The sequence below is a fragment of the Castor canadensis genome, chromosome 6, assembly GCF_047511655.1.
Source record: "Castor canadensis chromosome 6, mCasCan1.hap1v2, whole genome shotgun sequence".
Lineage (NCBI taxonomy): Eukaryota > Metazoa > Chordata > Mammalia > Rodentia > Castoridae > Castor > Castor canadensis.
The window spans coordinates 80,698,874-80,761,313 of NC_133391.1; the positions used below are offsets into that span (position 1 = coordinate 80,698,874).

At 42.0% G+C, this 62,440-nt stretch overlaps 2 protein-coding genes across 5 annotated transcripts; both read left to right on the plus strand.

The window, feature by feature from the left end:
* Nucleotides 1–323: 323 nt before the first annotated feature.
* Nucleotides 324–24,995, plus strand: Cdc25c (cell division cycle 25C). Its single transcript, XM_074076927.1, is given in 14 exon segments — nt 324–612; nt 1,451–1,452; nt 1,542–1,634; nt 2,993–3,038; nt 4,757–4,790; nt 4,906–4,995; nt 9,917–10,069; nt 18,540–18,641; nt 20,862–20,924; nt 22,606–22,684; nt 22,687–22,703; nt 23,347–23,480; nt 23,954–24,072; nt 24,278–24,995. Coding segments are annotated over 14 exon segments (1,275 nt in total). The 5' UTR covers nt 324–418; the 3' UTR covers nt 24,427–24,995.
* A 6,838-nt stretch (nt 24,996–31,833) lies between these two features.
* On the plus strand, nt 31,834–50,509 carry Gfra3 (GDNF family receptor alpha 3). Of its 4 annotated transcripts, XM_074076929.1 has the most exons (10): nt 32,033–32,145; nt 34,503–34,567; nt 35,104–35,212; nt 39,274–39,561; nt 44,016–44,108; nt 45,683–45,995; nt 48,403–48,506; nt 48,802–48,936; nt 49,438–49,526; nt 49,746–50,508. In XM_074076929.1, the coding sequence occupies exons 3-10, from the start codon at nt 35,170–35,172 to the stop codon at nt 49,839–49,841; spliced, it is 1,161 nt and encodes a 386-aa protein (XP_073933030.1). In that variant the 5' UTR covers nt 32,033–32,145; nt 34,503–34,567; nt 35,104–35,169; the 3' UTR covers nt 49,842–50,508. The 4 variants fall into 4 exon arrangements, with proteins under 4 accessions (XP_020040830.2, XP_073933029.1, XP_073933031.1 ...); XM_020185241.2 differs by lacking the exon at nt 34,503–34,567 and having other exon boundaries at nt 31,834–32,145; XM_074076928.1 differs by lacking the exons at nt 34,503–34,567; nt 35,104–35,212 and having other exon boundaries at nt 31,834–32,145; nt 49,746–50,507.
* The last annotated feature ends 11,931 nt before the right edge of the window (nt 50,510–62,440 follow it).

The following is a 62,440-nucleotide window of genomic DNA, read 5'->3' on the forward strand; positions in this document are numbered from 1 at the left end:
CCTGAGTTTCTTCCAGTCGGAATGTCAAGCTGTGTGGCCCCGATCAAGTCAAATTCCCCTTTTAAGAAAGGTGAGAACTTTTCTTTTTTTCTTTTGCAGGTATTAGGGTTTGAACTCAGGTTCTCCCCTTGCTAGACAGGCAATCTAACACGTGATCCACGCCCCCATCCCTTTTTCCATCTTTAAAGTCCTGAGGTTGCCCTTGGTTGGTAAGTTCAGGTTCAAAGAAAGGCCAAGCCTCCCCAAGCAAGTGTAATATAACCTTCAAGTCTGGTTGTGATTCACCCTTTGTAGATGCCCCTCCTCCAGTGCTGATCCGATTGGCTGGAAAGGGCGAAAAAAGTTGGAAACACTGAACCATCTGTGATGTTCTTCTTCTTGCTAGGTTTGGTGTTTTCTTTGTGAGGACTTGGAGACCATGGCTATAGATCTCTTCTCATCCACAAGAGGGAATGGAAGGTCTGGCCCAGGACCCAGTTTTAGGTCCAGTCAGAGGAAGATGTTACACTTGCCCTTGGCGAGAGACACTTCCTTTACCATCTGTCCAGATCTCCCCAGATCTCCAATGGACAAACTCCTTGATAATTCTGCAAACTTAAGCATTTCATCTGGGTAAGTTCACATTTGTTTTTACATCTTAACTCCTTTGCTCTTCTAAACGCTTTTGTTTCATTAGTCTGGTTCAAAGATCAGGTTTTAAGTATCAGCTGTGTCCTTTACTGTGTTAACTTTTTGAGTCTTGGACTTCTCTTCTGTGAAATAGAGATAATAATCATTTCTTACCTAATTAAGGATAAGGTCCTCCTATATTGTGAGAATCAAATAATGTGATGTCTGGAAAAAAATCTGAAGACTTACATCATATGAGTTGGTCACTTTAATGTTAGTGTATGTGTATTTTATTTATTTATTTATTTTGTGGTGCTGGGGTTTGAACTCAGGGCCTACACCTCGAGCAATTCCACCAGCCCTTTTTTCTGATGGGTTTTTTCGAGATAGGGTCTCATGAACTATTTGCCCAGGCTGGATTCGAACCACGATCCTCCTGATCTCTGCCTCCTGAGTAGCTAGGATAACAAGCATAAGCCACTGACACCCAGCTAATGTACTTGTATTTTTAATTCTGGCCATACTATGTCTTTATGCCTCACTAGCAAAGAAGAAGTATCTGAGAAGTACCAGAGACCCTAGGGAGAAATCAACTTTGTTTGTTCATAGTAAACAGGGAAGAAGGATGTGAAGGGAAGAGCCCACTGAGTCAGTAGACCTTGGTCCTCATTAAAAAAAAAAAAAAAGTCATCCTGTCTCAGTATGTTGATAAGGAGAAAATGAATCGTACATTATTGGAGTAAAGAAAAAATGGGAGATTTTTTTCAACACTGTCTGAGATATTTCCAAAAAGCAATTAGATTTGTTTGGATACTATTTAGATTTCATGTTGATCATTCAGAGGTAGTTCAAATGAAGATCACTTAACCTTTGCCTTTTAAGGATACTACGGCCTAATAGGAATCTTGATATACTATTTTTGTCTCAACGAGGAACCCCAAAACGTTGCCTTGATCTTTCAGATCTTAGCAGTGGGGAGATGTCTGCCACTCAGCTTACTACTTCTGCAGAACTTGATGAAACTGGTAGGGAGAAGGGAGGTAAAGGTCCTAAAGGGAAGAACAGCTTTTGAGGGAGAAGATAGAAGGATAGAAGTGGAAGGTGGTGAAACTAAGTAGAGAACCTACCTCCAGAGATGGATTTAGTGGGTCATTAGAGGATTATTTATTTATTTATTTATTTATTTGCAGTACTGGGGCTTGAACTCAGGACCTATACCTTGAACTGCTCCACCAGCCCTTTTTTGTGATGGGTCTTCTGGAGATAGGGGCTGGAGAACTATTTGCCCAGGCTGGCTTCGAATTGTGAGCCTCCTGATCTCTGCCTCCTAAGTAGCTAGGATTACAGGTGTGAGCCACCAATGCTTAGTTAATTAGAGGATTTTTGAGTCAAATGATTAAGCCATAGGAAGGGAAAAATAACATTAATAGGAGTTGCTTTACACTTGGAAAAGTTAAACAAGTTGACTGATTAATGGTGAGAATGAAAGTAAAGATGAGAAGTATTGTTTCTCACTTTAATCTCAGCAGAGGCAAAGAAACCAGAATAAAGAAATACTTTGTCAACTAATTTTTTTAAGGTAGAATTTTAGCAAGGATTTATTTTAGTCTAACAAGATAAAGTAGGGAGCAATGGGGAGGAGGCCAAGAGAAAGAGAAACATTCACTGCTCCCCATGCAGGGAATAGGAGTAAGAGTACTATCAACTAATTTTTATGTGTCTTTTTTTTTTTTTCTCAAAGTACTGGAGTTTGAACTCAGGGCCTACAGCTTGAGCCACTCCACTAACCCTTTTTTGTGATGGGTTTTTTTCAAGGTAGGATTTCTTCAGCTATTTTCCTGGGCTGGCTTTAAACCAAGATTCTCCTGATCTCTGCCCCTTGAGTAACTAGGTTTACAGGCATGAGCCACCAGCTGTATGTATCTATATAAGTCTGTGCCCAAAAGGAATGTTTCACTAGTCAACCATTCTAGTACTTTTTTTAAATTTCAGATTTCTTGAGTAATAAGCTTTCTTTTCTACTCATGAAACTCCATAGGTTGGTTAGATAGTGCACTGTTTCCCAGCATTTTTTCTTTCAGTGACACATATAAAAAAATTTTTTTTTTTTTGTGGTACTGTGGTTTGAACTGAGGGCCTCATGCTTGCCTAGGCAAATGCTCTACCAATTGAACCACACCTCCAACCAGCATGTGTAAATTCTTAAGTTTCCATGACATTGTACCTTGTACCCTGGTACTTTGTTCCATGAAATAGGTACCAGTCAAGAGATTTTGTGTTCAAGAGCTCAGCCTTTGATGTTACTATGGCTTACTGGTAGTGAAGAAAATCAGTGAAAAGATATGCATAGGCAATATCTCTTACTGTTCATATCTGATTTCAGGTCCCTTGGATTCTGCAGGACTTCAGGAAGAACAGTTAGCTAGAATGTAAGTTATGTTGCTAAATGAATCCCATGCCAAAGCCCTCCAGCATTTATCAAGGGATTTTATCCTATGTAGACTCTGTGGAGTATAAAACATTTCACTTTGGTATAAGTGGGCTTCAAGGCCTCAATCCTGACCTTGAACAGCTTTTAAGTCATCCAGAGTTAAATAGTGTTATGAAATGAAGGCTATTCATTCCACCCACCTTACATAATCAGAATTGTCTTTTAAAAATGAGGGAAAATGGTATACCGCACTGATGAGAGCAAGGACTTAATGACTAAGGGTTCGAGGTCTAGAATGAGAATGTCTGGATGCTGGTGGCATGAAGTTCCTTCAATGGGCCTCTCTTTCTTTACTCATAACATGGAAATAAAAATAGCACTTCTCATAAACAGCTATTGCAAGGATTAAATTAAAATGTGTGTCTAGCACATACCAAGCATTTCATAATGTTTGTTATCACTATTATGGTTCTTTGTTGGAGATCCTAAAATGTTCATCAGGGAATACTCAAGGAGTAAAAATTCATTATAGGGCTGAGGGCATGGCTCAAGTGGTAGAGTACCTGCCTGGCAAACTCAAAATGCAGAGTTCAAACCTCAAAACCTCCAAAACAAACAAAAGACCTCATTTCAGCCAGTTCCTAACTACATGGGAGACAGAGATCACAGGACTGGTTCAAGTCCAGCCTGGGCAAAATATTATTGAGACCCCCATCTCAACAACAACAAAAACAACTGGGCATGATGCTGCACCCCTGCCACCCCAACTTTGTAGCTGTGTGGGAAGCATAAGCAGGACAATTGCAGTCCAGGTTGGCCCCCAGCAAAAACTTGAGACCCTGTATCAAAACTAACCAAAGCAGAAGGGTGAGGGTGACTGAAGGAGACTAAGGTTGCAGTATATGGTAGATGAACTTATATGAAACAGAACTAAGAAATTGCTTGCAATTGCTTTAAATGGGGAGGGGAGAGGATTGAGGGGGAGAGATAATAGGGACATTGTAACTAATATACAATATAAGTCTAATTGGGATTGTCACTATGAATCCCCCCCCCGCCCCGTATAATGAATATATCCTAATAAAAGTTTTATATAAGGCTGCCAGAGTGGCTCATGTGATAAGAGCACCTGGCTAGCAAGCATGGGGGCCTGAGATCAAACACCAGTGCTGCCAAAACAAAACAAAACAAAACAAAAAATTTTATATAAAAAAATTAACCAAAGCCAAAAGGGATCGGGGGCATGACTTCAGTGGTAGAGCACCTGGCTAGCAAGTGAGAGGCCCTGAGTTTGAGCCCTAGTACTACAAAACAAAACCCCCAAACCCAACACAACTCATTTTAATTCAACCATTTTAATCTTTTTAAAACTTTTTGGTGAACTTTGCAAACACAAAGCCCAGTACCACCAAGAAAAGAAAAAAAAAAAAATAGAGTTCAAGGCTAACTTGGACTACAAAATTTCGACCCTCATTCATCTTCATCTTTTAAACATACGCATCTATATATGTAGCTATGCAGGTGAAATGTGGGTCTTGTCTCTAGGATGTCTCTTTCTGTTTACCATAGAAAAGGTACTATTACTGGAACAGACAAATCAACTGGGACTAGAACTCCTGGAGTGGAAGTAAGGAAAAGTTCAGATGTCCCCACTGCTAAAGAAGAGCCAAACAGTATTTGGGGCTTACCTGACTAATGGTTTGTTTTAATCTGCAGGAATCATCACCAGGACCTTATAAAAGTCAGGCCAGTGAGTAGCCCTTCTTTTTTGGGCTTGGCTTTGGTTTTCAGATGGGAGGAGGAGGGTTTCTAACACATCTGTGGCTTGTGGATGTTGGATGCTCTCAGCAAACAATGTCTTTTAGGCACAGCTACTTTGTAGCACTCTGAATGCTTTGGACCATGGCCATCGAAAAAAAGATGCAATGTGTAACTTACCCACAAGCAAAGAAAATGTGAGTATTTAATGGAAACCTAGATATATTAGTTTTATTCCTTTGAGCAAACAACTCATTGGTGTCATTGTGAGACCTAGAGCTATTTATACCTGGGTATGCTAGACAAGCAAACTGCATCATTATACAAAACAAACAAACAAACAAACAAAAAACCCCAAACAAACCAGAAAACAAAACAACAAGAAACCCCTTTGTTTTGTTTTTCATTATTAAAGATTAACCCTAGGACAGAAAACAACTTTAAGTCCTCCATAGCAGGTCATCATTATTAACTCACGTACAGTTTTTCAGTTTAAGAACAAAAATTGCTGTTACATAATACAAATAATTTACTTTTTTTTTTAACAAACAAAGCTAGCTTGCCTTACTTGTTCACAGATTCTTTGCATGAATTTTCCATACATGTATAGATTTCTTTTTTACTTTCAGTGCTAAAGATTGAACCCAGGGCCTTGCTCAAGCTAAACCCATGCTCTACCACTGAGTTTCACCCTCACCCCAAGTGTAGATTTCTTTTTGCTCTGGTTATTTTGGAGATGGAGTCTCACAAACTGTTTGCCCTGGCTGACCTTGAACTTCGATACTCCGAATTTCAGCCTCCCAAGTAGCTAGGATTACAGGTGTGAGCCACTGGTATCCAGCTATATTTCTTAATTTGTTGTTATTTTCCTCTTGTCAAGCTGTTTAGTCCCTTTTCTGAGGAAGCAATGGTCCTTTTTATCTAAGCCTTAGCTTATCCTTCAGTTGCAAGTTAAAACTGCCCTCTCCTGAGCCACCTAACCAATGTGATTCTCAAATCCCTTCAACTAATCTTTTCTAGCCATATTTTCTCTTCCCTACCTTACGTTGCTTTCCCCAGGTAAGTATGCACAGTAGATAGTTGCTGTTCTTTTCTTACACTAAAAAAAGACACACCCATATTTTTGGCTGTTCAAATCAGCCTTTTTTTAATTTAATACTTTGTTTCTGGTCTCCTTTTATAATCACCTTTTAAAATTTCAGCAATCCCTCCCAAGCAGGCTGTTTTTCCCTCCCTGTCTTTTTGATTGTTTCTTTTTCTTTTTTTTTTTTTTTTTTTTTTTTGTGGGACTGGGGTTTGAATCCAGGACTTCACACTTACAAAGCAGACATGTCTTTTTGCTTTTGATCATAAAATTAATATCCTTCAAAACAAATCTATGTGTCAAATATCAAATCCAAAGCATTATTTGCATTTCAGGATATGCATTTAATGTGAATCATTCACAGTTTGACCACATGAAATTTTTTTTGTGGGACTCATTAACACTTCTCTTCCTGCAGCCAACACAGTTTTTCTTATTCAGGAAAACACTGTTTTAAAAGTCTTGGAGGGGCAGGGGCCCAGGAACCTGAGGTTTCCAAAAAGACCAGGGAAGCTTCGTGTGTCTCCCCTTTCTCTGCTGGTGAGTCACTGAATATCATTAATGGAGGTGTCATAAGCTGTAGGATGGCAGCTCTAGATTTATAACCCTTTGACTTTTTCTAGGCTTGAGTGAGAAAAGAGGCTGAAAAAGTAAAGCTTAAGCAGAGCAAGAGAAGGGTCATAGTCCTCTGATCTTTTTACCATTTATTTAAATTTAAGGAGAGGAATTTTTTTTTTCTTATGCTGCTTTCTCGGTTTTTTTTTTTTTCAGTACTGGGGTTTGAATTTAGGGCCTCTTGCTTGCTAGCCAGACACTCCACCATCCCTTTTATGGTTGGGTAGCTTTTCAGATATGGTCTTGAGAACTATTTGCCTGGGTTCGCTTCGAACCACAGTCTTCCTGATCTCTGCCTCCTGAGTAGCTAGGATTATAGATGTGAGCCACCAACGCTGGCAGGCTTCACACTTGGAAAACAGGTGTTGTACCACTTGAGTCACACTTCACCTCCAGTCCTTTTGCTCTGGTTTTGGGGATGGGATCTGGTGAAATATTTGCGTGTGGGCTGGCCTCAAACTGGAAGCTTCCCAATCTCAGCCTCCCAAGTAGCTAGGATGAGAGAGACAATGAGCCACTGGTGCCCATTCTTTTTTTTTTTTTTTTTTTTTTGGATACAGGGTCTTGCTATGTAAGCCACGCTGACCTTGAACCCATGAGCCTGTTCCTCCACCTCCTGAGTAGTGGGATTGCAAATATGTGCTGTCATATGGGGCTTCTTGTTTGTTCTTTCCCCCTTGTGAAATGTATACCCATTGTGAAAATGACTTTTACAGGAAGTGCTATTAAAAAACAAAAAAGCTACCACTTAGAATAGAATTAACATTTTACATAATTTCTTTTAATGCAATTTTACAAAGTTGAAGGTCAGACTGTATGTATAATTTTTTTGTTTGAGACAGTATCTCCCTATGTAGCCCAGACTGTCTTCAAACTCAAGATCTTCCTGCCTTAGCCTCCAGAACCCTGGGATAAAAGTGTGTACCACTATGCCTAGCCTTAGATATATAAATTTATACCCTGTATTTTATGGTGCCGGAGAGTGAACCTAGGGCATGGAACACTTACTCTGCCACTAAGCTACACCCCCCAATCCACTCGGTTTTTGAAGTTTTGTTTTTTTACTGGATGCCTTCTTTAAATAAATAGACTGGGGTTTGAACTCAGGGCCTTGTTCTTGGTAAGCAGGTGTTCTACCTCTTGAGCAATACCCCCATCTGTTTTTGCTTTAGTTATTTTTCGAATAGCACCTCACATTAATACCCCTGCTGGCCTAGACCTCGATCTTCTATTTATGCTTTTTTTGTGGTTTGGAAGACAGGCATGTACCACCATGCCCAACTTTTATTGGTTGAGATGAAGGTCTCAAGAACTTTTTTGCACTGGCTGGCCTTGAACTGGAGTCTTCCTGATCTCCATCTTCTGAGTAGCTAGGATTATAGATGTGAGCCACCTCACATGGCTCAAATTTTACTTTTTTAAAATTATATTTTATTTATTTATTTTTTGACGACACTGCTTTTTTAACTCAGGGCCTCAGGCTAGGCAGGCGCTTTTACTGCCTGAACCAGTTCACCAGCCCTTTTTTGTGATGGGTTTTTTAGAGATAGGATCTGGAGAACTATTTGCCTGGGCTGGATTTGAACTGCGATCCTCCTGATCTCTGTCTCCTGAGTAGCTAAGATTGCAGGCATGAGCCCACCAGTGCCTGTCTTGTTGTGTTTAAGGATAATAGCAAAGGGCGATTTATTGACAGAGCATAAGTATACCTCGAGGCATGAGGCAGGCAGGTTGGATAAGACCAGTTGCCTAGACAGGGAGAGTATACCTCAAAGAGATGAGGCAGGCAATTGGATAAGGGCCAAACACTGAGACCTGAATTTTTGGTGTTCCATACCCCGTTCAAGTAAATGAAGTTGATTATGTTTTAGGGGTTTTTTGTTGTTGTTGTTTTTCCATGTGTATGGTTTTGGGAGTTGAACCAACTGTTTCCTACTGGGGAAGCACTCCACTCCTGAGCTATATGCCCAGTCCTGCATTTAAAAGATGCATTTCTAAGTCCTGCATTTCTAAGGTAGAGGAAGTATTTGGAATATAGCAAATTACTAATTATATACCTCTGTGTGATAAAATACACATAACATAAAATTTACCCATTTTAGCTATGTATGAGTATACAATCTAGCAATACTAAGTAAATATCTCTTTTTTTTTGAGTCATTGCTTTCAATCCTAAGGGTATGTACCTAGAAGTGGGACTGCTGGATTATATAATAATTCTGTTTAAATTTTTTAGGAATTACCATACTGTTATCTATAGTGGCTGTTCCATTTTACATTCCCACCTGCAATGCATGAGCCCCTTTTTTTTTTTTTTTGGTGGTACTGAGCATTGAACTTAGGGACTCACACTTGCTAGGCAAGTGCTTTACCAATTGAGCCATTCTGCCAGCCAACACTTGTTTTTATAATATCCATTATAGTGGGTGTAAAGTGATACTGCCTTGTAATTTTTTTCGAAAAGATGGGATGACAGGCACACACCAGCACATATATAGCCTTTCTTCTTTTTTTTTCCAGTTGAGATGGGTTCTTGCTAACTGCTTGCCTAGGATGGCCTCGAACTGCAATTCTCCAGATCTCTACCTCCCAAGTAGCTAGGATTACAGGTGTGAGCCTCTGACCCTGACTTCCTTGTGATTTTTAATTACTCTACTAAATATACCTTGTGATGTGCTGTTTGGTGATTTGGAGAATTGCCTATTTGGGTTTTGTTGTTGAGTTGTAGGAGTTCTTTATATGTTCTGATATTAACTCTTGGTCAGACATTTGATTTGAAAATATTTTCTTCCATTCTGTGAGTTTTCTTTTCACTTAATAGTATCCTTTGAGCTGTGGGTGTAGTATAGTGGTAGAATACTTGCCAAGTATGCTCTGGGTTCAATCCCCAGCACCACAAAATAAATAAATAAATGTACAGCCTTTAAAAAAAATTGTCATTTGATACACAAAAGTTTACCCAGTTCTTGTTTTGTTATCTGTGTTCTGATAGCATATCCAAGAAATCATTGCCAAATCTAATGTCATGAAGCTTTTTTCCCTATGTTTTCTTCTAAGAGTTTTATAGTTTTAACTATTATATTTAGATCTCTGATTCAAAGATTTTGACTCAGTCTTTGTTGATGGTTTAAGATAAGGATCATGGGGCTGGGGCTGGAGTGTAGCTAGCTCAATGGTAGAGTGCTTGCCTAGAATTCCAGAGGCCCTGGGTTTAATCCCTAGCACCAAAAAAAGAAAAAAGAAAAAAAAACCAAAGAAAAAGTATCTTGAATAGACTTGGAGGTTGTTTTGTTTTGTTTGTTCCTGGTAGCCTAAAACTCAGGATCCTTCTGCCTCAGCATCTCAAGTTCTGGGATTACAGGCATAAGCCACCACACCCAACCCTAAGTAAGTTTTAATGTTGTCATTATACTTGATAGGATGATGGAAACTTGGTGAAAAGTGAAATGAAATATCTGGGCAGTCCTATTACTACAATTCCAAAATTGGATAAAAGTCAAAATCTAGGAGAAGACCAGGCAGAAGAGATTATAGATGAATTAACCAAGTTTTCCCTGGAAGAAGACACCAAGGTACAGTACTGTCTGATGGTATCTTTCTGTTTATCCTTTTTTTTTTTTTTGATGGGACTAGGGTTTGACCTTAGGGCTTTGAGTTTTCGAAGTGGTCACTCTACCACTTGAGCCACACCTCTGGGACCTCATGCTTGGTAGGAAGGCATTCCTACCACTTGAGCCGTTCTGTCAGTTTCATTCATTCTTAAGTAAACTATTATGTGTCTAATATTATGGCCACTGTACCAAATGCTAGGGCTGTAGACAGGGTTTTAGAGCTATAGTGGTACATGTCTATAATCCCAGCAATTGACATGTGGAAGCAGGAGAATTTTGAGTTCAAGGTCAGCCCGGGTCTAAAGGGGTAGGGTAGGAACTGGGCATCAATGGCTCACACCTATAATCCTAGCTACTTGGAAGGCTGACATAGGAGGATCATGGTTTGAGGCCAGCCTAGTTAAATAGTTTATGAGATCCTATCTCCAAAATAACCAGAGCAAAAATGAACTGGAGGTGTGGCTCAAGTAGTACAGTGTCTGCTTTGCAAGCATGAAGCCTTGAGTTCAAACCCAAGTCCCACAAAAAAAGGCGGGTGCTGGGAGTATAACTCAAGTGGTAGAGTACTTGCCTATCAAGTTCAGGTGATGGGGTTTTTTTGTTGTTGTTTTTTGGTGGTGGGACTGGGGTTGGAACTCAGAGCTTTGGCAGATGTTTGTTAAGAGCATGATGTGGAGTGTTAGAGAAGCTTAGTGCAAGTATTTGAGAAGCCGAGAAGTCATATTCTCCAAAGGGTTGTCATCGAGCATTGTAAGATGTAGAGAAATACTGTGGTTTTAGTGGTGAAGATAGTAACAGAGACCAGAGTAGAAAGGAAAAATGAGAGCCAGGTGATAACAGCTCTCATTCATTGACTATTTAGAATGTATTAGGCAGTGTGTGCTAAGTAGTTTATATCCATCACTACATTTGATGCTCATATCAACACTGAAAAATGACTATTTTCTCCCTTAAAAGAGAAGCCACTGGGGACTGGCAGAGAGGCACCTGCCCAGCAAGTATGAGGCCCTGAGTTCAAACCCTAGTACCGCCAAAAAATAAATAAATAAGTAAATAAGGGAGGCCACTGGACCATGAGATAAAGTATCTTTATCTCATAGCACTCTTGGGCTATGAGATAAAGTATCTTACCCTAGGTCACATAGTTAAATGGGGCCCGAGTCAGGATCTAAAGTAAGTTCTGCTTGGCTCTAAAGCCCATGTTTTTAGCAATATCATGGTATTTACTGCTGAAGATACTGGAAAATAAAAATCATCCTCAAGACACGGAATAATGATAGCTTTGTATGGGGTTGGTAAAGTTCAGTGTCCACAGTTTGAAGGAACAAAAGTATAAGAATGATGATAAATTAATTTTCTACAACAGTGCTATTTAGTAAAACTTTCAGAGATGATGGAAATATTTTATCTGTTCAGTGCATTAACCATTAGCAATATGTAGCTGTTGAGAATTAAAATGTTCTTAGTTCAAATGAGAAACTGAATTTTTAATTTTCTTGAGTTTTTTTGTTTTTTCTTTTTTTGGTGTTACTGGAGTTTGAACTCAGGGCCTCATGCTTGCTAGAAGGCACTCTACCATTTGAGCCACTCCTCCAGCCTTCCTATCCCTTTTTGCTTTAGTTATTTCTTGAATAAGATCTTGGTTTTATGCCAGGGCTGGCCTAGACCTTGATTCTCCTAATTAAATGCTCTTTTTATTAATTGAGATGGGATCTTGTGGACTTTTTCCTGGGCTGGCCTCGAACCCTGGTCCTCCTGATCTCTGCCTCTCAAGTAGCAAGAATTACAGGTGTGAGCCACCGTACCTGGCAGTTCTCTTGAATTTTCATTAATGCAAATGACAATGTGTAGCTAAGTGTATATTATATTGGAAAGTGCAACTCTAGAACCCTCATAAAGTACGCTCCCTAAAAAAAGCTGCATCAGTATCTTAAGGGAATTTCTTTTCTTTTCTGGAGATTGAGCCCACGGCCCCAAGCATGGTAGTTTAATCACTGAACTATCTACTTTGAACCCCAAGAAGGAATTTCTTAGTAATGAAAATTAATGAATGCATACCTTCTGAAGAAGAAACTCTGGAAATGGGGCCCCATAATTCCTGGTGTGTTTTTATTTTTGAGACAGGGTCTTTTTTTTTTTGGTGGTACTGAGGTTTGAACTCAGGGCCTCATGCTTACTAGGCAGGCACTCTACTGCTTGAGCTGCTCTACCAGCCCTTTTTCTTGTTGGGTATTTTCAAGATAGGGTCTTATGAATTCTTTGCCTAGGTTGGTTTTGAACCACAATCCTGATCTCTGCCTCTGAGTAGCTAGAATTATAGGTGTAAGCCACCAGCACCTGGCTGAGACAGAGTCTTGCTGTGTGTCTCAGGCTTGCCTCAAACTCTCTGTGTGGTCCAGGCTAGTCTTGCACTCCTGATCCTCCTGCCTCAGCCTCCTGAGTGCTGGGATTATAGGCACTGCCACTATGCCTAGCCAACAATTTGTGTTTTAGCAGTAATTCTCCTAGGTAATTTTGCTGCACACTGAAGTTTGAGAGCTACTGTTCTGTAACACAGTTTTAAATCCTGCTTTATTTTAATTTCACGTTTGTAGAAAAATAATAGAACAAACATATGATCTAAAAAAGGGCAAGATGATAGCTGAATCGTGACTCAAAGCCTGGACAAATAGTTTGAGAGAGACTGTCTCAAAAATACCCAAGACAGCTGGCTCAAGTAGCAGAGTGCCTGCCTACAAAGCATGAGGCTCTGAGTTCAAATCCTAGTACTCCCAAAACAAAAAGGAAAACAAATCAACAACAAAAAACTTTGTCTAAAGTGTGTTAATCTGCTTTTATGAAATATAAATATAGTACAATGGACATAATTTAATCTTCCTTTGCTGAGTGAAGATTTCTCATAGTCTCAGAAACATTATTCTAAATTGTGGAATATAAGTATAGGGAAGTAGATTAAAACAGATTGACCCCAGGAAATACTCTAGATGTTTTGTTCGATAGAAGACTGGTATAGGGCTGTTAGCTATTTATTTTATTGGTGTTTAAAAAATACTAATGGGCTTATTGTTTTGGGTCTGTGATTCATAAAGCTATTTTCAATTAGGCACTCACTGAATAAGAATGCATAGTATTAGGTTTTAGTCTAGAAAAGGGATAGGAATTTTTTGTTATTTGCTTATCTCTTTGATGCTGAATAGAAACAAGTAGATAATTTAAAAAGCAGTGAACTCCTTAGAGATTGGTGTAACCATAGTAATTTCTCATTCTTTGAATTAAAACATATTTATGAGGACCTGTTGGGTGTTAGGCATTGGTGATACAGTGCTGACCAAAGTAGACTAGAGTTTATATTCCTTTTGGAGAAACATCAAAAAGATGCCTACCCTCAACTCAGATCCTTGAATTTGCTAGGCAAGCACTATACCACTTGAGCCATCCCTCCTGCCCTTTTTGCTTTAGGTTATTTTTCAGATAGGATTTCATGCTTTTGCTTTAGGGTGCCTATAGTCTGTCATACAGCTAGGACTATGAGTGTGGCTTATATGTTGAGATGGGGGGTCCAGCTAACTTTTTGCCTAGGCTGGCCCAGAACCATGATCCTCCCAGTCTCTGCCTCTGGAGAAGCTGGGATTATTGATAAGAATCACTGCACCCAGCCCCAATAAACATTTTTATCATAGGTGTTCTAACTAGAGTTCTTGATTGCAAGTAATATAAGCTGAACTTAATGAGATTTTCTAGAGGATATTCAGGAACTCAAAGAATCACCAGGGAGGTGCGAAAACAAGGAAAGGCCCAGCCAAAATACTCTGGGAACATACTGCTCAGGATGTGACTGCTTTGTGACTGGACACTCAGCACTACCATTACTGGCCTCCTGCTATGGAGAATGATCCAACCTGCTACTGGACTCTGCCATCTACTGTATTCTCTATTATGATACAGCAACCATTTAAAAGAAACCAAACAAAAAAACTGGACCTACCCTATGCTTTTGTGTTACTCTTCAGGGTTCAGAATGCCAGGTAGAGATATTTATTTGGCCACAAGGGAGTGAAAAAGAGAATGTCTGTCCCCCTTTGCCTCCTTGTATCAGGAGCCAAGGCTGTTTCCCATCTAACTTGAGATTTTACTAAAATAAATTGCCATTGTCTGCCATAACAGACAAAATAATTTACCAGTTATAAATTGTTCAAGATTGTGATGAAGGAAACAAAATGGAGGACAAAATAGAGACTGATAAGTAGAAGGGAGCCTTGAATAAGGAAAGGCCTCCACAACAGGAGATAATTAGCTAACAATATGGTGATGAATTATCCCGGCTTGTTTGAGGCTGAGGAGGTTCCTAAGAATGAGACCTTCATTGCTGAAGCTGAAAAATCCCAGACGAACTGGGATGAAGTTGGTCACCCTACTTGTGTACAAACTGTACATAACAAGAGTAGAGGCAAGAGCATTCCTTGAAGAGGAAGTGTTGCAGGTGCAAAGGTCCCAAGGTTAGAAAGATCTTGGTGTGTTCAAGGAACTGAGAAGCCAGTGTAAGTGCGTGGACAGTTGCCTGAGGTGGGGAAGAAGAGGTAGGCAGAAGGCAGATCCTTCAGGACTTTTAGGCTACTGTGAGTGTTTGGATTTTTCTTGTAGGTGCAGTTGGATGCTATTAGGGAAGATTTTAAGCAGGGGCATAATGTGATCCTTGTTTTATGAAGGGTATTGGGGTTTGAGCCACTCCACCAGCCCTTTTTAGCAATGAGTTTTTTTCAAGATAGGGTCTCTTCAACTATTTTCCCAGGCTGGCTTTGAACCTCCATCCTCCTGATCTCTGCCTCCTGAGTAACTAGATTACAGGCCTGAGCCACTTCCACTGGGCTGAAGATCACTCTTGTTGCTACATAGCGAATAGGTTAAAGAGGATCATGAGTTGAAAGCAGGTAAGAATAGAAAGCTATTGTAATAGTCCCAGCAAGAGTTGGTGTGTGCTGACTGAGTGGCTCAAATGATAGCGTGCTTGTCTAGCAAGTGTGAGGCCCCTGAGTTCAAAACTCCAGTACCACAAAAAAAAAAAAAAAAAAGTTGGTTGTAAGCTGAGCATGATGGTGTACATATATAGTCCCAGGTACTTGAAAGGCTAAGGCAGAAGGACCACCTGAACCCACGAGTTCAATTCCAGCCTGGAAATTCGAATGGTAAGACCCCATCTCACCACCAGTACAATACCAAACATTGGTAGTAGCCAGAACTAACATGGTGGCTGTGGAGGCAAAGAAATGGATGAATTTCTTGGGAAATTTTTGGGAGGTTGATGGAATGGCTTAAGCAGTAAGAATACCTGTCTAGCAAGCATAAGGTCACTAGTTCAAACCCCAGTGACACAAAAAAAAACCCAAAATTGTTGTTGGTATTGGTGTGGCTCATCACTTGAGCGACACCCTGAGCCCTCTTTGCTTTAGTTATTTTTCAAATAGGGTCTCGTGTGTTTTGCCTGGAGAAGACTGGACTGTGATCCTTCTTCTACCTACACCTCCTTATAGCTAGGATGATAGGCATTCGCCACCATGCCCGGCTTTATTGGTTGAGTTGGGGGGAGGGGGGTGGGTCTCAATTTAGCCTGGCTGGCCTTGAACGATCTTCTAGATCTTCACCTCCCTAATAGTTGGGATTACAAATGTGAGCCACTCCATCTAGCCCAGAATACATTTTTCTTGCTTTTTTTATCTTTATTCATTTATTTATTCACATATATGAATTGTATGACGTAAGGAGTTTCATTATATTTCCATCTGTGCATCTGACAGTATCTAGTGTACTTTGATCACATTCACCCCCCCATTACTTTATTTTCCCTCCCCTTCCACCTCCCTAGTAGTCCCCCTTTTACTTTGTGACCTTGTTTTTGTTTTTCCCCCTAGCTTCCACAAAAGAAAGAAAACATGCAATATTTGTCTTTGTGGGATTTCCTTCTTTCCTTCCTCCCTCCCTCGCTGCCTCCATTCCTTCCTTTCCCTTCCTTTCTCTCTTTCTCCTTTCTTTATTTTTTGTGGGACTAGAGTTCAAATACCAGTGCTGCCAAAAAAAAAAAAAAAAAAAAATCTGTTAATTTTTTCTCCCAGTGTCTTCTCTGCTTTTCTCTTATGGACATTGCATTTGTATGCTTTTTTTTTTCTTCCTCATTACTTTATTCTTTCTATCTTTTTGTCTCTTTTGTGTCTTCATCTATTTATAAAATATTTGACAATAAATACCTGTTATATTTTTAGAAATGATATCATTGTACTATCTTCTCAACCCTCTTTTGTTTGTTTCTGAAACAGGAACTAGCTATGTAGTCCAGGCTGACCTTGAATTTGTGACACTCTTACCTTAGCCTTCCAAGTGCTAGGATTACAGACATGCATCACTGTGCCTGGCTCCAACCCTCTTTACTTGTTTTTTTTTTTTTTTTTGAGACAGAGACTCACTATGTAGCACAGGCTGGCCTAACTTGAGATCCTACTGTCTTTGCCTCCCCAGTACAGGCTTATAGGTAACCCTGTGCCTAACTCCAACCTTTTTTTTTTTTTTGGGTGGAAACTGTGGTTTGAATTCCAGGCTTTGCTCTTGCAAAGTAGGCAACCTACTGCTTGAGCCATTCCTCCAGTCCATTTTGCCCTGGTTATTTTGGAGATGGGGTCTGGCGAACATACCTCCTCCCTCTTGGGCTGGCCTTGACTGTGATCCTCTTGATCTCCACCTCCCAAGTAGCTAGGATTCCAGGCATGAGCCACTTTGCCTGGCTTCTAACCATCTTTTTTAAGATCTGAGAGAAGTGAAGAAAATTTTAGTTGGTATGGATACTTCTTGCTGTTTTACACGTAGTCTGACAGACGCAACATTGGGCTCAAGTGGTTGAGCCTAGCAAGTGAGAGGCCCTGGGTTCAAACCCCAATACGGCCTATATACATACATACATACATACACACACACACACACACACACACACACACACACACACACACACACATAGGTGTATATACATATACACCTATACATATATAACAGAAAGTAGCAGATTGGTTTGGTGGAAAGCAACTTCTAAAAAACTGCCCTTGCCAGGTACTGGTGGCTTATGCCTGTAATCCTAGCTACTTGGGAACCTGAACTTGGGAGGGTCACGTTCCAGGCCAGCCTGGCCAAATCATTCATGAGACCACCATCTCCAAAAATAACCAGAGCAAAATGGACTTGTGGTGTGGCTCAAGCTGTAGAGTGCCTGCTTTGCAAGTGTGAAGCTCTGAGTTCAAACTCTAGTCCCACTTAAAAACAACAAAGGAAAAACATTGCCCTATCATCCCTCCACAAAAGCCCCACCAAATACAATAGAAATAATTTGGGCTGAAGGTGTGGCTCAAGCAGTAGAGTATCTATCTAGCAAGTGTGAAGCCCTGAGTGCAAATCCCTGTACCACACGCATAAACCCTAAAAAACATAGCCTCTTTTTTAAAAAAAAAACTTAAATATTTAAATAAAAAATGCAAGTAAGCTGGGCACCAGTGGCTCACACCTATAATTCTAACTACTTAGGCAAAGATTAGGAGGATCTCTGGTTCAAAACCAGCCTGGGTTCATGAGACCCTACCTCACACACACGAAAAAACCCTTCACACGCACACACAAAAAAAGCAAATAAAAGAACCAATGTAAGATACTCATAATCCCAAAAGCCAGATGCAATTGCCTTTAACACTTTATATATATTCTTCCAGACATTTTTCTATGCAAATATATGTATTTTTTCTTTCATTAAATTTTATTTTATGTAATAAATTTATTATAGGGCTGAGGACATAGCTCAGTGATGGCACACTTCTTAGTATGTGAGAGACTCTGACTTCAATTCCAGCACTATTAAAAAAAGTATATTATAAAGTACATGTTTTCTAACTTAGTGGTGTTATAATTTATTTCTATATCATAAAACTAATCTATATCATACCTTTTGTTGTATAATGATAATATATAATATCCAGGGTATGATTTATTTATCCAGGACCTATTACTGAATATTTAATTTGTTAGTAATCGTACTCTACTATAAACATGCTGGGATAGCCATTTTTTATAACCAAATATTTGTGTATATCTTTATTTCCTTTGGGAAACAATTGGGACTATTAGATCTTACTGGCTTTTTGGGCTAGGGGTGCACGGTAAATGGGATTTGAACTCATGGTCTCACACTTGCTAGGCAGGTGCTCTACCACTTGAGCTACTCCACCAGCCCTGGAACTATTAAATCAAATGGTTTTGTCTTTGGGCCTCGCATTTGCTAGGCAGGTTCCTTACCACCAGAGCTACTCTGCCAAAAGGTATGAATATTGTTAATGAGCCTCCACTCATCCCATCCTTTTTTTTTAAATTTTTAACATGGGAGTGAGTGGGAATTTTGTCATTTCAGGGCCTGAATCTAAAAAAGACAATCTCTCCCTATGACATTAATATCACTCAGATGCTAGAGGAAGATTCTAACCAGGGCCATCTGATTGGTGATTTCTCCAAGGTGAGCTTGATTTAAACCCACTTTAAATTTTTAATTTGTGTGTCTGTCTGTCTCCACACACACCCCCTCCCACCCCAGGGCATTGCACATACTAGGCATGCACTCTATGACTGAGCTAACCCCAGCTCTTGGTTTTGTTTGTTTTTGCAGTATCAGGTTTTGAACTCAGAGCCTACACCTTGAGCCACTCTGCCAACCCTTTTATGTGATGGGTGTTTTCCAACATAGGATCATGCGAACTATTTTCCCGGGTTGGCTTGAAACCCTCATCCTCCTGATCTCTGCCTCCTGAGTAGCTAAGATTACAGTTATGAGCCACCAGTGCCTGGCTAGGTTTTTTAATTTTATTTTTTTCTTTTTAAGAGACCCACAAGCCCCAGCCTTAGTTTTTTGAATCAGGGTCTCACTATGTAGCCCAGGCTGGGCTTAAACTTGAGATCCTGCTGCCTCAGCCTCCGTAGTGGTAGAATGAAAGGCATGTGCTACCATGCCCACCCTCTCATCCTATATTTTATTTATTTATTTATTTTTGCAGTGTTGGTTGGTGATGAAACCCAGGGCCGTGCCCATCCTAGAAAGTGCTCTACCATTGAGCTATATCCCCAGCTTCCCCGCCCCCAATTTCCCACCCTATATTTTATATTTCAGTGAGTCATTTTGGATATGAATATGTTCTTCTCTGTTTAAGATGCTAGATGTAATTATGCATCCTCACTAAGTACTGTTTTTGTAGACCGGAAGCTGCTCTGGTATTAGATCTAGGCCATTCCAGTGAGAAAGCACTCTTTTTTTTTAAATATAATTTTTTGGTAGTACCAGGGGTTGAACTCAGGTGGTTGCTAGGCAGGTGCTCTACCACTTGGGCCACTCCACCAACCCAAGTATTCTTTATTTATCTCAGAAAATCCTGAACAATGGGGAAAGTATAAGTTTTTTTTTAAACCTTTCTTCTTGTTAAAAATATCCTTTTAAATTATATTAATAATACTTGATCAATACAAAAAAGTAAAAAATAAAGGAACTTATCCAATCTAAACTTTTATGAACCAGAGAAATTATTGGTTAAAAATACACACATATGCCCTTTTTTTTTTTTTTTCCCAGTATTGGAGTTTAAACTGAGGACCTCATGCTTCTAGGCAGGTGCTAAACCACATGAGCCACTCTGCCAGCCCTTTTTGCATTGACTATTTTTGAGATAAGGTTTTGATTTATGCCTGGCTGACCTGGATCATGGTTTTCCTATTGTGCTTTACCACATAGCTAAGATGACAGGTGCATGCCATTACACCCAGGGCCCTTCATTGACGTGAGATCTGGTGAATTTTTTGCCCGTGCTGGCCTCAAACTTCCATTCTTCTGATCTCTGCCTCCTGAGTAGCTGGGAATACAAACATGAGCCACTGCACCCGTAGTTCTTACAGACTTTTTTCTTTGTATTTTTACAAACACAAACTTTTGTTTTTCCACAAAAGTTTCTTATTCTGTTTTGTGATCTTTCAGGGTTTTGTTTGTTTGTTTTCCCTCATCTAATATTATATCATGAGGCCGGCAGTATAGCTCAGTGGTAAGAGTACTTGCCTAATAGCATGAGATTCTGGGTTTAATCCCCAGAACTACTACCAACCCCTCAAAAAAATTATATCAGGAACATATTTTCATGTCAATAAGTAGTTCTGTTTAATCATTACATCATTTTAATAGCTGTACATTATTTAGTTTTTTGACTGCTCATAATTTCATAAACCCTTTTTACGGGATATTTAGGGTATGTATTTTTTTTTTTTTTGTGGTACTGGGGTTTGAACTCAGGGCCTATACCTTTAGTCGCTCCATTATTCCTTTTTTATGATGGGTTTTCTTCAAGATAGGGTCTCGAGAACTATTTGCAAAGATTGGCTTCAAACCACCATCTTCCTGATCTCTGCCTCCTGAGATTACAGGCATGAGCCACCAGTGCCTGGCTAGATACTTAGTTTTATAATTTTTCCTTGTGAGCAAGATGGACATATTTAGAGAATTTAAAACTTTGTGTAGGTCTGTGATTAGTTCCTTAGGATCAGTTCTTAGAAACAATTGCTATAAATGCGCATTATAGAGACCATTGTTTTTTGAAGGCCTCTGGGGTTCTGAGAGTCATTTGGAAAGGACTCATTATGAATTGACCTCAAGCTTTGGTGGGGAATACTGGCTCTTATTTCAACTCTCTGATGTTTCTAGGTGTGTGCACTGCCAACTGTGTCAGGGTGACACCAAGATCTGAAGTACATCAACCCAGAAACAGTAAGCAGATTTCTGGACATGGTAACTGATTACATAAGCTGCCATCTGCTCTGTTCTGTCTCTAAAATCCCCACCTCAATTTCTGTTTCACTGCATTCATTCTCATAGGCTCCTTATTCAACTAAAGTGATATTAAAGGACTTCTTTGTACATTTTCCTCTGTCTTTTTTTATTTTTAGTTAAACAAATAAGGAAGGGAAGGAAGGAAAGAAGGCAGGCAAAATGGAAAAAAAAAATCACTCAATTAGGGTCCTAATTAAAGTAATTATGAATCCTGGTTTACATGTTATAATTTCTTTTATACCTATTAATGAAGGTAGTTATTAATTGTGATCTTTCATTCTCAGAAGTCTCTATTTGTATAGTAATTATGTGGTCAGGCTACCCACAAGCTTGGCACCAGAGATAGCCACTAGTAATATTTTCCTTATAGCCTTCCAAATTATATTCTAGCATATGTTTTGTTAAAATGGGATCATGATGAACATGTGGTATTCCAATTAACTTAGTAAGATATCAAAATACCTTTCTATAGCAATAAAAAGATACACATCATTTTAATGGTTGTATAATATTATGTAATACTGACATGTATAGTCTATTTAAGCAAACCCCTTAGTGAATATTTAAGTTATTTCTAATATAACTTAAGTCAGTGCTGAGATGAATATCAAATTATGTCTACCTCTTTGTGTATTTTTACTTAAGGTTTTTTTTTTTTTTTTTGTAGTCCTGGGGATCCAACACAGGCCCTTGTGCATGCTATGCAAACACTTAACCATTGAGCTTCATCCCCAAGCCAAGTTAAGATGTTAAGAGAAGTTGCTAGGTCAAAGAAAGGGTAATTATGGGGCTGGTGGAGTGGCTCAAGTGGTAGAGTGCCTGTCTATCAAAAAAAAAAAAATCAGGGTGGGGGGAGGCATAAGTATGTTCATTTATTTATTCATTTATTTAGCAGTACTGAGGATTGAACTCAGGGTTTCCAGCTTGCTAGGCAAACCCTCTACCACCCTAACTATAACCCCAGTCCTTTTGCTTTTAGTTTGTTTCTCAGATAGGGTCTTGGGCTAATTTTGCCCGTGCTGGCCTTATCCTAACCCTTCTACCTCCACCTCCAGTGGCTGGAGTTACAGGCATGTGCCTCCACACCTGGCCTACACTTATTTTTACATGTATTTACAAATTTTCCTCCAAAAAGCTGAACCAACTTCTATCTATAAGTAGCTTAAGTTTCTTCCTCTAAGATTTCAATCCTTTCCTTCCATACCTTTGTCTGAAAGTTTTTCTTTTTTCATGTAATGGCAGATAAGGAACCATTTCCCATCTTTTCTAATAAAATTGGAATCTCTAGCTACTACTTCTGCCACTGCAGAAGCCTCCTGAGAGGCTGATTCCAGCCATACCTGCTTCCAGACAAATGGCCTCAATAAGGTCTTCCTTGGTGTCCTGAGAACACCAAGGTTCCCAGGTCATTTTGGTTCTCTACAAAAGCTACTTCATTTTATCCTCTTATGTGGGGGGAGGGGGGGAGCTGACCCGCACTGCATTTCAAGTATGGGGTAACTTAGGAAGTCTCCTAAGTGGAGTCACTAATAGGAATGTGCACATAAGAAACTGTGTGACAGGTTCCTTTCCGTCCAAGTAACAGTGAGTAGGATATTCACTCATTGTTTCCGTGCAGGTAGCTGCCTTACTGTTGGGAAAGTTCCAGGGTCTGACTGAGAGAATTTACATCACTGATTGCCAATATCCATATGAGTACTGGGAGGATACATCCAGGTGAGGTATGTGGTGGATATCAGCAGAGGAGGGGCTGGGGATGGGTCTCTATTGAGAAGAGTTGATGGACAAAGTGTGCAGTGGAATCTAAAACCAAGATGGATATAATGCATTTGGAGCACATCAAGGCAGAAGTCTTTGTTCCTGTTTTAATTCTTTTTTTTTTTTTAATTGTTTTTGAATTTTATCGCTTTTACATTTACTCACATGCATATACATTGTTTGGGCCACTTCTCCCTGCCCCCACACCATTTTAATTCTGTGTATACCTTGAGCAACTTACTTTCCCTTCTCTACTACTCATCTCTAGCTTTTTTATAGGAGCCAAGGTTTCCTGCCTGGGAATCCAAACATCAGTCTAAGGCCTGAGAGACACTATGCCATCACTTAATGCTCACAGATATTTCTCAAAATGTGATCTCTTGAACTCCAGGCAGTTCAAGTGTAGGAGCATTCATTGAGCTTCTACTTCATTCCAAGCTCTAGCCCAGGCCCTAGGGGTAGATACTGAAATGTACTTAGGTCCCTTCCCTGGAGATCCTTATCTTGTAGTTTTTGTGGCCTGATATCCCAGGATAGTATCTCAGTTCTAAGTATTGACACATGCCCTTGAGGGAATGCTTATTAAAATTCTTTTCTACAGGGAGCCTTAAATTTGTATAGTCAGAAAGAACTGTATGACTTCTTTCTGAAGAAGCCCATTGTCCCCGAGGACATCCAGAAAGGAATAATCATCGTGTTCCACTGTGAATTCTCCTCAGAGCAGGGCCCCCGAATGTGAGTGTCTTCATGGGCTATAGCCAGTGATGGAAACAGATCATGAGTCAAGCTTCCCAGACCAGTTCATACAGAGACTGAATGAATGAATATTGTCTACTGCAATATGAAGAATGTTAGGGAGGTTGAATAAAGGTATTTCTACAATTCTAATTTGGAGCACTAAAAGAAAGATGATTGGGGATGAGGTCCCAATAGAGGAAGGAAGGTACTATTTGGACCTCATTTTGCATACATGATGAAATATGTCTCCTCCCGCCCACCCGCCATCCATTCCTTCCTTCCTTCCTTTTTCTAGTGATTGAACCCAGGGCCTTAGGTATGCTAAGCAAGTATTCTACCACTAAACTACATCTCTAGCATGAAGGTCCTTTTTGGAGTTAGTCTGTTCTTCCTCCCCCTCCCCAGTGAAGGCTCATCAGATACTGACCTTATTTCTTTCCAACCCACTCACATCTGGGTTTTCTCTAAAGGTGCCACTTTCTGAGAGGAGAGGACAGGGCTCTGAACCAGTATCCTGCATTGTACTACCCAGAACTGTATATCCTCAAGGGAGGTTACAGAGACTTCTTTCCAGAATATATGGTAAGGGGTGGGACATGGGGGAGGTCAGACACTGGGGGAGCTCAGACTGAAGGGAGTTAGCTTTAGCATGCAACTCCCATGTGCTACAAAGCCTTTTGGGAAGAAATTGCTGTCCCTTCTTAGCCATAGCTGGCAGCAGCATCTCTATTATACTTAGTAGTAGAGTTTAGGGGTCTAGGGAATCCCTTATTCTGTCCCCTACCTTTCAGGAGTGTGTGAACCACAGAGCTACTGCCGTATGCATCACCAGAACCACCAGGCTGATCTGCTGAAATGTCAAAGCCAGAGCAAAGTCCAGGAAGTGGAACGGCAGCTAGAGGAACAGATCACACTGTTGGTGAAGGACATGAGCCCATTATAGTGGATCAGACACTAGAAGTGAAGGAATCACCAAAAGACACTATAGAGACCCTGAACAGAAAGGGGCCACCTTCTATATGGCTAAACCCAAGATGGCTAAAAGATATTTGCAAACCAACAAGCTGTCATACTAATAAAATCCCAGGCCTGGGGATTGGTTAGGTTTCAGTGTTGCTGCTGGCAGGCAGCCGAGTCCTGGAGCTGGCTCTAAGAGAACTGTAGCCTTGACTTGTGTAGAGATTTGTGTTGCTTTGGGGAACTCTTACATTCTTCTTCTTCCTAACTTCTCCTGTCTTCTCAAACAAGCCAAACACCTCTTTCAATCCCTGGATTTCTGGCTATGCAAGATATTTGCCTACCTTCTGTCTGTGTTTTCTTTCTTTGCTCCCCACTCCTCTTTTTTTTACCCCCCAAAGGAAACTTTGGGGGGAAGCTTTGCAGAATGATTCTGAGCCCACTCTACCTGTAGATCTGTAGAAGGAGGTTATCACAAAGTTAGACTTCTTTAAGGGACTGGGGCTGTTGCTAAGTGCAAGTGCTTGCCTAGCATTCCAGAGCCCTGGGTTCACTCTCCAGCACCACAAAAGAAAAATAAATAAATAAATAAATAATGAAAGAAAGACTCCTTTTTCATTTTTTTGTCTTTATTCTTTTGCTGTTAAAAGTTAGTGAGCCAGCACCGGTGGCTCACTCCTGTAATCCTAGCTACTCAGCAAGTGGAGATCAGGAGGATCTCAGTTGGAAGCAAGCCTGGGTAAATAGTTCTCGAGACCCTATCTAAAACAAAAAACCTTCACCAAAAAAAGGGATAGCGGAGTGACTTAAGGTGAAGGCCCTGAGTTCAAACCCAGTACTGCAAAAAAAAAAAAAAAAAGTTAGATTTCTTAACCTGTTGGGTTTTTTTTTTTTTTTTTTTTTTTTTTTTGCAGTACCAGGGTTGAATTCAGCACTTCATGCTTGCTAGCCAAGTGCTCTACCACTTGAGCGTGTGGCTCAAAAATCTGGGCTTTACAAATCTGTCTTTTCAGTTGATTTTGATGCATGCTGAGGCATGAAAACTATTGCTCTAGAAATAAGGGAAAACTTTCAAACTGTATCCATGAGTTGGGTTTGGTGGTACATGCCTGCAATCCCAGCACTTGGGAGGCTGAAGCCTGAGGCTCCATAATATGATCCTGTCAAAAACAGCAGCAGCAACAAAACAACAAAAAGGCATTCTTTAGCAGTATCTCACAGGTGTTCCTTTCATAGACCATTCCCTGGAATATGTTGTTTAAAAGTGTTTCCCACTCAGCACCATGTGGTTTCTAGGACCAGAAAACCAAGATGACTAACATTCTATAAGGTAGATGATAGAGCTGAGTTGGGCTCATAATTTCTTTGTGTATAGCAGGGTTCCAACTTCCCATTTCCCAAACTCTTCTCCATTCCATTTTACAATTCATAAGAACAAGTTTAGGATTTAAGGTGGTTTAAAGTAGAGATTTGTGATATATGAAGATAGGAATTTTAAAAAGTACAAAGAAAGATCATTTAGCCTTAAGAACTTTTAAACTGCATTCTTTAGCAACATCACAGGCTTTCCTTTCCTAGAGCTCTTTGAGGTTGATAGGCTTTTATCTGTTTAGTGAGATACATTCCCTACAGGGCCTGGGGTGGCAGAGGGATTGACTAAACATGTCACTCTCTGACATTGACCTAGCAGTACTGATAAACCAGGACTAGGAAAGGAGGAAGCACTCTTTTTTTTTGTTGAGCGGTACTGGGGTTTGAACCCAGGGCCTCACACCACACTTGCAAGGCAGACACTCTACCACTTGAGCCACTCCACCAGCCCAGGAGGAAGGACTCTGAAGCCTAGACTAGAATAGAGACAAAAATAACATCTTCCCAGGTTCTGGAGCATGGTAACTTTTTAAAAGTGAGTGAGTGGGAAGGAAGGTTATAGATACAGGACAGTCCAGGCCTGGTGCTGGACTAATTTTTTCCAAGTTCCAACATGTTCCTGCCCTGGATTGCTATGTGCATGCCTCACAGCAGAGGGCACTGCTGTATTCTCCAGGACAGCCAGCTGGAACTTGCAGTCTCTACTCCAGCTGCTGTTTTCTGTCAGGATGAAAGCTACCTCCTAAACCCCGAAGCTCAGAGCTGGGGAGAGGAAGTCTGCAGCTATATTAGTGGAGGTGACTAAGAGGAAGTATTCCTGCACCTGTGCTCCTGTTCCCGGCCCAAGTAGGAATTCCTAATAGCCTGAGGAAGAAACTATTTGAAGCACCTCCTGTCCTAAGTATGAGAGGCCCGGGACTCACTACCTTCCCTAGTGGATCATTTCCTGATAATTATCCCCAGAAAGGTAGAGCTGAGCCCCAACCTGGTGAGAGATTGGTATTTATGTGTTCACATTTCAGTAATCCTAAGTAGAAATTCTAAGTTGTAAAGCCAAAAACAAAAAAACCCTAGGACTTAATTAAATACTTTGTGAAAAATAATTTTGCCTAAAAGGCAATATTTTCCCATCTGATTTCTTATAATCTTTCTTTTTTGGTCGGGGTTGTTGAATCTGGGGCTTTGTATATGCTACCATGGATGTAATCCCCAGCCCTCCCATATGATTTTTTTTGAGACAAAGTCTCAGTATTTAGCTCAGGCTGGTCTGCAACTTGTATGTAGCCCAAACTGACCTCAAACTCAGGATTGCCTTGCCTCAACCTCCTCCCCAGTGCTGGGATTACCTGCTGTGTTACCACTCCCAGGTCCATATGATTTCTTATAATATCTTTCACCATATAGGGATGTGATTTTTTGTTTTTGTTTGTTTTGTTTTGTGGTTCTGGGGCTTGAACTCAGGGCTTATACCTTAAGCTACTCCACCAGCCTATTTTTTTTTTTTTTAATGATGGGCTTTTTGGTTTTTTGTTGTTTTTTTAAAGATAGGGTCTCACCAACTATTCGCCCAGGCTGTCTGCGAACCTCAGTCCTCCTGATCTCTGCCTCCTGAGTAGGATTACAGGCATGAGCCACCAGTGCCCAGCTAGGGATATGATTTGATTCATACTATTTTCAGGAACAATAATTGCTAACACTTTTCAGCTACTTACTACACATGTAGTAAGTAGCTAAGTGTAATGAGTTTTCTAAACTCATTACAGATATATGCAGAAATAGATAAAGTAACTTAGTTTTCACAACAATCTGTTGAAAGAAATTGAGGCGATAGAGCACCTGCCTAGCAAGTGTGAGGCCCTGAGTTCAAATGCCAGCACTGCAAAAAAAAAGAAGAAGAAAAGAAACATTGAAGAACAGAGAGTAAGTAACTAAAGACCACACACTAATAAATGACAGAGCTAGGATTTAAATCCAGACAGTATGACTCCAGAGTCTGTACCCTTCATGATTTTTGCTGTTACCAAATCCTCATCAAAGAACAGTGTGCCTTTCTAGAGTTGGCTATGTATGAGGTGTTAAATCTGTTTGAGCCTCAATCGTAGGTTCTTCAGAATTCAGGGTCATAAGGATTTTTTGAGCTTGGAAAAAAAGGCCAAGGGGCTGGGTGCTGGTGGCTCATGCCACCAGCTACTCAGGTAATCCTAGTTACTCAGAAAGCAGAGATCAGGAGGATTGCAGTTCTAAGCCAACCTTGGCAAATAGTTCGAGAGACCCTATCTTGAAAATACCTATCACAAAAAACGGCTGGCAGAGTGGCTCAAGGTGAAGGTCCTGAGTTCAAGCACCAGTACCGCAAAAAAAAAAAAAAAAAGAACAAAAGGAAATGAGGCCAAGGGCAAACACTTAGCAAGTCACTGTAGAGGGTGAGCTCTCATTGCACTTGGACTGGCTGATATTTTTTCATTGAGAGGTCAACTAATAACAGAAATCTTTTGGTCTAAAAACTGTGACCTGTTGTCAGTCTCAGCCCAGGACCTAGTTGACCATATCAGGAATATCAAAGGGGAGACATGGAATATTCTCTCCTCATTCAGTTCAGGAAAATGTTAAGGAAACACCAATTCCTTTAAACACATATCTGGAATTGTCAATTCTAAGTACTACAGATACTCAAATTCAGTTCTTACCCTTGAGAAACTAAAAGGTAGAAAATAATTTTCTTTGTTCCCATCCCTCAAGCACCCTGGCCCACTAGGATATTCAGCAAAAGGAAGATACTGCAGCCTCCAGCTCCAAATCAGCAAATCAGATGGGGGGGACTAGCCAAGTTCATAAGATAATTAACTTCTACATGCTCCCTGGAATGATATTTTATTCAGCACTTGCTAAATTACAAACACAATACAAAGCCCAATGTATACAGATTTAATCCTCATAACTGTTAAATTACATACTATTATCCTTTTACAGATGAAATGGAAGCACAAAAAAATTTAGTGACTTGCTCAAAGTCACCCAGCAAGTGTTGGAGATGGCATTTTTAAAAATTATTATATTATTTTTGTACGAGGGGTACATTGCGACATTTACAAAGGTGCTCACAATGTATCTTAAATTGACCCCCACCATCATTCTCCTTTATTACCGCTCCCCTCATTCTTAGAATAGTTTCAACAGGTCTCATTTTTCCATTAGAGATGGCATTGAACCCAGGTAATCTGTAAAGCCTGTCGTTTTATCACTATACTGCTATTATTCCAGATTAGGATAGCAGCAGGGATTAAAATTTGGTAGGGAGAAAGGATTTAAGAAGGAAGAATCCATGTAGTTTGGCCAAAAGAGGAGAAAAATCAACATTGCAAATGAAAATGCAGTAAGATTCAGGGACCTTAGCCAGGCACTGGTAGCTCACACCTATAATCCTAGCTACTTGGGAGTCTGAGATTGGGAGGATCATGGTTTGAGGGCAGCCCAATCAAATAGTTCCCAAAATCCCATCTCCAAAAATATCCAGAACAAAATGGACTGGAATTGTGCCTCAAGTGGTAGAACATCTACTTTGAAGTGTGAAGCTCTGAGTACAAACCTCAGTGCCACCAAAATAAATAAAAAGATTCAGGGACTTTGGACCTTTGAGCCACAATCAGTAGATTGTAAGGCCTTTCCAGGGCAGAGTTTGTATCTTACTCATTTTGCACCTAGCACAAAACTGGACCCATAGTCTCAAAATACATTTTTGAATGATGGCTGAATAACATCTTTGTAGAAAGGACTGGCTCATTTGTCATTATCATAAGGTTCCCAACAGCAATGCTGCTTATCTAGCAGGTGTTGGCAGTCAGAAGATGTAGAAAGAGGGTATGCTAGAGGGCTGTCAATATTAGTCTTAGAATCATATTTATTTACAGAGGCTTCTTCAATCCTCTCCTAGCCTTGGTTACCAATTCTCATTAGAAGCTCAATGATGTCAGGCTCTCCACCCTAGTGCCCAGACAGAAATAATGCTCCAGGCACCTCATTTACTCTTAAAAAGGCTGGCCTCTTACAGGTGAAATTGAGCATTGCTCCCAGTCTAACAACTTGATCCTGTTCCTGCATTCTTGGTCCATTCCATGAGGACAGCATTAGATAGACACTTTGGTTTTGTTTTTTTTTTAGCCCCAGTTTTCTTTCTTTCTTTCTTTTCTTTTCTTTTCTTTTCTGTTCTTTCTGATAGACACTTTGAATAGGCACCCTTCTCTCCTGAACTAGACCACACTTGGTTCATGCAGGAGCCTACATATTTGTGGGTTCTTGGGTCTTTGACTTTTCCTAGCATCCCAATCACCTGAAGTTGTTCCCTTTTGCTTGTACATTCCTTTTGAAACTATTGCTAAAGTGAAGTGGAAAGTTGAGTTCATCAGCTCCCCAGGTACAGGTTTCCTAAGTGGAGGGGAGAGGGCTTTGGAAAAGCATAAAGGTGGAGCTGGGAGAAAACAGACCCTGTACAATAGCTGGGTAGCCAGATGTTCACACTCACAGCTCCACTGTAAAACTGGCAGGGCAGATATAGATTAAAATGAAGCACAAACTCCATTTAAAGTGCATTACAGCTCAGGAACCAGCTCCCCCTGGGCAGGAGAAGGGAGGGAAGGGCAGAGAGACCACATCAGTCCTCTTATCTAGGGCCACATGTCTCTCTTCTAGCTTTGTGAAGGGTGATTTACACCCCTGGCTGGAATGACTCTCTTTGTGGGCTGATTACATCTGCAAATGCCCCACAGAGGCCACAGCAGGATGGCCGTATTCAGAGGCAGCAGCCAATAAATCTCAGAGGTTTATATAGAACTTCACAATATCCTCCCTCTTTGCTCTCTGTCATTCTGGTTTGTGGAAGCAAGGAGGGGGTTCAATTTGGAGGGTTAAGGGATGAAACCCCCACTTCCTTTCATCACCCTGTTCTCTTTCTAGACACTGCTTAATTCTCATTCTTCCAAGTCAGTCTATCTTTACCCTGGGAGCTCATGGGAATCAGGCCCGGGTCTAATATATCCCTTATCATTACAAGTAGACATCCTGGATTCTGCTTCTACCTAGTTTAAATCTGGTAGAGGAGCTTGCTCTCTTAAACTCTCATCTGAAAATGACAGGCTCCTAAATGGTTTCTCCAGTCACTTTCCTCAGTGATCTTGTCTTTGGTCCAGAGAAATTGCTGCTATTTAATGGGGGTTGGGGAAACTATGGGGGAGAGGTCTGTGGAGGGGGGTGGAGTATGATCCTTTTATCCTCCCCCATGACACCAAAGAGGCTGAATTTTGGAGCAATTTCATCTGGTAAAGCTTCTGGGTTCTTGGTTATGCTCCCAGCAAAATCATTTCCCCTGTCTGGGCCCATCTTTGCAGAATCTTGATGCTTAATAACCATGAACTCTTACCCTTGAAGATACTTATGAGGGACAAATGAGATCAAAGATGTGCCAATTCTAAGAAAAAAAATATTACAAATGTTAAGTACTCTTGTGATGGTTTCTTTCAAGTTTTGTTGTAAGATTTCATTCCTGGTGGTTGCTGTTGTTCCTGGGAAAAGGGGGCTTCAGATGGTGAGAAATGATGCTTTTTTTGTTGTTTTTTTTTTAAATAAATTTTTATTAGGAAATATTCATTATACAGGGGGGACTTGTAGTGACAATTCTGATATTGTACATTATTTACATTGCCCCCATCATCTCTCCCCCTCAGCCCCCTCATTAACCTCCCTTAAAGCATTTGCAAGAGGTTATTTAATTCATATAGGTATTTAAAGTCCATCAACCATATACCGTCACCTTAACCTCCTTCCTTCACCCTCCCCCTTCCCACTCTTACTTCCCCCCCACACACTGTGCCTATTTTTCAGTCCTGATTTTCCTTATTAATATTTAAGTAGACGTTCAAAGGAGTGTCTCAATGTATGCCCTCTGTGGGTGTGCTTGGATGCTTTTTTTTTTTTTTGGAGAAATATTTGGACCTCGGAGATGGCCAGTCTTGAACCGGAGCCTCTACAATTTTGCTTAGGGAAGTTGACAGCAGCATCTAAGCGGTCCACGCCCCCGCCGCTCTGGGTGCAGAGGAGGCGGCCGCGCTTCAGAGTTGGAGGGCGGTGCCCGGGACCCTGGTGGGAGAGGAGGCAGTGGCGGGAGGCGCCGGCCAAAGGAGCCTCGCTTGCCGAGTCCAGCGCGAGGAGCCAGGGGAGCGCGGCGCCCTCCGCAAGCCAAGCGGAGCGCGCAGTCCACACTCCGCCATGGTGCACCCCACGAGCCCACGACCGACGCCACTGCTGGTCCTACTGCTGCTGCTGTTGCTGCCACTCGGAGAGGGTAAGTGTCTTCTGAGCCGGACTGTAGGGGCAGGTGGAGGTGAACGTGTAGGCGGGGCCCCAGGTAACTTCAGTCCAGAACGGGTGCCGCTGCCTCCTGTTCAGGGCGTCTGTCCTTCAAAGCCTGGAGAACTGGAGGAGGAAGCCCCAGGTGCCAGGAAGCGGCTGCTTTCTAAGCCTAATACGGGTGTCTGAACTGATATAGATTGAGCACCAACAATGGCCTCGGTACCCCAGCATCTCCTCGCTCCTGGTTCTACCTCTTCCCTCCTTGGAGGGGCATCTACATGGTCACAGCACAACCTGCAGTCAGGGCGCTAACAAGACAGCATCTCAAGGAGGCAAGGAAAATCTGATCAGCAGCAGTACTGTCTTTGGTTCTACATGGCCTTCAACTCTCCTATCCCCTTAAAGGATTGAGGAAGTGGAAACTAGGTAAAGGTGAAGAAAGTTTTTAGCACCGATTGTCACAAACTAGGGTTGTAAAATACCCAGAACCTCATTACTTGGTTGAGATTTTTACCACCAGCCTGCCCACCTTGGAATATACTTCTTTAATTGAAGCAGAAAATTCCCTGTTGAGCAGGATGGCCTTTCTCCTGTAAATTGCTCAGCACAGGATAGCCCTGTGGATTATAGGTCCACAGTAGGTGTTTTGTGGAATAGTCCAAGGCCTGCCTCCCCTGGAGGAACAGCAGCAGCCTGGGTTCCACCATCGCTGGAGAAAACGCCCATCCCTGTGGGGAGTGGGATAGGTGCAGGGAGTCTCACAGTGGAGCTTAGGCAGAGACCACACACATTGCCCCACCACCTCCTTTCACAAGCTGGTACTGCAAAAATACAATCTTGAGCTGGGTGTGGTAGAATAATCCCAGCGCTTCAAGAGGCTGAAGCAGGAGGATCATGAGTTTGCAGCCAGCCTAGGATACATGGTGAGAATCTGTCTTGAAAAAAGAAAATAAGAAAGAAATTCAATCTTGACTGTGAGAAAGATGTGGAAAGAAGGAGAGAAAGGTCTGGTTTGTCTAGACTGGCTCCATCAGTAAATCTGGGCAGCAAGACATCACCAATCTGATTTGACTGCCTAGGATATTCCACTGACCCTAAGATATGGCTGCATGTCAGGGTCAGGGGGAAACACTTTCCTCATTAACTAATTAGTGAAGCAGAATGACTAACAAGTCTATTCCACAATAATACTAAAATGGTTTCTGATTAAGTGGCCTCATGGAAATTCCCTAACACAGTCATCCGGAAGCTGCCATGTGGGGCCAAGTGCTGCCCATGAGCACAAACCAACAGAGGGTTTTAACAATCAGTAGAAAATACCACTGTTCAGGCTCCACCAGAGCCAAGTTTAAAGGGACCTCTCACTCGGAGACAGCATCACGTACTGAAAATCATTTTAAACTGTGTAGGAGAAAAGAATTCTTGGCTCTAACATTGACTTAGTTCCTTTTTTTATTTATTTTTTTTTTTTTTTGTGGTTCTGGGGGTCTAACCAGGGCTTTCCACATGTTAGAAGCATTCTACCACTGAGCTACATCTCCAGCCCTTGGGGATGTAGCTCTTATTGTATACCCCAGGCTGTCCTCAAACTTGAGATCCTCCTGCCTCAGCTTCCCCAGTACTGGGATTAGAGGCATGCACCACCCACCACTCCTGGCTTAACCTTGACCTAGCTTCACTTGCTACATGTTATTTTTCTATGTTCATCCCTCCATAAAATGGGTACCCATGCTAGGGACCTCATTGGGGAGAAACACGAGGATCAGATGTCCCAGAACATAGTCTATTTGCAGTTACTCATTTTCAGGAAGAAGAAAATCAAGTCAAGAAGCCAGGCTGCTGACTATCAGTAGGAAACATAGATCAGTGGCAGCATGAATAAGGAAGTGAGGAAAGTATAGTAGAGAATATAGGGACTGTAATAAATTGGAAAAGGTGTGACTTGCCTAAACGGGGGCAGCCATTATTCAACTCCAGTTGTTACTTTGTGGGCATGTGGGCCTGAGTGAAGCACTCTTCCAAAAGACATTGAAAATCCATAGTTTCATGTGAAATTTTTCTTTTTTTTATAAAAAGTGGGATTTATTAGAGGGAAAGGAAAGGCTACAGCTAGAGAAGTGCAGCAGAGCCCGGAAGCCGGTAGCTCCAAAATTTTTCTTTTTATTAGTGCAGATTAATCAATCATACAGTGGGAAAGATTTCATTGTGATAGTCCTATACATGTATATCTGATCTTCTGGAAGTCTTTTTGTTTTTGTTTTATTTTTGTAACAGTACTGGGGTTTGAACTCAGGGCTTTGCCTTGAACCCTACTACTTGAGACACACTCTCAGTCCTTTTTGCTTTTAGGTAAAGTCTCCTGTTTTTGCCAGATATGGCCTCAGACCTCTGCCTCCCTGTAGCCAGGATTTTAGGTATGTACCACCACACCTGGCCTTTTCTTTTTTTTTTTTTTAATAGGACTAGGGTTTGAACTCAGAGCTTCTCACTTGCAAAACAGGCACAGGTGCTCTACTGCTTGATCCATACCTTCAGCCCATTTTGGTCTGGGGATTTTGGTGGAGGTCTCTCAAACTATTTGCCCTGGGCTGGCCTCGAACTGTAATCATCCTGATTTCAGCATAAACCATCAGCTCCTGGCCTCTTCTGTTTTTTTAAATGGCCACTAACTATAACTTTAATAAAATACCATTTTTTATGTAAAAGTGGTGAAAGGAAGGAAGGAAGGAAGGAAGGAAGGAAGTGGGGAATTGCACTTGTCTAACATAGGTGAGGTCCTGGGTTCCATTTCTAGCACAGGAAAAAGAGAGAGAGAGAGAGAGAGAGAGAGGAAGAAAGAAAGAGAGAGAAAAAAGAGAAATACTGTGTCAACTGTATCAATTAATGAAAACATCTATGCACTGGACCAATTTGTGATCTTTGCCCCAAATCAAGCTGTTTTTCAATACAGGAAACACAAGTTCTACCCTGTTGTGATGAAATTTAACATATCCCCCAAGTTCTTTGTTGAGCTGGAATGCCCCAAAATCCACCATGGCTCAAACTTGGTGAACTACCAGGTAAGAAACTAAACAGGTTTTCTTTTGAAAATGGTTATGGTTAAATATTTAGTTCAGTTAAATATTTGCTTAATCCAGTGACAGCAATAAGGTTTGAACTTACTACACTTCTTTCAGCAACCACTTACTAGGTACCTACCTGCAATAGTAGCACCTTAAACATTTTAGACTTTTTCAGTCTATTTAAATCCATATCCCCCTTCTGGTAAAGATTTTAAAAATCTCAAACCTTCCTTAAATATTCTTTTCCAAAGCTTTTTTTTTTTTTTTTTTAAATACTGGGGTTTTAACTCAGGGCCTTGCTAGACAGAAGCTCTATCACTTGAGCCACACCCCTATCCCTTTTTACTTTAGTTACTTTTCCAATAGAATCTCATATTTTTGTCCTGGGCCAACTTCAGATCTAGTCTTCCTACTTACCAAAGTCCCAAGTAGCTGGGATCACGGGCGCAGGCCCCAAATACTGTTAGAGATGCAGTCTCGTGAACTCTTTGCCTGGACTGGCCTCAAACCACAATCCTCCAGATCGTCATCTCTCAAGTAGCTGGGATTACAGGTGTGAGCAATCTTGGCCAACCTTTTTTTTACTTTCTTTTTGAAAATAGTTCTGGGGATTGAGCCCAAGGCTGCATATATGCAAGGCAAGTGCTCTACTACTGAGATACACCCCCTGTCCTGTTTTTGTTTGTTTGTTTGTTTGAGACAGAGTTTCGTTATGTTGCCCAGGCTGTCCTTGAGTTCCTGGACTCAAATGATTCTCCTGCCTCAGCTTCCCAAGTAACTCAACTACAGGAATGTGCCACTGCACTGCACTTCTTTGAAATATATATATTCTCTTCAGAAATTCTGTATACCCCCAATACAGTGTGTCCTCCCTCTTCCATTCCCTCCATTGAGAAACTCTGATTTAATCTAACCCCCCATTTTACATTTGAAGACACTAAGGTCCAGAAAGTGAAAGAAATTGTCCTAGGCAGGATGTTTGGATGTGTATGTATTTGTTGTTTTTCATTTTTATTCATTTATTTATTTTGCAGTACTGGGGTTTGAACTCAGGGCCTTCACCTTGAGCCACTCCACCAGCCCTGTTTTTGTGAAGGGCTTATTTGCACAGGCTTATTCACACCAAGATCCTCCTGCTGTCTGCCTCCTGAGTAGCTAGGATTAATTTTAAAAAACAAGCCACCAGCACCTGGCTTGGTTTTTTAAGTGAATTAACTTTTTTGTGGGACTAGAGTTTGAACTCAGGGCTTCATGCTTTTTTTGGTGGTACTGGAGTTTGAACTCAGGACTACATGCTTGCTAGGCAGGTGCTCTACTGCTTGAGCCACGCCTCCAGTCCATTTTGTGCTTATTTTGGAGATGGGGGGGGGTCTCAGGAACTATTTGCCTGGGCTACCCTTGGACTTCAATCTTCTTGATCTCAGTTTCCCACATAGCTAGGATAACATGTGTGAGCCACCAGCTGCGTGCTGGTGAGACATGGTCTTGTTTCAAACTGGTGACCCTCCTGTCTCAGCCTCCTGAGTGCTCAGATTACAGATGTGTGCCACCATGCCCAGTTTTGATAGATAATATTTTAACACAATATTTTAAAAATTGAAATTAATTTAAAAAAATCCAAGAACAAAATATCAAAAAATTATGTAAATACAGTAACAATGCCAAACTGTGTCATACTGGAACCTGAAACAAAAGGAAAAATCAGTACTACTAATCCTGTCTTTATGCATTGGATATGAAACCAGCTCTTAAGCTTTAGAGAACATAAAAATTCCATCAAACTTGGCAAAATTCAGACTTCCAGGTTTTATCACCAGAGATTCTGATTTAGTAAATCTTGGTGGAGATCAGAAATCTGCATTTTTAATAAGTAATCTAGCTGATTGTAATTTGATTAGAGGTTGAACTAACTGAAGCCTGAGGTCCCTCCCAATTTGGGGGCTTTTTGGTTATAAGTAGAAGAAAGGAGCCCAGAGAAGTTATAGAAGTATATTATAGAATGTTCCTGTCATTCTTTTGTTTATTCCTTAATTAGGAGAAACTCACAATGAACAAACCATTTAGGCACTGGAGATAAAATAGTGGTAAGAGAAACACAGAAGTCTTGAAGGAGAGTCAATTAAAAAATCAAAAAAAGTGGCCTAGTGGCTCACGCCTATAATCCTAGCTACTCAAGAAGCAGAGATCAGGAGGATCTCAGCTGCCTGAGCAAATAGTTCATGAGACCCTATTTTGAAAAAAACCTTCACAAAAACAGGCTGGTGGGATGGGTCAATAGCCCTGAGTTTAAACCCCTGTACCACAAAAATAATAATAATAATAATAATAATAATAATAATAATTTTGCCAGCCACCGTTGGCTCATGCCTATAACCCTAGCCACTCAGGGGCAGAGATCAGGAGGGTTGCAGTTCGAAGCCAGCCTGAGATCCTATCTTGAAAAACCCTTCACAAAAATAGGGCTGGTAGTGTGTGGGTCAAGGTGAAGGGCCTGAGTTCAAGCCTCAGTACTACAAAAAAAAAAAAAATCATTTTGCTGGGCACCAGTGGCTCATGCCTCTAATCCTAGCTACTCAGGAGGCAGAGATTAGGAAGAACTGGGTTTGAAGCCAGCTCGGGCAAACAGTTTGAGAGATATCTCAAAATACCCAATACAAAATAGGGCTGGCAGAGTGCCTCAAGTGGTAGAGCACCTGCCTAGCAAGTGTGAGACCCTGAGTTCAAACCCCAGTACCACCAAAAAAAAAAAAATTCTGGACTGGGAGACGGGTACCAGTGGCTCACACCTGTAATCCTAGCTACTTGAGACACTGAGATCCCAAGAACAGAGGTTCCAGAGCATTCCAGGCAAATAGTTTGTGAGAGCCCATCTCGAAAATAACTAGAACTCTGGGTGCTGGCTCACACCTGTAATCCTAGCTACCTAGGAAGCAGGGGTCAGGAGCAAGGTTTGAAGCCAGACTGGACAAATAGTTTGAGAGATCTTATCTTGAAAAAAAGCCATCACATGGAGCCACCGGTTTCTAGGCTCCGCTGCACTGCTCTAGCTGTAGCCTATCCTTTCTCTCTAATAAATCCTACTTCATGTAAAAAAAAAAAAGAAAAAAACCATCACAAAAAAGAGCTGGTGGAGTGGCTCAAGGTGTAGGTCCTGAGTTCAAACCCTAGTACTGCAAAAAAAAAAAAAAAAAGCAAAAGCAAATGAACTTTAGGTGTGGCTCAAGCAGTAGAGTACCTGCTTTGCAAGCACGAAGCCCTGAGTTCAAACCTCAGTTCCACCAAAAAAAAAAAAAAACATCCAATAATGTGAGAGAAGGGGTTTGGAGAATTAGGGAATCCATCAAGGAGGCCTTGCTAAGGAGGCAGAGACAGACATGGAGGAGAGTGGACAGATTTCAGATATATTGTGGCATTGACAGGATTTGTTGGATTGAACACAGAATGTAAAGGAAAAGAGGTAAGAATGACTGCTAGATTTTTTTTTTTTTGCTTTAAAAATGGGGTTCTATTACATGATGGGGACCCTAAGTCCTAGAATGCAGGGATTTCATCCAGGCCTGAGAAACAACCAATTGGGTGTTTCTGAGTGAGCAATGAGGTCAAATTACACTTTTTTTCCCCCTTCTGGAAATAGCTACCCATCCTAAATCCAGTTCCCACTTTAAGGCATTTTTAAGTGATTTTTTTTAATGAAAAATTTAAAGTTGTTGCTAACTCTCATTTAGCATTCCCTTGTACATTCTCAGCTCTCTGGTGATGATGCTAGCCCTGCCTGTGTCACAGCTCTGTCCGTGGCCCTCTTCCCCTGTGCCTGGCAAGGTCATCAGCCTAAGCAACTGGCCTCCTCCAGTTGCTGAGCAACCTCTTCAGACCCCATCTCCTCTTGGGCCTGGTCTACTTTGTGCAGAAGTCCAGAGGGCTTCTTTCCCTCCACACTTATTCCTAAGGGCCTTTGTGCTCCTCTAAGATTTTCTCAAGGATTTATTAGCAATCTCCCCTACCTTAATTCATAGTTTTGTATTCCCAGAAAGAATCTTACCTGGTCTCTCCCTCCACAGGAGACTCTCTTCCCACAGAGAGTCGGCTCATGAACAGCTGTATCCAGGCTAGGAGGAAGTGCCAGGCCAATCCCACTTGCAAGGCTGCCTACCACCACCTGGGATCCTGCACCGCTGGTCTAAGCACCTCATTGCCCTCAGAAGAGTCTTCTGTGTCTGCAGATTGCTTGGAGGCAGCACAGCAACTCAGGAACACCTCTCTGATAGGCTGTACATGTCACCGGCGCATGAAGAACCAAGCTACCTGCTTGGACATCTATTGGACTGTTCACCCTGCCCGTAGCCTTGGTGAGGCCCCATCCTAGAGTGGACTAAGATGGGAAGGTAGCTTTTGGGGGCTGTCAATCTTGCACAATATGGGCCACATGGTAGATTCTGATGGGGATGGTAAAAAAGCTCTGCATTTGGCATCAGTAAGGGATGGAGGGAAGAACTGGTGGTATCCTTTCGAGTTCCTGCAACTCTCCCCTCTCTTCTCCCTACTTCCTCCTTGCTTACCTTGGCAGAACTCTGACCCAGAGCTCAACCAGAGAGGCCCCACCTGGGGAATTCCTGGAACAGAAAGGTATGGAGAGGAAATGGGGAGAAAGATCTTAACTCATAAAAAAAGCTCCAAATAACATGTAATTCACAAGTGCAGAGAGACTGAGAAGCAGCAGCTTGAGCTACTCTTCAATAGAAAGCATATCATTAACCAGACAGGGGATGGTAAAAGAGAAAAGGCACATGAAGAGCCAAAGAGAGGAGGAGCTCTATTTTGTCTCTTTCCACAGGCCCTTCTCTTTTTCAGTCAGCCTTTTTTATTTATTTATTTTTTTAGCAGTACTGGGATTTGAACTCAGGGCTTTGAGCTTGTTTGACAGGTACTCTACTACTTGAGCCACTCCACCAGTCCAGGAGGAAGCACTCTGAAGCCTCTAGTCCATATTAGTCAACTTTTAGTGGATTATGTTGCTGTTGTAACAAAGAAGACTTGCAAAACAGTTTTAGTTCTTGCTCATGTTCTATGTTGGCTGTTTCATGTGTCTTCTTCATTCTGGGATCCAAGCTAAAGTTGCAGCCTCTATCTGGGGTGTTTTCTTCTCATGGCCGAAGGAAATGAGCACTGGCAGAACTGTGAGAAGTTTTTCAAAGCCTCCACTCTATTTCTCACATTCCACAGACGGAGCAAATCACATGTCCAAGTCTTACATCCTACAGGGAGACAAAAAAATCGCAGGACAATAGATGGGAATATAAAATCTTACAGGGAGGGCAAAGAATATTTGGAAACAATAATACAATCTATCCTAGTTCGCCACTCGATCAAAACATTTATTTTCTTCCTTTCCAAGGAACATGCCCTGAAAGTTCTATCCAAATATAACATCAAGCCGGTGGTGGTGGTGGCGCACACCAGTAATCAACAAGGCAAAGAGGATGAGGCAGGAGGATCACAAGTTTGAGGCCAGCCTGGGCTACAAGTATAACATCAAAATCCTAGATACTACAAATCTAAGTTCTCATGATAGTTTTTATATCAAGTCTGGATATGGCTCCTATTTTTTTTTGTTTTTTTTTTCCCCCAAACTCATGCCTAGACCAGGAAGAAGAGATGAAACAGTTACAATTTACAACAGCCAAATGTTATTTTATCCTATGTATATAATTGCATATAACTGCTCATATCATTGAAAGACTATTGGATGTGGCTCCTCTTCATCTAGAAACCTATAAACTAAAAAGACAAGTCTGGGAGTGTGGGACCCTGAGTTCAAACCCCAATGCCATACACACACACACACACACACACACACACACACACACACACACACACAAGGCACCTGCTACATACTCCATGTGTAATAATGGAACAGGTAGGATAACCTCAACAAACACCCTCAGAAGGGGAAGAATGGTACACACATGGTAGATATTGATTAACAATTCTGAGATTCTGCTAGGCAGATGTGGCAAGGGTCTTCCCAAGGAATAGGGATTGTTCTTTACCAAGCCTCTGTTTCTATTCCACAGGAGGAATTACCCTACCCATGTTCTCCAGGGGTCATGGACCAGCTCTCTGGGAGCTTCTTGCTTTTCCATTATTCTCTTTGGCCACAATTTAAAAAGGCATTGGAGACCACAACCTCCTCAGGGACTAAGCAGTGTTCTTGGCCTGCTTCCTGCTTGAGGAATGTTGGGGCATTTTTAAGTCTCAAATAGTCATCCTCTCTTTTAATCCAGGCTGGTAGCTCTTAACAGTACAACTCTCTCAAAACATAATTGCTTTTGATATCTTTGATTTCTGTCATCTTGTATACCAGGAGTCTTTCTCACAATGCAAGACATACATGTCTTTCTAGACCTCATTAGAAGTTCCTTGCTTTTGTGAGATCTCTATGGGAGAGTCACTACTTTAGTCTTTTTTTCCCTGAGTACACTTGTCCAACTAGCAGGATTTACTGGGTACCATCTTAATCAATTGAGACATCTCCTCAAGCCCCAATTATTTTGTCTTTCCCTGAAGGTGGAGTTATAATAAACCTTATCACTCAAAGCATTTTTCAGTTTTATATTTTACCATTTGAATATGAGAAACAGTTCTAGCTCTTAATCTTGCACCTGGAATTTCTGGATTCTGTCTTTTGTTTTCTCTCTACTAGTCAATTGTTATTTAATTTTGTGACTATGTTGCCTAGGCTGGTCTCCAACTCCTGGGTGACCCTCCTGCCTCAGCTTCCCAAGTAGCTGGGACTACAGGCATGAACTGTCATGTTGGGCCAAACTGGCCAATTGTTTTCTGAGCCTATCTCTTGCAATGGCTTACAAAATGCAGCCAATACCAATCAAGAAGTACTAGTAACCTGCTTCTCAGCTTCTTCCCCTCAAAGCACAAGCTTATTCAGTATATATCATCCTCCTTCCAAGTTATTGCAGGCAACATATTAACCAAATATTTTGCCACTTCATAATGTGGACTGCTATTTTTCCAGCCCCCAGTAACAGTCCCTTTATCACCCACTGCCCAGTCTCAAAGCAATGCCACACATTTGTATTTTGTTACTTTAACAATCTGCTTCTAGGTACTAATTGCATTTTTTCTCCTCCCCTAATTGAATTTTTTTTCCCAGTGCTGGGGATTGAAGCCAGGGCCTTCAGCATGCTAAGCAAGTGCTCACTACTTTGCACTCCCAGCCTCCCAACTGCATTTTAGTAAGAATTTGCTAGGTTAAACTGCAGTTACAACCAACCCACCCCCAAATCTCTGGACTTAAACAATAAAAATTTATTTCTTGCTCATGTGACAGGCTGCAGGCTTCCAAGAGTTAGCTTTGTTTCTGCTCTACCTGTTGTCTTCATTTGAGGATCCTGGCTGGTAGAGAGAAAAGAGTAATAACAGCAGATGATGTTTCTTAAAACTATAAGATGTTTCTTAAAACTTCTGCTCAGGACTGGAGGTGTGGCTCAAGCTATAGAGCATCAACTTTGCAAGCATGAGTTTGAACTCAACAGAAAAACAAAAACAAAAAAACTTCTGCTCAGATGTAATTTGTATCACTTTAGCTCACACTCCAAAGGCTAGAGCTAGTCACATGCCAAAGCCTGACATGAGTGGCTGGGTATGTATACTCTCATGGAGGTGGGGTGAGAAAGTCACATGACAACAGGCAGAGAATGGGGGGCAATAATTAGAAACAAGAACACCATTTACCACATTCCTTGTTCCCTGCTTTCTTTCTACTCCTCGTCCTAATTGCTTCTCTTTTTTTAACTTCCCTTGAGACTTCTCCTGAGATCATCTCACTTCCTACTTTCCACCTGGAGCTTCCAGGTCTTCCTATCTATCTAGCCTATCCTCTCTTGTTGATGTATGATATCATACATATTCCTGCCCTCCTAAAAATGCATTTACAAGAGCCTACTGGGTGACAACCCAACAAGCTCACCTCCCTCATTTCTCTCTTCCAACAAGATTTACTAACCAACATTTACTGAGAACCTACCATGCAGAAGAGCCATGCAGTGATTTACTAAGACCTAGTAAAGTCCCCTTAAGGGACCCACAGTCCTGTATGGGTGACTGAGAGATGCATTTGCTGTGAGACAATGGTCTATTTTCTTTATTTTTCTCAATTAGGTTCAGTTCAGTACTTGACCTCACTTCCATTTCTCCCATATGTCATGTGTCTCCATAACAAGCCTGGAACAGAATCCATTACCATCCCCTCCTCAATAACAAGAGAAAACAAGATGGATTTCCCTCACCTGGTTGTGTTCCCCCAGGCAATATGTGTATTAATTAGGAGCAGAGACTCTGGATCAGAGATAATCCAGATTTCACATCCTGGCTCCCCTTTTTATTAGTTTATGTGACCCTCTCATCCTCAGTTTTTTCTTATCTACCCAAAGGCTTCTAGAAGGATGAAATGAGATAATGTATATATATATGTATGTATGTGTATATACATGTACATATATAAACATACATATGTGTATGTGAATACATATATATATATATAAACTTATACCATAGGACCTAACAAATGGTCCCCCTTATTCTCATCAGTTTATTCATCAGGGTTAACTTATACCTTTATGGTTCTGCATTTTTGTTATCTCTGCACAACTTGTAGCTAGCTAGGTAGAGTCTCTGCCTTTTCCTTTGCTACACAGGGCTTTGAGATCTGACCCAGAGCCTTAACCCCTTCTACTCCTGCCCTATCCTGGTCCTCAGCATCTGGTACCCTCTATCTTGTTTCTAGGTGACTATGAATTGGATAGCTCCCCCTATGAAGACACAGTGACCAGCAAACCCTGGAAAATGAATCTCAGCAAGCTGAACATGCTCAAACCAGGTGTGGAGGGCAAGCCTCAGCTTGGGAATGGAAGGTTGGGCCTAGGCTGAGGAAAGGGTGGCTGGTGGCTTAGCGGGGGAAGGGAGGAGAGCATAAACTGGAGGGTTTATAGGTGAGAGTTTCTAGCCTGCCAGGTAACTAAAGAAACACGGTGTCAGGGTAGAAGTCTTAGCTATGCTGCATGGTCTATTCTCACAGGAATCATCCAAAACCAGTAATTATTAAGGAGGCTTCCAAAAAGAGCCCATTAGGGCCCCCTGATCCCTATGAAAGGTATGGTGGGAATGGCAGCAATTGCAGAGAGAAATGTACTGAAATGGAGTATTTACCCACATTCAAGGCAGTCAGAAAAAGTAGCTTTTTTGTCCCTAAAGACTAGAAAATTGCTTGTTTCCAGCCATTCTAATGGGATGGGTGTGGTGTTGGGCAAAGAAAATACTGAGAGTATGACTTCCCACAGGCAGGGGTGGCTCAGGGTGCAGAGCCATCAGTCTGGTGAGGACTATGATGTATGTTTTTGTTTTTTTCCACAAAGTGAAGCTGAGTTAACTGAGAAAGAATACACCACATGCACCTTTTTTTGAGAAAGAAATGGAATTTGTTATATAGTCAGTTCTACTTATTAGAATTAGAATTTTGAGGAAAACCCAATTTTTATTTTTATTTATTTATGTTTGCGGTACTGGGACTTGAACTCAGGGCCTGCACCTGGAACCACTCCACCAGTCCTTTTTTTGTGATTGGTTTTTTCGAGATAGTGTCTCAAGAACTATTTGCCTAGGCTGGCTTTGAACTGCAATCCTCCTGATCTCTGCCTCCTGAAGTAGCTAGGATTACAGGCATGAGCCACTGTCACCAGGCAAAACCTCTCTTTTTTTTAACAAGGAATTAGTGAATAACCTGCTCAAGTTACTTGATAATTCTGGCTGTTGAAATATTCCTTTAATAAAAACATCACCAGGGAATTGGAAGTGTAGTTCAGTGATATACAGTGTGTGCTTAGTATGCATGAGTTCCTGGGTTTGACCCCCTGACACCTACCCCCCAAAAGGAAATATCACTATAATTTTCCAAAACTCCAAGTATGGGGAACTTTTGTTCATAAATCAGTAAATGAAAGATAAACAGACAGGTGCAAAACAAACCTAAAAAGAATTTGCTTGCATCTGTTCTGAACAGTTCAGAAAGTGTTCTAGAATGGTGTAGGGCTCCTGGGTTATGATTTCCACCATCAGATCTCACAGCACAGCATTAAGGAAAAAGTTTTGGTTATGTATGCTTTCTGGTTGTTTGGGTGTTAGATGTATATGGATGATAATGATGATGGTGGTGGTGATGATGGTTTTACCTAGTCAAGATGAGGAGTGAAACAGGGAGGGCTCACAGAACCAGATATAGTTTGTGGGTAGAGGGAAAGCCCTGAGTCAGGAGTGATTTCATTCAGGACAGTCCTCCCTTTCCTGCTACCCCACTACTTCATTGTGAAATCAGGGCTTTGCAGGATTTCTAGGATTCTGACTTGCAGGTGTACGTAAAAGAATTGGCCTAGTGACTTGGTGCCCCTCTCCCCACAGACTCCGACCTCTGCCTCAAGTTCGCTATGCTATGTACTCTTAACGACAAGTGTGACCGGCTGCGCAAGGCCTACGGGATGGCATGCTCCGGACCCCGCTGCCAGCGCCATGCCTGCCTAGCCCAGCTGCGCTCCTTCTTCGAGAAGGCGGCACAGTCCCACGCGCAGGGCCTGCTGCTGTGCCCGTGCGCACCCACCGACCGCGGCTGCGGGGAGCGCAGGCGCAACACCATCGCCCCAAGCTGTGCACTGCCATCTGAGGTCCCCAATTGTCTGGAGCTGAGGAGCCTCTGCCACGCGGACCCGCTGTGCAGGTGCCGGGGGTGGGTTGGCAGGGTAGGTAGGGACTGGCACATGCCACTACTTCTGGCCACCTTCCTGTCCCTGGCTGGGTCTAACCAATTATTGGCTGCTTCACCTTGTATATATTTTGAGACTCTTTTCTTAAAAAGAAATGTTTTGGCTCTTCTCAGTGGCACGTTCCGTAATTCCAGCAATAGGAAGCCTGAGGCTGGAGAATGCTTTGGTCCAGAGGCTCAAGACAATCCTGGGCAACATAGTGAGATCACTCACTCCCCACCCCCAGTCTTTTTTTTTTCTGGCGGGAGTGGGGTTTGAATTCTGGGCCTTCACACTTCCGAAGCAGGCACTTGAGCCACACACCTCTAGTTTAATTTTGCTTTGGTTGTTTTGGAGATGGGGTCTCACGAACTATTTTCCGGGCTGGCCCCGAACGTTCTCAGCCTCCCAAGTAGCTAGCATTACCAGAAAGAGCCACTGACGTCCACTGATGTCCAGGTCACCTGGGGGCGGAGCGGGGGTGGGGGGGGGAGGGAGGAAATTTTTTTTTTTTAACGTAAAAACTTCAGACATGTATAAAGACCCTCAACATTTCCTCTCCTGAAGATAATATGCCATATTTTGAGGGACATTTCCTAACAGTCATTTTTCTATGCTGACAACAAAAATAGATACTCTGGGGATATATTTGTGTCTTGAGTTTTTTTTCATTTATGGCACCCACGGAGGCAGTTAGATAGGTTGTGAAGTCAGACAGATATGAGTTTAAATTCTATGTTCTTGATCATATTACTTAACCTAAAATTCCATCACTTAACCTAAGGTTCTATTTAGTTCTTTGCAAAAACTGGGATAATGATATAGACCTCCTGGGATTCTGGTCAGAATTAAATTACTTATGTAGAGTGCTTAGCTTACTGGAGCAGAGTAAGTGCTCAGATGTGGTAGTATTTAATAAATGATGGTGCTTATTTTGTCATTTATTGTCCTTTAAGAACTTGACTATAGTTTTAAGTTTTTGCCATGCTGGGGATTGAACCCAGAGCCTAAAGCATGCTAGGCAAGTACTGTACATTTGAGCTATACCTCCAGCCTGGAAAATCTGTTCCGGGTTTGAACTCTGGGTCTCACACTTACTAGGCAAGTGCTACTTCTTGAGCCATGCCCTCATCCTCAAAATCTGAAATTCTGATCTGGTTTTCTTCTGCCTATTGAGTACAAAATGCTCACCAAATGACATTGTTGACAAGAAACACACCAACCTTGTCTTTCAACTTGGTTCCACCTTTTACTTCTTTGTGACCTTAGACAAGTTACTTACCCTCCTTGACTGCTACTTTCATCTATAAAATATCACATAATCAGACCTCTCAATAATCATAATCCTAACATTTACTGAGTACTTCCTAAGAGCTGGATACTGTTTTAAGTACTTAGCATGTATTAATTCATCCAAACGTCACAAGAATTCTATAAAATAGATGTTTTTTTTTTTTTAACCACCCTCACTCCACAAGTGAAGAAACCACATCAGAGAGGGGCTAAATAACTTGTAAAAGTCCACCAGATAGTAAGTCAGGTTTGTTAGGTTAGGTTTGGAATGTAGGCTTAGAGTCAGTGCTCTTAACAGTTCTGCTATACTGCATATTACTGTACTTGTGGCTATTACTATTGTCTATCAGGTCGTGGGATAGATAACTAAGATATTGTCCCTGCCTTCAAGGAATTCCCAGTTCAGTGGGAGGTGACGGAGAAGTAAACCATTAGCCTAACATAAGGTAAAATGTAATACAGAAATATATATAGAAGAACATGCATTATTTAAGAATGAGTGTTATTATAACAATATCTACATTTGTTAAACACTTAATATATGCCAGGCACAATGCTCTGAATGCTATATATGCATTCTCTTATTTCATTTCACCAAAGTCTGCCAGGTTGCTGGGTGCTGGTGACTCATGCCTATAATTCTAGCTACTTGGGAGGCCAGCCTGGGCAAATACCTCAGAAGACCCCCCATCTCCAAAAAAAAGAAAACAAAACAAAACAGTGCAAAACAGACTGGAGGTGTGGCTCCAGTGTTGGAGCTCCTGCTTTGCAAGCATGAAGCCCTGAGTTCAAACCCCAGTTCCACCAAAAAAAAAAAAAAACTACCAGGTTATCCTATTTTATATTTAAGGAAACTGAAGTGAACAAAACTGCCTGAGATCTCATAAGTAGGCACTGTGGCTATGCTTTGGAGCCTGGGGTGATGGTTCATTTAATTGTGATGGGGCAGGCTTCACTGAGGAGGGGACCCTGGGCCAGGCACTTAAGGGAGAGGAGGAGTTGGCATGAAGATAGGCATGCTGAGCTACAGGGCAGTAAGAGTGAAGGCCAGACCCTCACTGGGGACTCTCGAAATTTCTCTTCTTCCAGATCACGCCTGATGGATTTCCAGACCCACTGTCATCCTATGGACATTCTAGGAACTTGTACGACAGAGCAGTCCAGATGTCTTCGAGCATACCTGGGGTTGATTGGTAAGGTTGGAGCATGAGTAGGGAACCCAGAGGTTGATCATCCCTGAGGTAAGAATGTTCTGGAGACTGAACCCTAGAAGAAAGTAGGAACTGGGGCCAGGTGTGGTGGGGCATGCATGTAATCACAGTGGAGACAGGAAGATTACTCAGAGACTGGCAAAAAGGATTGGAGGTGTGGCTGAAGTGGTAAGCCCTAAGTTCAAACCCCAGTACCTCAAAAAAGGACAAGAAAGTAGAAACTGAAGCTAGGGTTAGAATAGACCTTAACAACCCCCTTCCCCTCTTCACTCAATAGGGACTGCCATGACCCCCAACTTCATCAGCAACATCAACACTAGTGTTGCCTTGAACTGCACCTGCCGAGGCAGTGGCAACCTGCAGGAGGAGTGTGAACAGCTGGAAGGGTCTTTCTCTCACAACTCCTGTCTCAGTGAGTACATTCTTGTTCCCCAGCCTGTGGCAGGTCAGCTGGAACCATGGGGAGGGGAAGGGTCAATTCTGTGGCCCAGGATGATCCTCTCCATCTTCTTCAGACACAGAAGCCCTCTTTTATTTATCTATTTATTTATTTAGGCAGTACTGGGTTTCAATTCAGGGCCTTGCACCTGCTAGGCAGGTGCTGTGCCTCTTACGCCATGCCCTCAGCCCTAGAAGCCCTCTTCTTGGCATAGGCTTTTCCATTCCCCCAAGCCTAGGCCTTTCTTCCTTCCCCCACTTCCTGAGTGACCCCTCATGCTGTTTGTTCAACCTGTCTGAACAAAGGACATCTTTAGCTCAAGGAACAAGCAAGCAGAATAAGACCAATATCCCATTCCCTCCTTCCATCCACCTGCTCCCTTATATCTCAGGGCCCCATGACCTTCCTACCTTGAGAGTCTGAGAAATCTCCTGCCACTATGCTCTTCCAGTCTAACTTCTCTTCCCTGCTCAGTGGAGGCCATTGAGGTTAAGATGCGTTTCCACAGCCAGCTCTTCTCGCAGGACTGGGCAGACCCTACCTTCTCTCTGATGCAACACCAGGTAGGGCCTCCACTGTTACACCCCTCAAACCTTTACTGTACCAGCTGGGGAAAACCCAAACCAAGCAGATGAAAGGATGGGGGCAGAAGGGTTGACTTCCTTGTTGCCACAAATACTATAGACTTCTAGTGTACACTTAGGAGAAGGGGACAGTATTTATTGAGACCGAAGAGGATGGAGATAGTCCCCTGAGCTGACTCTATTACATTTCTTCCACAGGTCAAAAACCTTGTTGTGAGGCCTCAGCCCAGGGTGCCCTTTCTTTTCTCCTGCACATTTACTTTGATTCTGCTCTGGAGCCTATTGCAACCTTGACTTGCAGCCTGTGAAGGGTGAGAAAAGGACAGCCTCCAGAAGGATGTGAAATGCACAACATGGCTACCCTGACCCAACCTAGCATCCTACTTGACACATCCTGTTGACTCCAGATGAGGCCACTGTAGAAGTTAGGGGCTATGGCTTCTGTCCAGATCCTGATTGGCTAGTTCTCATTCCCTCCTTTCTTCCCCCTGCTTCTGACTCAGGCTGCCCCTTCTTAAGACTTGGTGACCACAATTTAGCCATATCTTCTGGTGGTGACCATCCCGGCCTGATCCCTTCTTCCTATCCACCAGGATCACCCAGAGTTTAACAAATCAGTCATTCCCTATTGTATTCTCCAGATAGTCAGGGCTGGGAGTTCTGAGGCATCCTGGAAAGACATTCCCCTTGTGAAGAAGGTTAGAGCAAGACTCCTGTCCCTTTGTCCCATACTCCTCTGAATGGAGGATGGGAGCCTGTTGCCTGTACTGCTGTGCACTGGGATCCTGGAGAACATTTGGGCATCAAGAGCTAAAGCTTTGGGCCTTGCTTTATTCCTACTACTGTCCCCAAGTCTCCCTGGCCCCTTGAATCATGATTAAACATTTTGATCTAAGACTTTGCTCTTTTCCTACTTTCTCAACTTGTGAATTCATACAGAATTATGGGTGTTACAGACACAAGGGCATAGGTCAAGTGATAAGGAGACACAGTAACCCTGTTACCAACTGCTATATGACTTCAGCCAAATTTCTTAGCCTCTGTGTTCTTGACATGGAGTTGGAAATAAAAAGTTTAAGTGAGGCTGTGGACCTGGTATCTATCCCAGCTTTATCCATTCTGGGATACTTCCTGGGATCTGCCACAGAAACTGAAAAAGGGACCTTTAGTCAACTATAGCATTTATTGAGCACCTGCTTGTGTTATTGATCTGCTTCAGACCATAATGGGATCAGAGGATAGCAGAGGCTGGTCCTTGATCTCAGGTAATTTAATCCTGTTGGAATAAGGAAACACCTACTCATGAAAAGTAGTTGGAATAATGTATTTATAGAGCTGTAGATATTTGTCTATTAATTCATTCACTCCTTCAATAAGCATCTGATGAATGCTGGCTCTGCAAGACACTGTGCTAGATGTAGAAGGTTCCAAGGAATAAGACTCATGCTATTCTCAAACCTTTCACATATCAGAACAGGGAAATAGACAAGACAATTAATAAACGCAATGTGTTGCAGTGCCTGTAATCCTAGCTACTTTGGAGACTGAGATCAAGAGGATCAATCATTGTTGGAAACCAGCCCAGGCAATCATCTTGCCCAATCCCCTCTTCAAAATAACCGAGCATAATCAACTCAACTGGTAGAGTGCTTTGCATGTATGAAGCCCTGAGTTCAAACCTTGGTCCCAACTAATTAACTAACTAAATAAAAACAATGCAGTTTGATAGATGCTATACAATAATTATAATATTAACCCTCATTTATAGAGCCCCTACTGAATGTCAAGTACTATTTACACCTATTGTTTGTAAGTATATTCATTAATTTTTTGTGTGTATGGTACCGGGATTTAAAATCAGGGCCTTGAACTTGCTAGGCAGGTACTCTACCATTTGAGTCATACCCCTAGCCCTATATTTGTTAATTCATGTAATCCTCCTTTAACTTTTGACTTTGTCAGTCATGGATCTATGTGATATTGGGCTTAACCTGTCTGGGCTTCACTCACCACATCTGTAACATGCAAAAGCTTAGAACCTATCTCAAAGAATGAAGTAAGTCATGTAAAAGCAGTGTGCCGGACATATAATAAGAATTCAAAAAGTGAACAATTATGGCATATGGCTTTTGTAGAGAATTTGGACAATATAGACAAATCTAAAGAAGAAAGCAAAATCTTTAACATCCCAATCAGAAACTTCTGGACTACTCCCTGTATATCTGTGGTCATGAGAGTCTTTTGACATGTTTAATTTTATGTAAGTGGGGTCACACACTTCATATTACACAGTATATTTTTTGGTGGTACTGGTGTTTAAACTCAGGGCTTTGGCTTGCTAGGCAGGTACATTACCACTTGAGCCACACCTCTGGCCCACACACTGCATATCAAAGTGAAAGTCATAGATATGTCTCAGCGTTTAGAATGAGAGCTTGAGCTACATTAGCCTTTTTGTCAGCTGCACAGCATGGATTTGTATGAGTGCATATTCATACATATATAGTTTATTTAACCAGCTCTGTATGGATTGACATTTGATTGTCATCTTGACTTGGTCCATTTTCTGTTGCTAATAACACAATACCACAGGCTGGGCAAGTTATAAGAAAAGAATTTTTGCAGGGCATGGTCCAAAAGAAAAGAGGTTTATTTTGGCTCACAATTCTGGTCCAAAGCCAAGGCCATCATTGATGGCCTTCTTCTACTGACAGAGCTCCAAGGTGGTGTAAGTAATCATATGGTGAGACAGGAGGCATACGTTTGTATATCTTCCAGTCTCTCTCTCTTATAAAGCCACTCATATTCAATCACGGGAGCTCCACACTGATGACGGTATCTATGCTAATCACCACCCAAATGCCCCGCTTCTAAGCACCAAAGTTATATTAAGTTCCCACCTTCTTAATACCTCACAATGGGAATTAAACTGCAATATGAGTTTCTTCAGGAACAAACCATATTCAAGCCATAGCACCTTCTATTTTTCTTTGAGCCAAGTTTTAAGGCAGTGAGAGAGGTGACTGGGGTAGAATGTATACAAGAGCTGCCAGAGTGGTGGGTGGAATAAGCAAGCCTCTCCCTGTACATTCTTGTATCCCTATAGCCTGCCCAGTCCCAGGAAATGCTCAGCCAAGCTGCTTCCCTGAAAACTCCATTGGGGCATTGGGTCCACCCTCCTTCCCCTCCCAGGAAGATCTCTGAGCCTTCAAGTCTTCTCCATTTGCCTTAGCTCCATTAGCCTGGGGCTGTGGGTGTGAATGGTACAGTCATTCCTTGCTAAGTGCTTGAATTAGACTAATAGGTCATTTGTGCTTTTCTCTGAAGAAGGTCCAAAATCCTGGTAAACAACCAGACCACTCTCCCAGTCCAGGGCCCAGAGCCAAGACTGGGGTGAGGGCACAGTGGCTGGACTGAAGCTTTTAATGGTATCATGGCTGGCTGGGATGGCTAATGCCATTAGACTAGCTTCTGTGTAATAAGGTGGAAAGGTCTTCTGGCAACAGTGGCAAGTGGAGAGTACTGAATTACAGTCTGGGTCAGCAAACTGTTTGAAAACAACTATCTCCAAATTCACCCACTCAATCACTCATTCATTTAACAAACCTTTAACAAGCTCTTGTCTTATCCTAGACCTTGAGTATATTTAGAAGAGATAATCTCTGTCTCTGCCATTCCATTTATTAGCTACCATTTCAATGAAGGGGCAGCCCAAGATTCTGGCAACTGAACCCTAATATCAAGCAGTTGGGATTCTTCTGTAATCCTGGTTGATTTTTTTAACATTTAGCTATTTGACATTGGGAAGCATTGTTCATGTCTCTAAAGTACTGTTTCCTCATCTACAGTGGGGATGCCAATAGAATATGTAATTTTGAGGGTTGCAGATTTGTTTCAATTTGGTTTTTAGCAAATATAATATTAAGCAATTTAATTTCAGCCAAAAGACCAATTGGTAATATCAAATAATGTTTATCCCAACTTTGTTTATTTATTTATTGACAGTACTGGGATTTGAACTCAGAGCCTCACACTTGCTAGGGAAGTGCTCTACTACTTAAGTCACTCCACCAGCCTGTTTTTATTTTGAATTTTTTTTTATCATTTTTACATTTACTCACATGTATAAACATTGTTTAGGCCACACACACCCCCATATTGAATATTTTTAGGATAGGATCTCACTAGCCCAGACTGGCCTCGAATTGCAATCCTTCTGATCTCTGTCTCCCGAATAGCCAGGATTACAGGTGTGAGCCCCTGGCACCTGGGTGATTTTTTTTTTTGGTACTGGGGTTTGAACTCAGGGCCTTTACCTTGAGCCACTCCACCAGTCCTATTTTTGTGATGGTTTGTTTTCGAGATAGGGTCTCGAAAAACTATTTTGTCTGGGCTGGCTTCGAATTGTGATCCTCCTGATCTCTGCCTTCTGAGTAGCAAAGATTACAGGTGTGAGCCACTGGTGCCCGGGTTGTGCCTGACTGTTTATATCAATTTTAATACTGTCGGTTGGCAATTTTCTAGCTTCGTGTTTCTATAAAAGCTTGTAAGCATGCGGCATTTATACTTGTCTTGATCTCCAGTATATTTAATTTAGATGATAGTAAAATATTTCAAACCTTCTCAGAGTTGTTTTGAGGGCTGGAAATTATAAAACTTTGTTTAATACAAGCATTCAATGAATGACAGCTGTCATTATTAATACCTCTGAGGAGGGGATCTATAGGTAACATGTTCTCTCTGTCCTGGAATAGTAGTATGGTAATGGTGCTGCTCTCTCTTCTGTTGTGAGCAGAATTCTGGGTGGAGCTGCCCTAGGACTTCTAACCAAAGAAGCTGGGAGACTCGTTGTTCAAGATTTCAATTACAGGACTGGTGGAGTGTTTTCCCTGCCTGGCAAGTGTGAGACCCAGAGTTTGAACCCCAGAACTACCAAAAAAAAAAAAAAATTGCTGGGTGCTCACGCCTGTAATCCTAGCTACTTAGGAGGCAGAGATCAGGAGGATCAAGGTTCAAAGCCAGTCTGGACAAATAGTTTGAAAAACTATTTTGAAAAAACCCATCACAAAAAAGGGATGGTGGAGTGGCTCAAGGTGTAAGCCCTGAGTTCAAACTCCAGTACCACAGGAAAAAAAAATTGAATTCCAGCACCAGGTAGGTATGGTGATTGCGCCTATAATCCCAGCACTTCTGAGGCTGAGGCAGGAGGATAGCAAGTTTTAGGCTGGCTGGGGCTACATATTGAGACCCTGACTCAAAAAAAAAAGTCTGGGCTGGGATATAGCTCGGTGGTACAGCGCTTGCCTAGCATGTGCGAGGCCCTGGGTTCGATGCCAGCACCAAAACAGAAAAGACAAAAAAAAAAAAAAAAAAAAGGCTGAACTCCAGGATGGAAGCCAGAGCTCTGAATCTGTAGCACAATCCCTGAGGGATCTTAAACAAATCATGAAGGCAGAGAAAGTCAGTATCTTAGTCAATGACCTTTTGGCTATAAGTAAGAGAGATATTAGAATTTGTAAAAGGGGACCCAACCATCATGCAAACCAATCCTAGGAAGAACAAGCATGCCTTAGGGAACCTGGGACTGGTGAGTCAAGAACCAATCCCCATCCCCATCTCTTAGCCGGTGCCAGTGGTTCATGTCTGTAATCCTTGCTACTCAGGTGGCAGAGATCAGGGTGGTCACAGTTCAAAGCCAGTCTAGTCAAACAGTTCCATGAGACCCTATCTTGAAAAAACCCATCACAAAAAAAGGCTGGTGGAGTGGCTCAAGGTGTAGGTCCTGAGTTCAAACCCCAGCACTCTCCCCAAAAAAAATCTTAAAAAAGATTGGGTCTGACTATGTTACCCAGGCTTGTCTTAAACTTCTGGGTTCAAGTTCAAGTGCTCCTTCTGCCTTTAGCCTTCCAGGTAGCTGGGACTATAGGTGACTATAGGTAACTTTTCAAGTTACTCTTATCATTAAAAATGAGGAGTTAACATGAAGATAAGTTTGTATTAACAGACTTTTCTAAAGTAGCACTTACCTTCCATTAGTTCTCCCAATACAGTCTCTACTCTCTCCAAATTCTCTTTCTGTTGATAAAAGGGTACATAAGCTCCAAAGTCTGCTTCCTTGAATTTCACATTTTTTCTGCGAATTCCTGTACATATAAATATTAGTAAAAATTGTGTGCTTTTTTTTTTTCCTGTTTAGCTATCTTTTGTTAATTTGATTTGCAAGCCTCCAGGTACTGAACATAAGAGGGTAGAGAAAAAGAGTTTTTTCTTCCCAATAAAAGCATTATACTTTCCTTGGCTGATAAACCCTGTGTTTTCCCCTTTATAACCTACCTGACATACAGTCATAGCTTTTTGCTTCATTCCTCTCTTGGGATCTCTGGTTCTTAGAAACGACAGTGTAAACCAGGCATGCTGGCACACCTGTGACCTCAGCACTTGGGAGGCTGAGGAAGGAGGATTGCAAGTTCCAGGGCAGCCTTGGGTACATAGTGAGACCCTGTCTAGAGAAAGTCTTTTCACATCTGAATCTAGAGATTGTTTCAATAAAATTCCACCTTCAGGTATCGAACTAGTCAAGGCCTTTTCTGAGATACTGGGCGGGTGTGGGGTGAATAACAATAACATCGGCTAACATTTATTGAGAGTTTAATGTGCACAAGGCACCAAGCTAATGGCTTAATGAGCATTATCTCATTTAATTTTCATAATTATCCCTATTTTATTTTCTCAGTTTTACACGGAGGCTTGGTGAGGCCAAGCAACTTATCCAAGGTTGTAGAAGTAACAAGTGGCTGATGCAGGAATCGAATCTCAATCTCTCTTGACTCCCAGGCATAATCTCCAAACCACATTGCATTTGTCCATTGTTGGGGTCAATCCCACATCCTAAATTACAATAGAGGACAGAATCTGGTGTGGGGTCAGAGGGAGCTCTTTCAGGTTGCTTGAATGGTTTCTTGGAAGAGAAGCTATTCAAGCCAGGTCTTAAACAATCATAGGATTTGTTAGGCAGAGGGCACCCCATAGATCAGAGTGACAAATGCAGAAACTGGAAAGGTCAGAAAGTGTTGGGGAGATGAGAAGCAGTCAGCTGTGACTGAAGTTCTGTGAGCAGAGGTGCTCCCAGGTCTTCCTGTCACCCTGCTCTCTGAGGGAAGAGCATCCTCTGAAGATTCACCCAAAGCAGGGCTGCCAGGCCCTGTGAAATGGGCAGGGGTCCTGAAGAACTGGTGTGTAGATTTCTGGCTTTGTGTGCTTGGTATTCCTATTCATGGGGAGCTCCATGGCCCCTCAACCCCTGAGTGACATCCCAGGGCAGAGGTCAGTGTGAGTGGGTGAGATGATGAAGAGAGTCTGTGTCTGAGCTGGGAACAGTGACAAGCACAATGGGGGAGTCCATCCCCCACAAAAGGATGTCTACAAATAGGCCTCCCTCCCTGGTGCTGACCCCTCTGACTCCCCTCAGTTGCTGTAGTTAGCTAAGTGTTGATACTGGAGTGTTGTTCCCGAGTTTGTGTCCTGGCATAGTTGATGATTGAAGATGCCAGGCCAAGAGTTAAGAGTTAAAGCAGGCACAAAGTTTACTGAAAGGATAGCAAAGCACCCTAATTGGTGGGACTTAGTGAAAAAGCTAAGCCAAACAATGGCTGAAGTCTAGGAGATGATATAGGGTATTAAATGGAGATAGACATTATGATTTGAGGACTCAGTAAGAATCAAACATTGCCCTAAGAATTTAATTTACCTGTGTGCCCTTTTTAAGCTGAGCTGCCTCATGGTTTTTTGTTGTTGTTTTGGTTTTGGTACTGGGGCTTGAACTCAGGGCTTACACCCTGAGCCACTCCACCAACCCTTTTTTGTGATGATTTTTTTCGAGATAAGGTCTCTTGGAACTATTTGCCTGGGCTGATTTCGAACTGTGATTCTCGGGCTGGGATGTAGCTCGGTGGTACAGCGCTTGCCTAGCATGCGTGAGGCCCTGGGTTCGATCCCAGCACCAAAAAAGAAAAGATAAAAAAAAAAACCTCTCCCCGAACTGTGATTCTCCTGATCTCTGCTTTCTGAGGAGCTAGGATTACAAAGGTGAGCCACCAGCACCGGCATGCCTCATGGCCTTTTGTTAGTACTTGTGTTTGAATTCAGGGCCTTGCTCTTGCTAGGCAAGAGCTCTACAACTTGAGCCATGCCTCTTGTCCTTGCCTCATGGTCTTGTCTCTGCCTGGTATCAATCTGGCACCTATAAAATTTGAAAATAAATTTTAAATAATTGCATAATCTTTTGAAAAAACATACATAGCAAAACTTATAACCCTCTTTTCCTATCTGTTTCTCTGTATTGTATACATAACGCATCTGCCACCACTCCAAACATCTCTCCCCTTCAAAACTCCCCATAGGACAGATTCATGCCAGGAGTATGTGTATATATAATCTTTGTTTTCTTTACCTCACATGCAGAATCCAATTCACACTTCCACAGAGCCCTGTGAGGACAGGCCCTATTATCCCATTTTATAGAGGTTAAATCTTGCTCAAGGTCACAAAGCTAGTCACTGGCAGGGTCTGAGTTCACTGTGAAAGTGTATGTGCTCTAGGGACTCTGAGATGCTTGAGGAGGGGGAAGATAATTTGGCAAGATAATTGCATAGGCTTCATGGCAGAGGAAACATGGAAGGCATCAAAGGGTAAAGAGAAACTCAACAGGCAGAGATGGGCAATGTAAGCATTCCTTAGGAAGGGAGGGAGGCCCAAGGGACAAGTATACCAGACAATAGGATATCAGAAGGGAGGAATCACACCCCTCTTTCTCAAGAAGGCTGAGCCTGGCACTTAGACTTGCCTTATTTCCCAACTTTGCCTCAAGGCAGATTCTGCCTGTGCCCTTTTAACAGCCTCCATCACAAAGCCCCCTTGTGTTTCCTGAAAGAGATCGTCTAACTCAAGCTGGCTCCCCATTATGGAGGAAGAGAGAGAGAGATCTGTAGTGAAGAAGCAAGAATGAACGAACTCCCAAATCAAATACTCAGTTTCTCAGTCATGAGAAACATGTCAACTGTTGTAAGGAATGCAGCTCTCCAGTTGCTCAAACACCACATATCGTAGTACAAAGAATATAATTGAAAGTAGATCCAGCTTGATCTGGATTTGAGTCTCAGCCAAACGCTACTTACAAGATAAATGACTTAATCTTGTTGAACTTTACGTCTCTCAAACTAAAAAAAAAAAAAAAAAAAAGGGTATTTTTGCTAAAAAGTACTGCTTGACAGGTTTGTCAGAGAGAAAGAGGAAAGGCCAGTGGATATAATGATGCTAATATTACTTCAGGGTTGGGTGGTAAGGCCTTACCAAATCCAATTTCTAATGTAGGAAGTGGATAGTATGAAATTTCAGAACTTTCATGAGAAGGTGACTTGCAGAAAATAGAGGGAAAGAAAAGAAGTGGTAGAAGAAGCATGCAGTCTCCAGTCTGAGAGTCTCTGTCATGCTGGAACAATTCCACAAACATCTCTAAACTTCAGTTTCTCACCTTCAAATGCCAATTTGACTGAATGAATATTGGCTGGACACATGCATTGCTATTTCATCATTTACTTATATTTTTCATCTTTTATTTTTAAATGTATTTGTTCATCTTCTGCCTCATCTCAGACGACATTTGAGGAGGCTTATGAAAATGCCGCACAGTACAGCAGAATGAAAATAAAGGCAAGCTAACCATAATGAGAGAATCAAAGTAGGTGGAAGTCAGATCACTTCAGTGACTTTTTTTTTTTTTTCAGTACTGGGGCTTGAACTCAGGGCTTTCACCTTGAGCCATTTTACCAACCCTATTTTTGTGAAGGGTTTTTCAAGATTGGGTCTCTCAAACTATTTACCTGGGCTGGCTTCAAACTGAGATCTTCCTGATCTCTGCCTCCTGAGTAGCTAGGATTATAGATGTGAGCCACTGGTGCCTGGCTTCAGTAACCTTAATGCATGTGAAAAGGTCCTTCCTGGATTAATATCTTTATTACAAGTGCCGAATAGATCATACTTGCAGATAACAGGGGTTAGAAAATGTCTTGAACAGAATGAAAGGTAGTAGTATTTTTGTTACTTTTTAGTGGTCCACCAGCTCAAAGATAGTATTTTAATTTTATAAATGAAACTGAGGTTAACTCTTGTCCTGGTACCATATGGAGTGTGTATGTGTGTTTGAGAGAGAGGAGAGAGAAAAAGAGAGAGAGGAGAGAGAGAAAGAGAGAGAAGCAGATCCTTTGTAACTTATATAAAGCACAGAGTTTGGGACCTCTGTGTTTGTCTTTGCCAAGAGACCACCACCAACTGCCTCTGCTTTCTCTGCTGTCCAAAGAATTACAAAAACACAATCACTTGCAAGTGGTGGTGGTACACACTGACAGTCCTAGCTCTGGGGAGTCTGAGGCAGGAGGATTATGAATTTGAGACCAGCCTGGGCAACATAAGCTGTTTTGAGGAACAACTAAAAACAACAAACAAACAAAAAATCATGACCAGGGCTGATGGAGTGGCTCAGGTGGTAGCACCTGCCTAGCAAATGTGAGGCCCTGAGTTCAAACCCCAGTACCACTGAAAAACAAACAACAACAAAAAAAATGTGACCACTTGAGTGAATGAGCATCCAGGAAAGGAGAGGCAAAGGAGAAAAAACATAAATTGGAACTTGACTACAACATTACTGAGTGCTCATTATCTGCCAAGCTACTCTAACAAGCACTTCACATATAATACCTTTAAGAATAGTCTGAGGGCTGGAGGTGTGGTTTAAGTGATAGAGCACTTGCCTAACAAACACAAGGCCCTGAGTTCGAACCCCAGTAAGAAAAAAGTCTGAATTGCGTTGGAGATGCAGCACTAACTTGGAGTCCAACCTGCTGGATAGGAAGGTGGGAACCCCACAGTTTTTTTCCTCCACCTCTCTGAACCCCAATTTCCACTGTCTCTTGAATCATTATAAATCAGTCATCACTGAATCATTAAGCTAAAGTATGTTAAGTGTTTTGCCCAATGTTGGCACGCAGTAAACAACACAAGTAGCAGCACACATCCATGGATGTTTTGCCACGCATGGCAAAAGCACCCAACTCCTGAAACCCTATGTCCCCTGATCCCAGCCCGGCCGCGGGGCAGTGGGTCTAGAAAGGCGACGGCAGCTGCGCCCCACGCTCTGCAGCAGCTCAGCGCCTGCTGAACCGCGGTGGAAGCCGCGGGCTGCGTGCGGGAGGAGGCGCGCCGCCTAATGCAGTTGTCAGTTAATTAGAGGAGAGGTTATGTCATTAACTGCGGGATCGATGCAAAGGGAATTAAGAGGCTCTGGTAGCGCCATCACTATTCACTCTGCACGCCACGAGCCGAATTCAACAAAAATTCGATACGCATTAGCGGACAATCAGCAGCGGCCCCGGGCGTTGGCCCGCCGAGTGGTGGAACCCGGGCTGGGTCGGGCAGCCTGGGGTGGACGCGGTGCTCTGCAAGGAAATACCGGGGCGAGCGATCCCTTGCGGGATGCACTCAGAGGCTATCATCACCGCCTGACCTGGCTGGGGCACGATGGCCGGGTCCACGTTTAAACATTCCAAGGATTTCTTTCTTTCTTTCCTTTTCGGACTTGAACTCAGTCCCTACAACTTGAGCTACTCCACCAACCTTTTTTTTTTTTTTTTTCCGGTACTGGGGCTTGAACTCACGGCCTACACCTTGAGCCACTCCATCAGCCCTTTTTTTTTTTATGTTGGATATTTTCCAGATAGGATCTCCCGAACTTATTTGCCCAAACTGGCTTCGAACCGTGTTCCTTCTGATCTCTGCCTCCTGAGTAGCTAGGATTATGACTCCTGCCTGATCCAAGGACTTCTGGTGCTTTCCCCCAGTTTACTCTGTCCGGTCCTCACTAAATCCACTCTAACACACGCTTCAGACGCTGCCCTGACTCCCCTAGGAGAGACCAAACCACTGTGTCATTTCCCCCTCACCACATTTACTTCTTCATAGCATTTATCACAGTGTCACTATATGGCCATCTTTGTAACTCCGTGGGGTCTGCCTTGCTTACCTGCATCCACAGTGCCTAGAACAGGGCAGGTGCTTAGTAAATATTTGTAGAAAGAATTAATTTATCCAAAGAGTTAGGAGGGTAAGGAAATTAAGGCTCAAAGGAACTAAGTGACTTGCTTAAGATGAAACTGATCTCCCAGCCCCCCAACCTCTTTCCTTCAGCAAATCACTTAATCTGTCTGAATATTCATTTTCCTGCCTAGGGGGAATTTAGCTGTAGCTGCCTCCATTCCAGGTGCTAGGGTCTGTCCTTTTTTTCATTTTTTTGGGGGGGGAGGAGGGAAGTAGGACTACATTTTGAATTTAGGGCTTTACACCTGCAAAACAGGCACTGTACTGTTTGAGCCACACCTTCAGCCCATTTTGCTCTGGTTATTTTGGAGATGGGATCTCCCAAATTAATTGGTCAGAGTAGCCTTGAATCTCCATCCTCCAGATCTGTCTCCCAAGTAGCTAGGATTACAGGTGTAAACCACCACACAAGTCTTGTGCTAGGGTTTCAATTCAGAGTTCACACTTGCAAAGCAGGTGCTCTCCCACTTGAGCCACACCTCCAGTCCTTGTGCTTATCCTTTATGTACATTTGCTCATTTAATTATCGAAACAACCCTGTGAGTTAAAAATCATTTTATAAAGGAATAACTTGATACATCAAGAGCTATGCTCATCTTTTGCCTGTTTGCCCACAGACTCTCTGCTATCCTTCTGTTACTCTATGTCACAAGGCCTCCCTGCCTATCCCCATCTTCTACTCCCAGTCCACTCCCAGCAGACTCCATTTCCCAGGCTCCTTTATCAGTTGACTTCTGGCTGGGTTT

What these genes read in the sequence shown, in the direction of transcription:
- Gfra3 (XM_074076928.1), top strand. Translation starts at nt 32,070, where the DNA reads ATGGTGCACCCCACGAGCCCACGACCGACGCCACTGCTGGTCCTACTG. An exon ending in GTTGCTGCCACTCGGAGAGG is followed by an intron (nt 32,146 to 39,273) that starts GTAAGTGTCTTC and finishes CTCCCTCCACAG; the next exon opens with GAGACTCTCTTCCCACAGAG. An exon ending in CACGCGGACCCGCTGTGCAG is followed by an intron (nt 45,996 to 48,402) that starts GTGCCGGGGGTG and finishes CTCTTCTTCCAG; the next exon opens with ATCACGCCTGATGGATTTCC.